Source organism: Leiobunum rupestre, chromosome 1 (assembly GCF_980474605.1).
Source record: "Leiobunum rupestre chromosome 1, qqLeiRupe1.1.hap1, whole genome shotgun sequence".
NCBI classification, from domain to species: domain Eukaryota; kingdom Metazoa; phylum Arthropoda; class Arachnida; order Opiliones; family Sclerosomatidae; genus Leiobunum; species Leiobunum rupestre.
Genome location: NC_143384.1, coordinates 92,925,202 through 92,997,290, shown reverse-complemented (window position 1 = coordinate 92,997,290; position 72,089 = coordinate 92,925,202). Strand labels below are relative to the sequence as shown.

Genomic DNA, 72,089 nt, shown 5'->3' with positions numbered 1-72,089 from the left:
ACCAAATCTATTTTCTTAAAAATTTAGGCGGATAAAAACCAAAACGCGTCTAAGTCTCAAATTTTCAAAATAACTACCTAACGGTTGTCTCTAATGGTCGCATAAATACATTGAATTGGATTTATTGGACGCTTATAACAACAACTATCATAAATCTATTAAATGCAAACCAGTTGAGTTAAAAATTTATATAGGAAAGTTAATTTTCCCCTCCCGTTTCATCCCCTTTTGACGTTGGTGACTTGGTTCGAATTAGCAAGAATAAAAAAACTTTCGAAAAGGGGATCAAAGGGAACTTTACTGAAGAATTATTCAAAGAAGCGCAGTGCATACCAAGATACCCACCAGTATATAAACTAGAGGATTTGAAATCCGAACCCATTTCGGGTGTGTTCTATAAGGAGGAAATACAGAAAATCGGGAAAGGCCTCGAAAACTGCTTACTTAAAATCGAAAAAGTTCTAAGGAAAAGAACAAAACCAGACGGAACTAAAGAACTACTACTACGTTGGCGTGGTTACGGTCCAGATTTTGACTCTTGGGTGCAAGAAATCGTCACATTATGACTTATGAGTTTCTATATCACGTTACCGTCCGACTCTTCTATGCGCTATTTCAAAAACAATACTATAAGCAAGTTTAGAACGTATTAACTGGAATGTATGAGGCTCAAGGGAGCTTACGAAGTTGGACTTGCTGAAATCAATTACCCAAAGACTTGGAATAACGTTCAAGAAGAGTGTATAGTTCGAATTTGGAAAACTATGTCTCTACCGGATTCTTTAGAAGAATCAAAGACTAAAACACCTTAGTGAGAAAACGCACTGACATAGAAAATTTCAACGACATTATGGATTTCGTTAATATAGTAATACCACCAGGATATTACGGAGTTGAAGATTTACTGGAAATCATGACTACTGATGACGACGGGCGAAATATTAGCTCTAGAGTCAAGTTATATTACAACAAACCAAACCGTCGTGAAATTGTTGAAATTAACCAAATTTATTTCCCACGTGAAATCTTCTTCATATTAGGGTTCACAAGAATACTAAACAAAGATATTACCGTAGTTACGTCAACGACGGCTCCTTTCAGTTGCGATATGGACGCTGGGTTACTTTCTCTGTTCATATACTCGGACATTATACAAAGTCGATCGGTTGGAGATTCCGATGTTCCCTTATTACGTATTATAAGTATTCAAGGAAAAGACGGAGACACTGTTGAGAAGGAGTTTTCACGACCACATTATATGCCTATAGCGAATAACAATTTTCAAACCATTGAAATTAATATTATGAGTGAAATGGGTCAGCCTGTACATTTCGAACGAGGAAAAGTTCACGACACTCTTCATTTTAGACCCCGAGGAACATGGACGTCTCTATAAAATCGGGTGTTAAATATTTCTTCCGCTCATTTGTGGCTAGCGAGTCAAAGGATAGACATGTCTCCACGTAATTTAGATCACGTTTCTGTAAACGACTATAATAACTATTACTTAAATCAAATTGGACACGGATCAATTCCGGTATACCGTGGAGTAGCCGTGCAAAGAGGATATGGTTTTTGAAATATATTGGCCTCGGCATTTCGGTCTGCCATGCAGTGGCGCCGCCAGGATTTTTTCCCACGTAGGCACTACAATTTTGGCCCCCTCTTTCCCACCAATTTTTAGTATATATACTTAAACCATAAGTAACATAAGTATGACACTACCTATTTACCTAATGCAGTTTTTTAATAATGGTCTGTTTCGCCATTGACAAAGTAAATTATTACGTGACTAAAGACTAATAACACTCGGCGAATTCCTCTTAGTCTTTGGAAATCGCCGAGTGAAACAGCCAAAGCCCATTAAAAATTCAAATGCTTTCAGAAATGTAAATACCGCTTACTTTGTGAGAAAATATGTATGCATTATTATATTAGAATATAAAAATAACAATTATAAACATTAAACATAAGCTAGTTATGTTCGCTGGTATGAATAACCATCTGAAACTATACTACTACTATAACTAACAAAGTTACTTTGTCAACTTCTATACAGGGTAATTCAATAGTCAGTACAGAAATTTCTGGTGGTTGTAGGGGATGAGCTGAGAAGTATACAGGTTCTTGTCGCGTTTCTCTGCGACGAGTTTAAAGAGCGCTAGAGGGCTTCAAAGTTTGACCTACTACCCCCTGGAAGTAGGCTGCTCTAAGCACGCACCCACGAAGCAGAAAAAAAACTATTTCAGGGCTTATATAGTTAAAATATCACGCCGCTGAAATAGTTTTTTCCTGCTTCGTGGGTGCGTGCTTACGGCAGCCTACTTCCAGGTGGTAGTAGACTTTTAAAAAAAAAATTAGAGAAAGTGAGTCACCATTTTTTCTTTGAAAAAATACACTACATGTCTACATCTCTGCCATGGATGGTCATTTCATAATAGTCGTCAAAATATAGCGAAGAGACCCATATACAAGCCTTAAATCTAGTCACAAGATAGCTTGTTGTTTTGTTTATTTTTCTCTGTCGCACCTGTGCGATTTCGTGTTTCATCTAGCCACGCGCGTAACTCCCCCTCAGCGGGAGGAGAAGTGACGGCCGCGTAAGGCACCCGTTGCGTTTTTGCTTACGCGCTTACCCCCTGGTATTATACAATGGGAATTATCCTTTTTAGATGGAGCAAATATAAACCCATAAAATATGTGCATTAGTTGAAAGTCACAAGTTTGAAATTTTTTAGCAATTTCTCTTTTAACTCGGCTACGGATAATTTACCAATATGAAAAAAGGGCCCCCTTTTTTAATAAATTTTGGGCCCCCTCTAATTTTCCACGTAGGCACGTGCCTACTCGTGCCTATTGCTGGCGGCGCCACTGCTGCCATGCCTTTACTCAAAAAGGGAGCTACATTCCTTGGTCAAATTTTTTTAAATACTGGAGCTAAAATTGCATCTGACGTCTCAAGTGGTTGTGATATTCGTAGGTTGATTAAGTACAAATAATTATAAAACTTAAAATTATTTTCAATGGTCAATGAATATTAATTACATGTCAGCGTCCTCGACAACCGATGCTCACTAAAACTAAAATGGTTTCAAACTCAAGAGACGTGTGCTACAAATAAAACATTGCAGATAATAATATCTTTATGATCCTGGTTTTTAGAACCTTACCGTGGTGTGTCCATTAAAGACGCGTTAAAATCTCGGGGAAAGAAACCTTAAAAAGAGCCGCCGAAGCAGTGACTAAGCTAACTGGAAATGGTTGTAAAAGGAAACGTAAAACGTCTCCCATCATCAGTTCAGTTCGAGCCAGGAAGAAGAAAAGACATTATCTGCTAGAATCTGATATTTTATCTTAGTAATATCATTGAACAATCATTTTTAATTTCCCAAGGGAACAAAATATGCGTCAAAGACAACTTATATAATGGTCAAATACCGAGTAAGGTGGTGATCGGATATATTGGGAGACTACAAAATGCCACCTTTTAACTTTAATTTTTTTTGCTTACTCAAATTGCCCTATACCTTGACGGTAGTAACGTCCGGGCAAAACCATCAAATCCTAATTTCAAAGAGAAGTTGTTTATGCGATCATACGCTAATCTCTTTCTTCAAACTGATGAATGTAATATTGACGAAGGAAATTTTATCGACCGTGCTGAATTCGCCAATGGAAATACCCTTTTCGAATTCGACCTGACTCCCGATCTCAACGGAAGTTCAACTGAATGTTTCAACCTGGTAAAGAACGGGAGCGTTCGTCTCGAATTAATATTCGGAGAATCGTTGCCGTCTACAGTTAGCGTGATTTACTATTCCGAATATCAATCTTTGGTCGAGATCGACCCGAACAGAGCAGTTTTATACGATCAAAGTTCATAATGGACTCCCAACAACTTGTAAAAATACTCAATACCAAATATTTGTTCAGAGGAGTTTTCCCTGCCGATAAACTTACCAAGAATGTGAAAACGTATCCTTCACTTTACATCGTGAACACTGATACGTCCAAAGGGGGAGGAGAACATTGGTGTTTGATATATCTCTCAAGGTTTGAGTTTCTTCGAGAATTTCGGGAACAGCCCTGATTTGTTTAAATTTAACTATTTTATAGAGCGAAACAGCCTAACTGTGAGGTATAATTCTGTTCAATTGCAAGGTAATTCTAGTAAGACTTGCGGTGGTTATTGCGTTTATTTTGCTATTAACTTCTATCGGGGAATAAAATTGTTTAGTATATTGGAAAGATTTTCTGAAAACAAAAATGTAAACGACCGTATGATATCTGAATTCATGTATAAGAAATACTCAATAAATTTGTCGTAAACATATTTTGTTTTGTTTTATTACGATAATGCCCATGGGCGACCGTCAAAAATATAAATTTGTTATCACAGGGGTTCAAACACAATTTGTTCTGGCGCACAGTTGTCACAATATATTTATTACTGACAATCCTTTTCAAGTCCGCGAACGTTAGTTTACTAGAGACAACCGCGATACTCCGCGTACCGGACCGGCTTTCGCACCACGCGCTTGCACGAATTTCGCTCGCCTTTGAATAAAAACCAATAGTTGATTTTATAAAATAAAAAGTGGTCTTGCCCTACTTGCGCTTACGTCACAAGACACAGCTTTATTAGTATATTTTGCGCACGAGCGATTTGCACGCGCGCTTAAAAAAACTATATTCCTCGTGACTGTAGCGCGCGCTAGTAGGATTGTGAAAGTAAAAGACTGTGACGTAAGAGCAAAATTAAAAGAACTATTTGAATATTCTAAACATTGCTTTTTATTCATTCTCCAATTGAACAGTTAAAAGATTAATGTCTCCACTCGGCATATAAAAAGCTTTTCTAGTTATTGTCGATTTATTCTTCTTGACTGGAAACTTCTTCGAATTCTAATGGTTATCCACTCTGGTCGCTCGAATTTATATATTTTACTTCGCCACCGCATTGTAACTGGGGAAAACCCATGGATTTCGGTCCACCGCTGTAACATTAACCACCGCTCATTCGCCGCTTAAATAATACCGGGGAAATCAGCGGTTCAAATTTAAATCTAATTTGTATATTAAAATGATGTTTATTTCTTAATTCGTAATTTACGCGGTCTTCGTACGGTAGAACGTATAAAATAGTATCGGAGAAACGTACGCGTTTCATTGGGGTGGAGGAGTGGTAAATTTACGGCTCTTCGTTTTTCCAACTGCTTTTCTGATGTAACCAAAAAAGGAGCGAAATGGACCAAAAGTACCCTTTAAGCGACCAAAGTCACCATTACAGGCCCTATGTACCCTATTTCGGACCAAAAGTACCCTCAACTGGACCTATTAGCTTTATTGTAATGTTAAACTCCCATAGAGATTCCCCTAAAAAGAAAAAACCTTGCGGTCCAATTTTGGGTACACCACCCAGCACCACCCGGACTTTGTACGTTCACCACCCCTACCTTTGACTGTTCACCACCTAAGTATTGCGTCACTCTTTCGTTAAACATAGCATTGCTAGTTCACCCCGGCCTTTACGCGTTCACCACCTAAGCGTTTGGCTGTACACCACCTAAGTATTGCATCACCCTCGGCGGTGCAGGCTTGGCTGTTCACCGCCGGGTGGCGGCCTGCCACTGCTCCTTTTGGGATTGACCAGGGGGGGGGCAGTGGTCTTCCACTGTTTACTCGCCGGAGGAGCGGGGGAGCAGGAGGAGCGGGAGGAGCGGGAGGTGGCCTTCCACTGTATACTCGCCGGAGGAGCGGGGGGAGCGGGAGGATAGGGAGGTGGCCTTGTACTGTATACTCCCTGGGACCCGCTCGAAAACCCTACTCACATGGCCTTCACCTAACTTGAGAAGAGCCGTTTCAATGACATCTAGATGTAGCAGTTTGGTCTCGAAGTCGAAATACTCATACTCAGAAAAGGGTTGGAACAAGATTGAAATATAAACCTTTCCATTTGAAGAAAATATTAACTTGATCGGAGAATCATAATATGTGGAAACGGCTATCAATCCATTCGCCCTTGAAACTTCAATATTTTCTGACTCCCCAGTAGCATTAGTCATTAGTTTAAAATAAAAATCAGCTATGCAAATATGAAAAAGGTTTAAATAAATGAAGTATACTTTCGAAAATTTTAGAAATTTTTTACTTTTTTTTAAGACGGTGGAAAAAAACTCTAGAGCTGACAATGCCATCGTTGTTGAAGTAGAGTCTTGATGTTCATTCAAAGCAAATCTTTTTGGACCTATTTCCTCCACTAACTTGTCTTAGAATCACGCACCTCCTAAGCACAAGTACAAATTGGGACAGAAGGAATACATGATTTTAAAATATGCGGTGTAGTATTATTATTATCTCCATCAGAACTTGTACAATTTTCTTTGTCAACAAGTTTTTTTACGCTGCTTTCGAAAAGTTCCACCTTACATAAATTTGTTGATCTCAACCCATTTGTCTGGGAGTACGTAATTCCCAAATATCTTAGTTTGGGTTTCTGATACCTTTGCGAACTGTTCAGTTTGTGTTTCAATATCATTACAGAGGCTTTCACTTTGAGTTCCAATTTCATTACTCGCCAGGCTTTCAGTTCCCACACCAATGTCTGTTGTTATAATACCTTCATTTAGAGTATCAGTTTGAATTGGCTTTTCTAAAGTTATTGGTTTCAGTTTTGGCAGTTCCATAGTTGTTTGTAAGCCCACATTATGGTTTTCTTTAATGTAGAAGTTAATAATACTTTCTATATCGAGAGTCCGTTCCCTTCTACGTCACTGCTGTTTAGTTGTTAAGCGCCGTTAAGCTCTTTTCTGTGCTTAGTATTTTCTTAAGCGGAAAGTCAGACAGTTTTATTGACGACGATGTAGAGCTAGAGTTATTTTGGTAATTACAATTTTTTTCCTCCAGAAATTATTTAATACTAACTGGGGTATTAATTAATTATGTTTTTATGTAGGTTCTTTATGGGACTTTTTAAATTCATCTTATAACTGTAAGCCTTGGCTATTGGATTATTGGTTTAGTTTTGGCAAAATGGTTGGGAGACACTGCTGCGTACCAGATTGTACCTCTTCTAGTCTGAGATATAAAGATTTAACATTTACTGGATTCCCCAGAGACCCAGAGCAGCGTAATGAGTGGATAGGCATTATATCAAGAAACTCTGATTTATCATCAACTGTTTCGCAACGAAGACCTTGGTCAACGCCATCGCAAAATTACCAATAGGACAGAAATATCAAGTTGTTTGTGGTTACCACTTCAGAAACGATTGACGTAAAAAGAACAAGTTGGCAAGCCAAAATGGTCCCTAGTGGTATTAATTTCTCGAGACGACCGTTAAAGATATCTCCGCAATTCAGAGTTATTTACTAAAAACGTAATCTCGGTTCAATCCTTGCCCGGTATAAAATTTTAATTTTAATTTAAATAGTTGAGACGAAACAACCAAGTTTAATTTATTCAGAATATTATAAATTAAGTAGTTACAACAGCGATTTAGACTTACTAAAACAATGCACATTTGAATTTAACCCTATTTACAGAACAAGTTTATCAGTAAATAATACGAATCAAATTTTAATGAAGAAATATCTACAGAGGGTATTTGTATTTTTCTCGCTTACGAAATACTTGCCGCATATTTAACGCTCATTTTATTTCAACACTCGCCCTTGATGAAGATGGTAGTGGACGACTCGTAGACTTCCTGTTGACGTTCTGGCACATACCGCATGAAAAAGACCAATACCATCCAATTTCCAATATCATATAATGACTCGCACACCCAGGAAATCAATGACTGCATTAGGAATCGTAGATGTCCAAATATCCACACCAATAAAAAATGTATTAACAAGAAGCGAAAAACTTACCTTCACAAAGCACAGAAAGCCACTTGACTAAACCACAGCTCGTATATCAATAAATGACCGTAGACGGAATAGTTAGTTCGACACCTTACCATTAACAAACAGTAATTTTCGACGTTATTATCATGAAACCGGATAAGCTAAACAACACGACCTACACACTATAAAGTCTCCTCCAAAACTGGACGTTTTCGTGGAAACAAAATAATCTCAAAAACCCAATGATAAAAATATAAAACAAAAAACAACATTATCTCGATCAGTAAAAATAACATACCACCCTTCTTTTGCCTAAAACCCAAATACATATTATATTAAAATAATTTAAATCTTACCAGAAATCTTGTTCTATTTCAATTAAACCAAAATTTCATACTCTATTAAATACGCTTCCGATAAAGCTGAAGGTCTAATTTTCAATGAAGTGTAATAAGCGTCGGTGGTTCTGTGGTAGAGCGCTCGACTGCCAAGCCGAACGGCCTGGGTTCGAAACCTGGGTGGCGCATTTGTTTTTAATCAATAGAGAAAACGCTAAATTAGAATTTCTTCGATGCAATAATTTAAATCTTACACGAAATCTTGCTCTATTTCAATTAAACCAAAATTCCATACTCTATTAAATACGCTTCCGATAAAGCTGAAGGTCTACTTTTCAATGATGCGTAATAAGCGTCGGTGGTTCTGTGGTAGAACGTCCGCCTGTCAAGCAGGCGGTCTCGGGTTCGAAACCCACCCGATGCGATCGCAAATTGATACTAAGACGAATATCGTGAATAATTGGTGGAAACCCTGCCATTTTACGTTGAGAGGTTGCCATAACACGCAGCACTCGGTCCGTCCCAAAGTCAATAAGAAGGCGCGACGGTGAGCGTTAACGAGAAACAAATGCAACCAAACGCAACGTTATCGCAAATTTTGCCGTTAACGCTTACCGTCACACGGTGGTTTTGCCAACCTTTAAACTGCTAAAACGGTTATTCGACTACGCAGTGATCCAAGAAACTGCGTACGCAATGATTACCCTTTGCCCCGAAAATGCGAACGCGTTCGCAGGCCTGACCCACAGACCCACAGACAGACAGACGGACTGACACGGTGGTTGTATAACCCCTCCTAGGGTACAAAGTCCCCTCGGAGAGGTTAAAATGACAAATATCCAACTTTCTTTGCGAACCAACCGGAGGGCCAGGTTTGCCAACCGTTTCACGCGAAATAGAGATTCGCCAAAAGACTTACAGTGAACTAGATCCTGATGTTGACGTAATGGAGCTTGATCTTGATGTCGGCGTAATGGAAACTATTTATTCAGACGAGACTAATGATTCTGCAAATAATGTAACAGGTACGTAGTGAAAATTATCTGTTATTTTCGAATGAGAGCTTGATAGTATCTGATATTGTTTTCCATAATAGATCACAACTACTACATATCACACGACCATAGTTCTTTAGACCAGGTTATTAAATCCCAAAACTGAATGTTATAAGTTGAAGACTGAAAATTTGGCTTTAAAAACAGCAGCGTCAAAAGTTCAAGTGAAATAGAGAATGTGACCCTAAAAAAAGTTTATGTCCTGAAGCTTGAATGTTTACAAAAAAATGTAAGATAAACATCCTAGAAAAACAGGTTAAAGAAAATGGTAGATTTTCTCTGCGAAAGGTTTCCAAATCACCTTCTTTGCTTAAATTTTACACGGGTTGCGAGAATATTGAAGGGTTTAATGAGCTGTTTGAATTTGTTGAACCTGATCTAAAAAACCTACAACTTTATAATGGATCTATATAGGGGATACAAGCGTAAATTTGAAAGAAAACAACACACGAAAGGGCGCCCGATGGTATTATCGTTTAACGTGGTTCTTTGTAGACTAAAAGTTGGCCTTTTAGAAGAAGACATAGCATATAGATTCAATATTTCTTTAGCAACTGCATCTAATTTGTGTATAACATGGTTTAATTTGTTAGAAAATAGGTTAACAAAACTTCAAATTTGGCCTTCTCGCGCTGTTGTGGATAAATACATGCCCGAAGAATTTAAGTTAAAGTTCCCTACCACTAGGGTTTTGATAGATGATAGTGAATTTTTTATTCAAAAGCCTAACGATTTCAAAACTCAGAGCGACACTTGGTCGACTTACAAAATACACAGAATACCGCTAAGGGATTAATAGGTGTGACCCCTAATGGATTTATCAGTTATGTTTCGGATTTTGTGCCCGGAAGAATATCCGATAAAGAACTTACAGAGGAAAGAGGTTTAACGAATCTACTTAGCCCCGGACCACGGCTTCCTCATAAAGAGGACTTACTTAAGGAAAAGGGAATTTCCCTTAATACACAACTAGGCCCAACTATCTTTGCAAGAGGAGAAAGACACGAGAGAAATTCCAAGCTTGCGTATTCATGTAGAGAGAGTGAAACGATCTGTGAAAACATACCACATTTTGAGTTCTATTTTCCCGAATAATATGAGTAACCAACTAAACAAAATTTGGAAAATATGCACCTATTTAGTTAACTTAGATATTAAGAAATAAATCTTGGATTTGACCGAGACACACAGTTTTATTGTTCAAGACTCCATTCAAGGTCACCATTGGACAAACACTCAAGCTACGCTACACCCATTTGTGATATACTTTCTAAACTTTGATACGGGGCTCTTGAATCATTTCAATTTGTGTATAATATCTGACTGCTTGACACACGATGCTAATACCGTTCACGCATTTTTGGGGAAAATGATAGGAAAGGTTCAAATTAAGTTTCCGGATATCAGGAAAATATTTTACTTCAGTGATGGCGCCGCGAGCCAGTATAAGAATTACAAGAACTTAGCTAATTTAAGTGCTCACGAAAATGACTTCAATATAAAGTGGCATTTCTTCGCCACCTCACACGGTATAAGCCCTTGTGACGGTATCGGTGGTACAGTAAAACGATTAGTACAAGCGGTGTTAAACAAGTCTCAAATTCAAACACCTGAATAAGTAGAGGGAAAGTAAGAGCGAGGCGTCAGTCCCGGGTTCGGGTTTGGGTTCGGGATCGAGATCCGGGATTTAAGGGGTGAAATGGGGGTAAAATCGTCGAAAAGTCAATGTATTTATGATATTTCTCGCGAAGTATGAGGACCGGGTAAATTCCTATATACGTAACGCGATCATTTGAAGAAGCGAGTAAAATAGTGGAAGAGTATAATGTGACGTGCTTAGATGTGCAAGAAATAAGAAAGCATTTGGAAGAAATGGAAAAGCATATTGAAGAGTGGAAATTTAAGCTAGATGAAGCTAGTCTAAGAGAAATTATACTGAGAAATACAATAGTCACCTTTTATTTTTTTATAAATATTTCAATATTGATATTTACAATTATTATTATTTTAATATTAAATCGCACAATATTAACAGGACTTAAGCCACTTAATGGTAAAAAATATTACAACAAGTTCTAATGGTACTGATTCACGATGGCAATTATTCTAGATTTCGTTTCGAACTGAGAGACTGTTTATACTAGTTCGCGTGTTTCACTTTATCTTTCTAGTTCTCTGCATTCTTCCAACTATCTTGCAATATTTTCAGTCGAATTATATCTGTTTTTATTAGGGGTGTGCAAAATATTTGGTTAGACCAAATAATTCGATCGAATACCAAATCGAATATTCGATTCGTCGAATCGAATAGCACTAGGGAAAGTTCGTGAATATTCGTTTTTCTTGATCAAATAGTCGAATATTCGAAAATATAGGAAAAATGTATTTGGTATTTTCAAATAGTTTGCAAACTGGTCGAATAACCGGTGTCTTTTTCTAATTTGTCGAGTTTCAAGGCCATCAGAGGAGAAAACTGTGAAATTTCCGAACTAGTGCTTATTTCTGGCACCTCTTTTTAGGCCACAGAGGCAAGGACTATATATAAAGAGTAACTTGCACGTCCATTATTGATGCAGTGTGTATTAAAACTTCTTAGCGAAAGGCAGAAGCTGTTTATTCTAGCGCCTATTGGCTAGATTATTCGCGAGATCTTTGTTAAGGAATTTTCTAGAATAGCAAAGTAAAACTAAAATGTAAACCAAGTTCAAAACAAAACTAATAACTGGGAGAAAGGTTGAAGTAAGTAACTTTTTGGATTTTTCGGTTTTGATATTTTGAGTTCACTAAATTATTGGTTTAAAATTATTATAAACTAAATTAAATATAATTTTTGAATTTGTAATAAAAGATCTGCTCCTTCGTGTTTTACAAATATTTAAAAACTCGAGATTTTAATGAAGTGTTTGCAAAGCATGAAAAATATAGCAGATCCTTTGATTTTAATTGTAGTTAGTAGTTACTAAAAAATAAAAGTCCTTAGCTGACTTGGACCTGGGGTAGTTAAACTTTGAAAATGTGTATTTTAAATTTTGTTTGTAAAAGTTTTCTTTGAAAAAGTTTAGTATTATAGTTTAAATTTATTAAATAAAATAAAATATAATTTATATATTTGGTTTAGTATTTTACTATTGCAAGTAAAATGAAAAGTTATTTCAATTCCTTTTTTATTTTTTTGACAAATATGCAAACTATTAAGTTATTTAAAAAACAAATTCGTCGAATTATTTGGTATTCGAAATACTATTTGGTATTTGATCAGTTAACTAGCTTAAAATTTTGCTCTACAAACATTTGACCAAATTATCTGACGTTATAAATATTCGATTTGGTATTTGAAGTGCCTTAAAAAAATATTTCATATTCGATTCGATCCCCAAACAAGTCGGCCCAAGTCGTAATATTAATTCCACATCAGTGTATTCGAGTGGCCAAACCCATACACCCTTAATAGACACAGGTAGGCAAACTAATACTGTTGAGGCTACGTGATTTCTTATCGCTTGATATATAAATTGCCATCCTAAGTTAAAGAGTGGGTGGCGACCACCCAAAGGATACCCGGGTGGGCCAACCAATTTAAAAGCTGTTGAGGCCATTTGATTTCCTATCGTTTGATATATAATTTATCATCCTATGTTAAAGAGGGGCCACCGCCCACCCCCAGGATACGCTGGTGGGCAAACCAATTTAAAAGCTGTTGAGGCCATGTGCTCTCCTATCGTTTGATATATCATTTACCATCCTATGTTAAAGATTTTCCACCGCCCACCCTCAAGATACGCGGGTGGGCAAACCAATACAAAAGCTGTTGAGGCCATGTGATTTCCTATCTTTTGATATATAATTTACCATCCTATGTTAAAGAGGGGCCACCGCCCACCCCCAGGATACGCGGGTGGGCAAACCAATTTAAAAGCTGTTGAGGCCATGTGATTTCCTATCGTTTGATATATCATGTACCATCCTATGTTAAAAAGTGGCCACCGCCCACCCTCAGGATACGCGGGTGGGCAAACCAATACAAAAGCTGTTGAGGCCATGTGATTTCCTATCTTTTGATATATAACTTACCAACCTATGTTTAAGAGTGGCCATCGCCCACCCTCAGGATACCCGGGTGGGCAAACTAATACAAAAGCTGTCCACGCCATGTGATTTTAAAATATCTCGGTGATTAAATTAGTTTTTTCTTAGAGCAGATATTTAATATGGATTATTAACAAATGCATAAATCATATTATTGCAAGAATGTATTTATGTACGAAGAATATGGCAAGACGGAGATTCTGTCCCCATGGTCGCATACTTTTCAGCTTAAGGGCCTGTTGCCAAAGTGCTAGGCATAGTGCTAGCCCTTTGAATTTAACATGTTTGATTCTAGCAAAGCAGACTTTTGCAACACGCCCTAAGTTCGACTGCTTTGGATTTTTTGGTCTCATTGTTTCAAGTAGACGCGAGCGTAGACGATTCCAATCTTTACTTTTATTGTTCTATGAGACCAATTTGTTTTTTTCGATGACTCTCCCTTAAGGGGGCTGATCGGAGGGGGCGGAAATTAACGACACTGCGTGCGCGTCAAAGAGATCTATCGAATGAGACCAAATCTCTGGACCAACTATAAAACTATACAAGTTCGCCAAGAAGGCGATAATATTATTTTGTGCCACACATAAACGACTTCGATAAAAAAGTGCCACACTTATTTATTACTTCTGAATATACATGGTTTCGATAATAAAGTGCCACACTTATTTAATACTTCTGACCTTACACGGAAAGGGCACTGCACTTTCTGACTTTTTCAGTACATGCTTGGTCATCAGGCAAGAATTTTTCCCCTCTCTCTTGCAGTCCAGGATGTACCACAAAACAGCACCGACATGCTTGCAAGCTCCACCTGCTCCAGCTTTGCATCCACACCACGCCTTGTCAACCATCCCAGTTGCTGATTTAATTTTTATTTTATATTTTGAATGGAGGGAGAAAGAGCCTTCAACCTTGCTTTTAATGTACACACATGGTTCCCCTTGACTAGATTTTGAATCACCCGCTAATTTTCCTTGGCTTAGAAAAAACCTCCGATACTTTGCTTGCTTTAAACATACGGTAACCAAGTGGTTTATTTTTTTAGCTTTTAACTTGTCATGGTGCTCGGTAATCGTATTTTCTTTAAATATCGGGGGTAATACTTTGATTTTTTTGGTCCAGTTTCCCTTCGGAATGGTACCTTGTCATTTATTGCCACTTTTTGCTTTTTGGATTTATTCGTAATGCTACAAATAATAGCATAGGATATTTATTTATCTGCAAATTAAAAGTACAAAGAAAACAATCTCTTACTTTTCCATTATTGATAAGCTCCTAAACTGAAAAGTTCCAGACCTAGCTCAAGATTGTACTAGAAAGTAGTAACAGCTACCACCAAAGCTTACGAAAACTGAGCGTGGTTACCTACTCAATAGTAGTAATTTCCATTCTTTTTTCTTGGAAAACATTCATTTATATTCATTGCTGAAAATAAAACTAAATTTTAAGTATATATCTAAATACTGTACATATAAATAACCTCTTACATCCAAGGATGGATCCCCACAAGATTTCAAAACAAAATAAAACTAAGAACCGTCTCTGGCAACTCTGTAAAAACTTTAAAATCTGACGTCATGGTGACGTAGATTTCAACGTTTAAACAAGATGTCTAGGACCACAGGTTTTTGGGAATAATTTTATAGAGAGGCTTATTTGGGTGCTCTTATTTATAGATTTTAGAGCCAAAAGAACCAACTGCTCTTCTGTTCTTTTCCGTGGCATTTCAAATGCAAAAGAAAAATATCCCTAAATCGAAATAAAGTGGATGATTACATTGCTGAAATTAGATTTTATAACTTAATTGAAAATTAAATAAATAAATATATATCAAAACAAACCTAGAAAACGAAGTAGCTTATCGGGCCTTTGGATCAGAGGAAAATAAAATATTTCCAAAGCAGACGGCGCGGACGACTTTTTGAGATTTGTTCCCAGCAGAGCTGCTAATATCGCGATTCTCGTGAAACTATTTTCCGACGTCGCGTGACGTAGAGCGATGACGTTTAGTAGCTCTAGGAAGATTGGTTTTGGAAAAAAGGGGGCGAACGACTCCCCCACTCGTTTCTCATTTTACAAGGCTATTGTAGTGGAAGGTTGCGAAGGGCCGTAGAGGTCCACTTTATGGTTTTAAGTTCCACAATGATATATATATATATATATATATATATATATATATATGGATGGAATGTCGTTAAGTGTTGTAGTTTGTTTGTTTGGCGTGCAAAAGCGACGACACGGTAGATGGAGCAGCGAAAAACAATTTTTGATATAATTTGTATTATCGGCGACGCTGAGACTCGAACACAGATAGCTGCTGGCCGCGTAATCTCCAAAAATAGACGCCTATACCAACTAAACCACGCCGTCCTTTCACCCTTGAACAATGGCCCCGGAACTAGCCTTCTTTAAACGAAAATATTTTTACAAAATGCTAGTTCCTGGGCGTAAAGATTTTCTTTATCGTTTACTCAAAGAAAAAACAAGAAAAGTTATATGATAAAATCTTGCACTGGCTAAAGCTGCAGGTCATAGATCCATGTTCAACTTTCACCTAAGAAGGATCTATCATGGATTAATCAAACGGAAATAGAGTCTTCTTAAGTGAAAGTTGAATTTAGTTTTAGCGCGTCGCATCGCGACAGTGGCGCCGCCTGGATTTTGGCAATTTTTCTTATCGAAACCGTGTGTGGTCAGAAGTAATAAATAAGTGTGACAGTTTCTTATCGAAACCGTGTATGGTCAGAAGTAACAAATAAGGGTGGCACTTTCTTATCGAAACCGTGTGTGGTCAGAAGTAATAAATAAGGGTGGCACTTTCTTATCGAAACCGTGTTTGGTCAGAATTAATAAATAAGGGTGGCACTTTCTTATCGAAACCGTGTGTGGTCAGAATTAATAAATAAGGGTTGCACTTTCTTATCGAAACCATGTGTGGTCAGAAGTAATAAGTGTGGCACTTTCTTCTAATACGCCCTAAAAATTGCGATGAAATCATCGCACTGAGCCACCGACGCGTGTTCAACTGACTTCTTATTTTCCGCAAAATGGGTAATTCTTTTTAAGAATTTGCAAATTTACATGACTTTTGGTGCCTTAACTACCGAAATGTTTGATATAAATTTCCTAGAGGCTTTATCTGTGCTTATTTGATTTTTATTAGTCATTAATCAACTAGTGAACAGTAGTGTCGCTTTAAAATGTGTCGTTGTAGTTTTATTTTCAGTTATGTTGAAATATTTTGCCACGAAGACATTTTGGTTTCAATTTCGTAATGTTTTAGTCAGAAAAGGTATAATAAATTGGGAATGATTTAGAAGTAAATCGTAGCAAAGTTAAAAAACCAAAGGATAAAAAATCCATTGGTGTTTTAAAAACGCCCACTTGCTTTAAAGCAGTGTGTTTTAAACCAGCCAAACCCTGGTTCACACCATCAACGTATACCCGATTAAAATGTGATAATTTAACCTTTTTCTTAAAAACCATTTTAAAGCGTTGTTTTTGTTATGGAGTCCGCTACGAAATCGACTTGATTTAAACTTGTATCCAACTTGAAACCAAACACATTCTGTTTCGATTAAATTATTTTACCAATATTAAGCTGAAATTAATGCACAGTAAATATTATAAATTGTTGGTAGGCAAAATAAACGTGGCTCGAGTTGAAACGAAAATAACCAACTCGACGGTCGAAATTTTCCCCTATTTAAAGGGGCTCCAAAGTTCGGTGGCAAAATGTGTGTAAAGTCAGTAAAGTGCGAAATTTACGGCTGACTCTGCCCGCCTCTGCCAAGGCCGAGTGAGGGGTTGGGGGGAATGAAAATCATGCTAAATTTTCTTTTTTTTGCCACCGCACTTTGGAGCCCCTTTAAGATGCCAAAATTCTATTTTCGCCGGTCCAATGAATGGTTTTGGCCGCAAAATTTCCCAATAGAGTATCATCATGACGTCATCACAGAGGCTAAGAAAATGCTAAAAAAGGTTACATTATGTAACGTGAAACCACGAGATCTCGAGAAGAAAACCCTAGAAAGACTACTAGTCTACTCATTGTTCACGGATTAGTAATTGGTTTTTCATAGCTAAAAACAGTGGCACTATTATAAAAAAATAATGACTTACAAGAACATTAAAAGGTTTTTTAAAGTATACTTGCACAGAAAATGTTTTCGCCGGATTTTTCGCCGCTTTGGAAGCTTTTCGCCGAAATACTTCACTTTTAAAAGTTTTTATTCTAAGCTGAACCGTTTTCGCCGACAACGGAATTTATCGCCGCAAAGTGGAAACCCTGACAAAAACAAATGCTATCTTGTCACCGTCTATAATTTAATCATTTCAATCTCGATTTAATCATTTCAATCTTGATTTAATCACATCAATCTCGATTTAATATTTCAATCTCGATTTTCAAAATGGGTGATTTTCTAAATGGGTAATTTTCTAAATTGTTAATTTTATAAATTGGTTAGTTTCTAAATTGGTAATTTTCTTAATTGGTAAATTAAATAATTGGGTAGTTTTCTAAATTGTAATTTTTGAAAATTGGTAATTTTCGAAATTGGTAATTTAGGGTTGTGGGCTCGATAACTGCCGGAGGCGATGTGATATATCTTAGTGAATCTGGTATTGAATCATGCGCAGAAGTATTCCTTGTATTAAAAGAATCTTCTATAATTGTATTATTCCAGCGCAATTAAAATAAATATACTTTTTTACAATACGCATTTAAAAGATTACCAATTAAAAAAAACAATTAAGAAAATTAGCAATTAAGAAAATTACGAATTTAGAAAATTACCAATTAAGAAAAAACCAATTAAGAAAATTAGCAATTAAGAAAATTACGAATTTACAAAATTACGATTTTAGAAAATTACCAATTTAGAAAATTAGCAATTAAGAAAATTACGAATTTAGAAAATTATGAATTTAGAAAATTACCAATTTAGAAAATCAACAATTAAGAAAATTAACAATTTAGTAAATTAACATATTAGAAAATTAACAATTTAGGAAATTACCAATTTAGAAACTTACCAATTTAGAAAATTAACAATTGAGAAAATTAACAATTTAGAAAAATTAGAATTTAGAAAATTAGAATTTAGAAAATTAACAATTTAGAAAATTACCAATTTAGAAAATTAACAATTTAAAAAAATTAACAATTTATTAAATTAAGATATTAGAAAATTAACAATTTAGGAAATTAACAATTTCGAAAATTACCAATTTAGAAACTAACCAATTTAGAAAATTTAGTTTTTAAAAAATTAACAATTTAGAAAATTACCAATATAGGAAATTAAGAATTTCTAAAATTACCAATATAGGAAATTAAGAATTTCGAAAATTACCAATTTTGAAATTTTTTAATTACCAATTTAGAAAATCAAATTTTTGAAATTTTTTAATTACCAATTTAGAAAATCAAAAATTTTGAAATTTTTTAATTAGCAATTTAGAAAATTACCAATTTCGAAATTTTTTAATTACCAATTTAGAAAATTACCAATTTTGAAATTTTTAATTACCAATTTAGAAAATTTCCAATTTAGAAAATTACCAATTTAGAAAATTACCAATTTAGAAAATTACCAATTTAGAAAATTACCAATTTAAAAAATTACCTATTTAGAAAATTACCAATTTAGAAAATTACCAATTCAGAAAATTAACAATTTAGAAAATTACCAATTTCAAAAATTAACAACTTAGAAATTTACCAATTTAGGTAATTTCCAATTTAGAATATTAACAATTTTGAAAATTTTTAATTACCAATTTGGAAAATTACCAATTTAGAAAATAACCAATTTAGAAAATTAAAAAATTTAGAAAATTACCAATAAAGGAAATGATCAATTTAGAAAATTACCAAATTAGAAAATTACCAATTTAGTAAATTACCAATTAAGAAAATAACCAATTTAGAAAATTAAAAAATTAGAAAATTACCAATTTAGTAAATTACCAATTAAGAAAAATACTACTTTAGGAAATTACTACTTTAGAAAATTACTACTTTAGAAAATTACTACTTTAGAAAATTACGACTTTAGAAAATTACTACATTAGAAAATTACTACACATTAAATAAATGACTAAATTGCCATGTTACAGCTTAGGGCACAATTGTTTTGTTTTTGGGAATAGTGTATTAAGGCATTCAATGTACAAGACTTTTCACAACTGGTAAGTAGATGTACGTTTACCAATTTTAAAAATTTCCAATTTTGAAAATTACCAATTTTAAAAATTTCCAATTTTGAAAATTACCAATTTTAAAAATAGCCAATTTTAAAAATTACCAATTTTAAAAATTACCAATTTTAAAAAGAGCTAATTTAAAAATTACCAATATTGAAAATTTCCAATTTTGAAAATTACTAATTTTGAAAATAGCCAATTTTAAAAATTACCAATATTAAAAATTTCCAATTTTGAAAATTACCAATTTTAAAAATAGCCAATTTTGAAAATTACCAATTTAAAAAATCTCCAATTTCGAAAATTACCAATTTCGAATATTAACAATTTCAAAAATTTCAAAATTTCGAAAATTAACTATTTCGAATATTAACAATTTCGAAAATTAACAATTTCGAAAATTACCAATTTCGAAAATTAACAATTTCGAATATTAACAATTTCGAAAATTAACAATTTCGAAAATTTCCAATTTTGAAAATTACTAATTTTAAAAATAGCCAATTTTAAAAATTACCAATATTAAAAATAGCCAATTTTGAAAATTTCCAATTTAAAAAATCTCCAATTTCGAAAAATAAAAATTTCGAATATTAACAATTTCAAAAATTACCAATTTCGAATATTAACAATTTCAAAAATTTCAAAATTTCGAAAATTAACAATTTCGAATATTAACAATTTCGAAAATTAACAATTTTAAAAATTACTAATTTTAAAAATTTCCAATTTTGAAAATTACCAATTTTAAAAATAGCCAATTTTAAAAATTACCAATTTTAATAATTACCAATTTTAAAAATAGCTAATTTTAAAAATTACCAATATTAAAAATTTCCAATTTTGAAAATTACCAATTTTAAAAATAGGCAATTTTTAAAATTACCAATTTAAAAAATCTCCAATTTCGAAAATTACCAATTTCGAATATTAACAATTTCAAAAATTTCCAATTTCGAAAATTAACAATTTCAAAAATTACCAATTTCGAAAATTAACTATTTCGAATATTAACAATTTCGAAAATTAACAATTTCGAAAATTACCAATTTCGAAAATTAACAATTTCGAATATTAACAATTTCGAAAATTAACAATTTCGAAAATTTTCAATTTTGAAAATTACTAATTTTAAAAATAGCCAATTTTAAAAATTACCAATATTAAAAATTTCCAATTTTGAAAATTACCAATTTTAAAAATAGCCAATTTTGAAAATTTCCAATTTAAAAAATCTCCAATTTCGAAAAATACCAATTTCGAATATTAACAATTTCAAAAATTACCAATTTCGAATATTAACAATTTCAAAAATTTCAAAATTTCGAAAATTAACAATTTCGAATATTAACAATTTCGAAAATTAACAATTTCGAATATTAACAATTTCGAAAATTAACAATTTCGAAAATTAACAATTTAAAAAATTTCAAAATTTCGAAAATTAACAATTTCGAATATTAACAATTTCGAAAATTAACAATTTCGAAAATTACCAATTTCGAAAATTAACAATTTCGAATATTAACAATTTCGAAAATTAACAATTTCGAAAATTACCAATTTAGAAAATTACCAATTAAGAAAATTAACAATTTCGAATATTAACAATTTCGAAAATTAACAATTTTAAAAATTACTAATTTTAAAAATTTCCAATTTTGAAAATTACCAATTTTAAAAATAGCCAATTTTAAAAATTACCAATTTTAATAATTACCAATTTTAAAAATAGCTAATTTTAAAAATTACCAATATTAAAAATTTCCAATTTTGAAAATTACCAATTTTAAAAATAGGCAATTTTTAAAATTACCAATTTAAAAAATCTCCAATTTCGAAAATTACCAATTTCGAATATTAACAATTTCAAAAATTTCCAATTTCGAAAATTAACAATTTCGAAAATTAACAATTTCAAAAATTACCAATTTCGAAAATTACCAATTTCGAAAATTAACAATTTCGAATATTAACAATTTCGAAAATTAACAATTTCGAAAATTACCAATTTAGAAAATTACCAATTAAGAAAATAACCACTTAAGAAAATTAATTGACACCAAATCAATGTCTTATTTTTCGTGAATCAGCTAACCACGCAACTGTTTTGTTTTTGGGAATAGCGTATTTAGTCTCTCAATGTACAAGACCTTTTCACATCTGGCGGTTGATGGACTTTTCCATAAAGTACGAAATCTGTGCATTTCAACATATGCCTACTTCGATGAAACGTAAAAACAGGTCACATGTACATTGATTTATTATCGGGCGAGCGCTGCATTACCACTGTCCAAAAATAAACCAAGTTCACGGTGATATTCATGAGATAAATGTTTATTTATTTTCATTGCGTCGGAATAATACATTTATGGAAGATTCTTTTTTCAACCAAGGAATACTTCTGCGCATGATACCAATTTCGAAAATAACCAATTTGGAAAATTAACAATTTAGTAAATAAACAATTAAGAAATTTAGTTATTTAGTAAATAAACAATTAAGAAAATTAGTTATTTATAAAATTACCAATTTAGAAATTTTTTAATTACCAATTTAGAAATTTAAAAATTTAGAAAATAAACAATTAAGAAAATTAGTTATTTAGAAAATTACCAATTAAGAAAATTAACAATTTAGAATATAACCAATTTAGAAAATTACCAATTTAGAAAATATTTAATTACCAATTTAGAAAATATTTAATTATTAATTTAGAAAATATTTAATTATCAATTTAGAAAATATTTAATTACCAATTTAGAAAATATTTAATTACCAATTTAGAAAATATTTAATTACCAATTTAGAAAATAACCAATTTAGAAATTTTTTAAATACCAATTAAGAAAATTACCAATTTAGAAATTTAAAAAATGTAGAAAATAAACAATTAAGAAAATTAGTTATTTAGAAAATTACCAATTAAGAAAATTAACAATTTAGAATATAACCAATTTAGAAAATATTTAATTACCAATTTAGAAAATATTTAATTATCAATTTAGAAAATATTTAATTACCAATTTAGAAAATATTTAATTACCAATTTAGAGAATTACCAATTTAGAAAATATTTAATTACCAATTTAGAAAATAACCAATTTAGAAATTTTTTAAATACCAATTAAGAAAATTACCAATTTAGAAATTTAAAAAATGTAGAAAATAAACAATGAAGAAAATTAGTTATTTAGAAAATTATTAATTTAGAAAATTACCAATTTACAAAATTAACAATTTAGAATATAAGCAATTTAGAAAATTACCAATATAGAAAATAACCAATTTAGAAAATTACCAATTTCGAAAATTACCAATTTAGAAAATTACCAATTAAGAAAATAACCACTTAAGAAAATTAATTGACACCAAATCAATGTCTTATTTTTCGTGAATCAGCTAACCACGCAACTGTTTTGTTTTTGGGAATAGCGTATTTAGTCTCTCAATGTACAAGACCTTTTCACATCTGGCGGTTGATGGACTTTTCCATAAAGTACGAAATCTGTGCATTTCAACATATGCCTACTTCGATGAAACGTAAAAACAGGTCACATGTACATTGATTTATTATCGGGCGAGCGCTGCATTACCACTGTCCAAAAATAAACCAAGTTCACGGTGATATTCATGAGATAAATGTTTATTTATTTTCATTGCGTCGGAATAATACATTTATGGAAGATTCTTTTTTCAACCAAGGAATACTTCTGCGCATGATACCAATTTCGAAAATAACCAATTTGGAAAATTAACAATTTAGTAAATAAACAATTAAGAAATTTAGTTATTTAGTAAATAAACAATTAAGAAAATTAGTTATTTATAAAATTACCAATTTAGAAATTTTTTAATTACCAATTTAGAAATTTAAAAATTTAGAAAATAAACAATTAAGAAAATTAGTTATTTAGAAAATTACCAATTAAGAAAATTAACAATTTAGAATATAACCAATTTAGAAAATTACCAATTTAGAAAATATTTAATTACCAATTTAGAAAATATTTAATTATTAATTTAGAAAATATTTAATTATCAATTTAGAAAATATTTAATTACCAATTTAGAAAATATTTAATTACCAATTTAGAAAATATTTAATTACCAATTTAGAAAATAACCAATTTAGAAATTTTTTAAATACCAATTAAGAAAATTACCAATTTAGAAATTTAAAAAATGTAGAAAATAAACAATTAAGAAAATTAGTTATTTAGAAAATTACCAATTAAGAAAATTAACAATTTAGAATATAACCAATTTAGAAAATATTTAATTACCAATTTAGAAAATATTTAATTATCAATTTAGAAAATATTTAATTACCAATTTAGAAAATATTTAATTACCAATTTAGAGAATTACCAATTTAGAAAATATTTAATTACCAATTTAGAAAATAACCAATTTAGAAATTTTTTAAATACCAATTAAGAAAATTACCAATTTAGAAATTTAAAAAATGTAGAAAATAAACAATGAAGAAAATTAGTTATTTAGAAAATTATTAATTTAGAAAATTACCAATTTACAAAATTAACAATTTAGAATATAAGCAATTTAGAAAATTACCAATATAGAAAATAACCAATTTAGAAAATTACCAATTAAGAAAATTACCACTTTAGAAAATTAATTGACACCAAATCAATGTCTTATTTTTCGTGAATCAGCTAACCACGCAACTGTTTTGTTTTTGGGAATTACCAATTTAACAAATTACCAATTTAGAAAATTACCAATTTAGAAAATTGACAATTTAGAAAATTACCAATTTAGAAAATTACCAACTCAGAAAATTACCAATTTAGAAAATAACCAATTAAGAAAATTACCAATTTAGATAATTACCAATTTAGAAAATTGCCAATTTAGAAAATTACCAATTTCGAAAATTACCAATTTTGAAAATCACCAATTTAGAAAATTACCAATTTAGAAAAATTCCAAATTAGAAAATTACCAATTTAGAAAAATTCCAAATTAGAAAATTATCAATTTAGAAAAATTCCAAATTAGAAAAATTCCAAATTAGAAAATTACCAATTAAGAAAATAAAATAAATTAATAAAAAACGGAAAAGAATACTAAGCCTTCGCCAAGTTTTAAATCGGTTTCTTAAGCCGGAAATTAAAAAGAAAAACCATTCAAAAGCTAACAAATTTACCAATGTTGACCTCAAAACTCATTTAGAAATATTGGTAGTTGGGACATTAGTGAATTTTCAAAGATGATCAATTTTAATTATCATGGTAAGGCATTTGCGTTTCCAGAATTTCAGGCACTGTAGAAACTTCTAATCTAATTCTGACATGTGGCATGTATTTACGATTCATCGAAGTAGGCTGAGTTTGAAATGCACAGGTTTCGTAATTTATGGTATACGTTCATCAACTGACAGTTGTGAAAAAGTCTTCTACATTGAACGCTTAAAAACGCTATTCCCAAAAACAAAAATATTGTGCGTTTAGCTGATTCACGGCAATTTAGTCATTGATTTAATGTGAAGTGTGTCCTAGTTTTTCCGAAATGGCTAATACAAAAGTGTCCAATGGTTGCCTGCTGTCACTTTTCCTTCTTCAACTAGAGATATTTGGTCCAATCTCGAGTATCGTTGATACTGTTCCGAATATTTTAAAATTTGTTGTTGGCTCAACCGACTCCGTTCTAAAGAATGTGTTAACCCTCGATCCCAATTTGAAGACCAATTTTTTCGACCCAGATTTGACCAAGAACACGGTGAGTTGAATCGTACCTGTAACTGCGAATTAAAACTATCCCTTATCTTGGACAAATAGGCGAGCATTTCACGGCTAAGATTTTCCTTATAATACATTGAACGCTTTTCTACGCTAGAGTCAACTGATTACGGATCTCGGCTACCCCGTGGAAGAGCATAAAGTGACCACGCGCGACGGCTACATTCTGGGTCTGTTTCGAATCCCGAAACGAAATAAACCAGCGGTGCTCCTGCTCCCCGGATTGTTCCTGTCCTCTTCGAACTTCGTGTTGAACTCCTTCGCCTTCCAGAATTTAGGTATCTTTATACTGACTGTAATAAAGTAATAGGGCTACCGATTGGTTTCCGAAGGCATCCATCCATCCCTGTTCTCTGAGTGCGCGACTTTCTAAGCGCTTTAAAGTCTCCAAAGTAAAAATGAAAACAGTTGTTAAAATCAATCAACTTAAAAATCACTCCTTCAATAATTGATTTGGATATAATTTTAATTAATGTAAAACGACTTTATGCATATTATCTGTAAACTTGAATACATTCTTTAAATTGGAACAGTTTAATGCATTGCTATTGTAAAATTGGTTGCAAGGTCTAACACTCGGAACTCTGCTAACTCTTATATTGCCGTTGATAATATATCACCTTTTCTACGTGAATGCAGCCAATACAGTGCATTGGGGTCCGCGTTATTTATAGGGCCCCACTGTTATTGGCTTAATAATAGAAGGGGAATATTCCCAATATATCTAGCAATACCATTATTTTAATTTTCGCAGCTCTTTTTCTATCAGATGAAGGCTACGATGTCTTTTTGGGCAATTTCAGAGGGACAATTTACTCTCTCGGGCACGTCTCGCTAAAAACAAATGACCCAAAATTTTGGGAATTCAGGTATTCCTCAAAACGGTTTTTAATAGACGTAGTAACTTAATTATTAGCTCATTCCCAATTTTAATTATATAAATCAATAAGCTGGGACGAAATGGGTCTGATGGATTTACCCGCCATGATCGATTTTGTCTTGTCCACTACTGGTCAACAGCAATTGTATTACGTCGGTCATTCCATGGGAACAACCAACTTATTTGCCCTTCTGTCGACAACTACACCGATCAATTACAATGACAAAGTAAGTTGTCTATGAAACCTAATTATACAGGGAGTTTCAGAATGTTATGCATAAATTTTTAAGAGTTGCAGGGGGTGAGTTGAGAAGTATGCCTGTTTCTTCCTATTTTTCTACGATGAGTCAAAAGATAGCCAGAGAGCTTCAAATGGTGGCCTAATATCCCGTGGAGGTAGGCAATAAGCTGAATTAATGGCTTGAAAAGTCACTTAATGATTTAGGCCTAAGCTGGTGCCTAGCTGATTATTATTATTAAGCGCAAAACCAAGCATCAGGGAAATGCGAACATTAAGGTTTGGGTTCGTGTGAAAGTTAAAAAAGGATTTTGTAAACAAATCGAGGTAACCAGCGTAAAAAAGTAAACTTAAACAGTATGTAAAGTCCCTGATGCTTGGTTTTGCGCTTGTTGCAGCCTACTTCCAGGGTCTAGTAGGCCACATTTTGAAGCTCTCTGGCGCTCTTTTAACTCATCGTAGGAGAATGAAAAAAAAACCCCTACAACTACTTAAAGTTTTTGCATAACCTTTTGACACATCCTGTATATCTTGATTATAGTATAATATAATATAATATAATATTTTATATTATTTGATTAAATTAAATTCATATTTATCGATAATTATATATTCCGTATTTTAAATTAGGTCCTAATTCAAGGATTGCTTTACCTTTTTGGCGCATTGAGATTTGCTTTAATACGTTATAGCTAATTTTATTTTGAATGTTAAGTTCTCATAAGTATTTTCAGTACTAGATAAAAGTGTAATTTATCTAAGAAAATTCGTGCTATTCGTATTATTTTTAATTAATTAAAACCAATATTATTTAATTAAAATAACGATTTATTTAAAATGAAACTCCGCAGTGATCTCGTGAAACGTGCACAAGCATGTCCTGAATATGACGTTGTCTTAGAGTTATGACAACATCACCATTGTAAAGCGAATAGAACGTTGACATTCAAGCTTCTACAACGCTTTGCTGAACGTCTCTGTTCTATGAGTTCACATTTTAGTTCATTTCTTTATTAAGCGCTCTCCAGTTTGTGTCAGAAATGACATTTGCGACGTGCTAATTATTTGACGTTTTAGATCAAAATTGCAGCGTGTATGTCTCCAATTGCTAAATTAACACACGCCACAGCTCCGATCGTTCAACTTTACCAATTTGCGGACCTCATTACGGTAACTATCTCAGTAGGGGCGTGCAAGATATAACTAATCGAATATGGAATAGACCTTGAAATTGTTCGCGAATAGTCGAATATCCAAATCCGAATGATGAAAATATTTGGTGTTTCAAAGTTTTTTGTTGTTGAGTTTCAAGACCACCAGAAATATGGCAATGGATAATATCAGGAGACATGACTAGGAGTTGACAGCGGTTGCCGCGGTGAATGGGCCCCGTCGTCTTGAACACAAATCCCGTTTTTCTCAAGAATTCCCGCTTTCTACCCACCCCTCGAATTTTCTGGCGTTTTCTTTTTTTCTCGGCCGTCGCGTGAGATACTATACTATCAACATTGAGCCCTCTGGGAGAAAAAAAACTGTTCTCGCGGGCTCACGCTGAGGCGGCTCTACAACGAAGGATCCTATATGTTAGAAGAATATGTAGCCCTCAAGGACAAATTTTGGCGGTGCTTCCCCCATGTTTTGTCCTTGACGGAATCTAAAGACGGATTATCTATCGCGCATGACCCACCGACGGCGCTGCCATTTTTCGTCCCTCGCCTCATATCCTTCTAACATATAGGATCCTTGCTACAACCCAGTCAGAACCGTTTTTTTCTTCAGCGGTAGTTCCCACAATCCTCGAGACGGGAGATACCACGGTTTGGGGGGTAAAAGTTAGAGAAGGGAAAGACACGTTTTTCGTTAACAGCGCGCGTTGGGAAAAGCGCCCGGTTGTCAATTTCTAGTCATGTCTCCTGAAAATATCGCATAATTCTGCACAGTCAGGCCTCTTATGGGCTAGATTATTGGGCCTTGATAATCAACTTATTTATATTCAAAATATTATTTTGAATTTGATCATTTAACTGGCCCTAATTTTACCTTAGAAATATTTGACGAAACTATTCGACATTTTAAATAAGCGATTTTGTTGCGAGGGGCAGCTCACTCTTATGATAATTAGAACACCCTCGTATGATTAAATAGTGATTAGATTAGATTAAAATTAAATCTGTAGCTGAACAAAGATTAAAAATGTCTTAATTATAATTAAATTTTTAATCACCCTGTAACAAACTGATCTGCTCCTCTTTTGGTACGACTATTTGATATTCAATTCGATCTACAAAAAATGGTATTTTCACACCTCTATACCTCAGACATAATTACAGTTTTAATAAATTAATGGTAAAAAACACAAATATCGGACAGGTTCTGACCGTCTTAACTGGAACCAAAGGCTATTTTCCGGCCACCAATGATTTGATTAATTTACTTACCGACGTAGTATGCGGTAATGGGGCGACTGATGTACTTTGCCTAATCGTCGCCGGAATCCTTTATGGATTTGAATCCGAACATTTGAATCGGGTAAGAACAGTAAATATTCTTACTAGAGGAAATAAATAGATGCTCCTGCCATTTCGCGCCCATTTGAGAAAATATATATGCACTCCTCTCTTTTCGCGCCGATTTGAGAAACGAGATATGCGCTCCTCTCTTTTCGTGCCATTTGAGAAAATATATATGCACTCCTCTCTTTTCGCGCCGATTTGAGAAACGAGATATGCGCTCCTCTCTTTTCGTGCCATTTGAGAAAATATATATGCACTCCTCTCTTTTCGCGCCGATTTGAGAAACGAGATATGCGCTCCTCTCTTTTCGTGCCATTTGAGAAAATATATATGCACTCCTCTCTTTTCGCGCCGATTTGAGAAACGAGATATGCGCTCCTCTCTTTTCGCGCCCATTTGAGAAAATATATATGCACTCCTCTCTTTTCGCGCCGATTTGAGAAACGAGATATGCGCTCCTCTCTTTTCGTGCCATTTGAGAAAATATATATGCACTCCTCTCTTTTCGCGCCGATTTGAGAAACGAGATATGCGCTCCTCTCTTTTCGTGCCATTTGAGAAAATATATATGCACTCCTCTCTTTTCGCGCCGATTTGAGAAACGAGATATGCGCTCCTCTCTTTTCGTGCCATTTGAGAAAATATATATGCACTCCTCTCTTTTCGCGCCGATTTGAGAAACGAGATATGCGCTCCTCTCTTTTCGTGCCATTTGAGAAAATATATATGCACTCCTCTCTTTTCGCGCCGATTTGAGAAACGAGATATGCGCTCCTCTCTTTTCGTGCCATTTGAGAAAATATATATGCACTCCTCTCTTTTCGCGCCGATTTGAGAAACGAGATATGCGCTCCTCTCTTTTCGTGCCATTTGAGAAAATATATATGCACTCCTCTCTTTTCGCGCCGATTTGAGAAACGAGATATGCGCTCCTCTCTTTTCGTGCCATTTGAGAAAATATATATGCACTCCTCTCTTTTCGCGCCGATTTGAGAAACGAGATATGCGCTCCTCTCTTTTCGTGCCATTTGAGAAAATATATATGCACTCCTCTCTTTTCGCGCCGATTTGAGAAACGAGATATGCGCTCCTCTCTTTTCGTGCCATTTGAGAAAATATATATGCACTCCTCTCTTTTCGCGCCGATTTGAGAAACGAGATATGCGCTCCTCTCTTTTCGCGCCCATTTGAGAAAATATATATGCACTCCTCTCTTTTCGCGCCGATTTGAGAAAAGAGATATGCGCTCCTCTCTTTTCGTGCCATTTGAGAAAATATATATGCACTCCTCTCTTTTCGCGCCGATTTGAGAAACGAGATATGCGCTCCTCTCTTTTCGCGCCGATTTGAGAAACGAGATATGCGCTCCTCTCTTTTCGCGCCGATTTGAGAAACGAGATATGCGCTCCTCTCTTTTCGTGCCATTTGAGAAAATATATATGCACTCCTCTCTTTTCGCGCCGATTTGAGAAACGAGATATGCGCTCCTCTCTTTTCGTGCCATTTGAGAAAATATATATGCACTCCTCTCTTTTCGCGCCGATTTGAGAAACGAGATATGCGCTCCTCTCTTTTCGCGCCCATTTGAGAAAATATATATGCACTCCTCTCTTTTCGCGCCGATTTGAGAAACGAGATATGCGCTCCTCTCTTTTCGTGCCATTTGAGAAAATATATATGCACTCCTCTCTTTTCGCGCCGATTTGAGAAACGAGATATGCGCTCCTCTCTTTTCGTGCCATTTGAGAAAATATATATGCACTCCTCTCTTTTCGCGCCGATTTGAGAAACGAGATATGCGCTCCTCTCTTTTCGCGCCGATTTGAGAAACGAGATATGCGCTCCTCTCTTTTCGTGCCATTTGAGAAAATATATATGCACTCCTCTCTTTTCGCGCCGATTTGAGAAAATATATATGCACTCCTCTCTTTTCGCGCCGATTTGAGAAACGAGATATGCGCTCCTCTCTTTTCGCGCCCATTTGAGAAAATATATATGCACTCCTCTCTTTTCGCGCCGATTTGAGAAACGAGATATGCGCTCCTCTCTTTTCGTGCCATTTGAGAAAATATATATGCACTCCTCTCTTTTCGCGCCGATTTGAGAAACGAGATATGCGCTCCTCTCTTTTCGCGCCCATTTGAGAAAATATATATGCACTCCTCTCTTTTCGCGCCGATTTGAGAAACGAGATATGCGCTCCTCTCTTTTCGTGCCATTTGAGAAAATATATATGCACTCCTCTCTTTTCGCGCCGATTTGAGAAACGAGATATGCGCTCCTCTCTTTTCGCGCCCATTTGAGAAAATATATATGCACTCCTCTCTTTTCGCGCCGATTTGAGAAACGAGATATGCGCTCCTCTCTTTTCGTGCCATTTGAGAAAATATATATGCACTCCTCTCTTTTCGCGCCGATTTGAGAAACGAGATATGCGCTCCTCTCTTTTCGTGCCATTTGAGAAAATATATATGCACTCCTCTCTTTTCGCGCCGATTTGAGAAACGAGATATGCGCTCCTCTCTTTTCGCGCCCATTTGAGAAAATATATATGCACTCCTCTCTTTTCGCGCCGATTTGAGAAACGAGATATGCGCTCCTCTCTTTTCGTGCCATTTGAGAAAATATATATGCACTCCTCTCTTTTCGCGCCGATTTGAGAAACGAGATATGCGCTCCTCTCTTTTCGCGCCCATTTGAGAAAATATATATGCACTCCTCTCTTTTCGCGCCGATTTGAGAAACGAGATATGCGCTCCTCTCTTTTCGTGCCATTTGAGAAAATATATATGCACTCCTCTCTTTTCGCGCCGATTTGAGAAACGAGATATGCGCTCCTCTCTTTTCGCGCCGATTTGAGAAACGAGATATGCGCTCCTCTCTTTTCGCGCCGATTTGAGAAAATATATATGCACTCCTCTCTTTTCGCGCCGATTTGAGAAACGAGATATGCGCTCCTCTCTTTTCGCGCCCATTTGAGAAAATATATATGCACTCCTCTCTTTTCGCGCCCATTTGAGAAAATATATATGCACTCCTCTCTTTTCGCGCCGATTTGAGAAACGAGATATGCGCTCCTCTCTTTTCGTGCCATTTGAGAAAATATATATGCACTCCTCTCTTTTCGCGCCGATTTGAGAAACGAGATATGCGCTCCTCTCTTTTCGTGCCATTTGAGAAAATATATATGCACTCCTCTCTTTTCGCGCCGATTTGAGAAACGAGATATGCGCTCCTCTCTTTTCGCGCCCATTTGAGAAAATATATATGCACTCCTCTCTTTTCGCGCCGATTTGAGAAACGAGATATGCGCTCCTCTCTTTTCGTGCCATTTGAGAAAATATATATGCACTCCTCTCTTTTCGCGCCGATTTGAGAAACGAGATATGCGCTCCTCTCTTTTCGTGCCATTTGAGAAAATATATATGCACTCCTCTCTTTTCGCGCCGATTTGAGAAACGAGATATGCGCTCCTCTCTTTTCGTGCCATTTGAGAAAATATATATGCACTCCTCTCTTTTCGCGCCGATTTGAGAAACGAGATATGCGCTCCTCTCTTTTCGCGCCCATTTGAGAAAATATATATGCACTCCTCTCTTTTCGCGCCGATTTGAGAAACGAGATATGCGCTCCTCTCTTTTCGTGCCATTTGAGAAAATATATATGCACTCCTCTCTTTTCGCGCCGATTTGAGAAACGAGATATGCGCTCCTCTCTTTTCGCGCCCATTTGAGAAAATATATATGCACTCCTCTCTTTTCGCGCCGATTTGAGAAACGAGATATGCGCTCCTCTCTTTTCGTGCCATTTGAGAAAATATATATGCACTCCTCTCTTTTCGCGCCGATTTGAGAAACGAGATATGCGCTCCTCTCTTTTCGCGCCGATTTGAGAAACGAGATATGCGCTCCTCTCTTTTCGCGCCGATTTGAGAAAATATATATGCACTCCTCTCTTTTCGCGCCGATTTGAGAAACGAGATATGCGCTCCTCTCTTTTCGCGCCCATTTGAGAAAATATATATGCACTCCTCTCTTTTCGCGCCCATTTGAGAAAATATATATGCACTCCTCTCTTTTCGCGCCGATTTGAGAAACGAGATATGCGCTCCTCTCTTTTCGCGCCCATTTGAGAAAATATATATGCACTCCTCTCTTTTCGCGCCGATTTGAGAAACGAGATATGCGCTCCTCTCTTTTCGTGCCATTTGAGAAAATATATATGCACTCCTCTCTTTTCGCGCCGATTTGAGAAACGAAATATGCGCCCGTCTCTTTCGCGCCATTTGAGAAACGAGATATGCGATATGCGCTTCTCTCTTTTCGCGTCATTTGAGAAACGAGATATGCTCTCCTCTCTTTTCGCGCCCATTTGAGAAAATATATATGCACTCCTCTCTTTTCGCGCCCATTTGAGAAGCAAAATATGCGCTCTTCTCTTTTCGCGCTATTTGAGAAACGAAATATGCGCTCCTCTCTTTTTGAGCCATTTGAGGAACGAAATATGCACCCGTCTCTTTCGCGCCATTTGAGAAATGAGATATGCGTTCGTCTCATTCCATGCCTATTTGAAAAACTAAATATGCGCTCCTCTCTTTTCGCTCCCATTTGATAAACGAATCCAGCACTCCTCTCATTTCGCAGCCACGTGAGAAAAAAAAATCGGTGCTAATTTCCTTTTGTACCTATTAAAGAAAAGAAGTCAGAGCTCCTCTCTATTCGGTTCATTTTAGAAACTAAATCGGCCCTTTCGTTTGGCATTTACGTTTATTTAAGAAACAAAGTCAGCGCTTCTGTCTCTTCGCGCGCATTTAAGAAACGAAATTGGCTCTCTTAACTGTTCGCGTTCATTTGATAAACTAAATTGGCACTCCTCCATTTTCGCGGCTATTTGTTTAACGAATTAACTTTTTTCGCTTTCCCTTGAGAAAAGAAATTGGCGCTCCTCTCATTTGGTGCTCCTTTGAGAAACGAAAAAGGAAAGACAAGTTTTATTGCAGACCCACATTTTACTAAAGCTTGATTGTTTCAGACAAGGCTTCCTGTATACGCGAGTCGTGTAGACGAGGGCACATCGTCTTACAGCGTCGTCCATTATGGCCAGGTATTTGTCATTTTACGAATTACAAGTTCTTCATCTATGTGTACCAAGTAGGCAAGTAAACCTTAGAAGTTAACTTCCCTTCAGGCTTATCACCAAAGTGAACATTTCTGCTGCTCCTTTGAATACGCCAATCCAAACGTTTCGTTGCTAACTTGTCTGATAGAGATAAGGGCGTATACCGAATATATTTTTAATGGGTGGCGCAATTGAGGTTCGAGATTTAGAGCCCGTGCATGTTCTACTAAAGAATAACAATAAAATTTATTTCGCAAATACTAACTTGGCGGCAACTACTTAGGTATGCCCGATACACAAAAAATTAAAAGAATTAAATAAACAAAAATAATTAAATGAGTAAAATCCAAAAACCAATTTCAGTAAATTAATTTAAGAATTAGAATTTAGTTTATTAGAAAACAAAAACTCTAAAACCAAAGAGCGAAGTTGTGGAATTAAGTACTGTGTGGCAAATGTTTCCAGGCGCATAGGTCATGCATCTATTTAATTTCACATAGAATCGAACTGCTGGGAGCTTAAGGTCATATGATCACCTAGAATAACTGGCCAACGACAGAGGTGAGCGATATAGGGTGGTAATTAGAAAGATCCTTACGCTTATCCGACCGTTTAAAGACTACAACGACATTAGTGACCTTCCAACCCGATGGAAGAGATGACTTCTAAAGGCGTTTATTATTAAGCCGGCTGCACCCATGAGACGCAAAGCGAGCAACGCGACGCAAAATTTCAAAAATTCCTAATTTCACATACGCTTTGTTGCTCGTGAACGAACTTGCTTTTTGAAACAATTCATGGGTGCGTGCCCAAAATTCACTGGCGAACTATGCATCCGGCTTTATACATTGGGTCAGAAATTTATATACCGGTGCTCCGAGCGAATCAAAAGTCTACTACAACGGTGGTCTCATCTTTATGCCCTTCGCCAGCGTCCACAAGCCCGGACAGGTGACAAATCCAGCATGGGTAGTAGGTAGAGAGCCACACCCTTCAGAAATGGGGCGACCAGTTCCCACTTCGCGCACAGCTGTGAGATAGAGAGTGGATGCTATAGCAACTCCAGCCGACACCCTACCTACGTAGGTAGAGAGCCACACCCTTCAGAAATGGGGCGACCAGTTCCCACTTCGCGCACAGTTGTGAGATAGAGAGTGGATGCTATAGCAACTCCAGCCGACACCCTACCTACGTAGGTAAAGAGCCACACCCTTCAGAAATGGGGCGACCAGTTCCCACTTCGCGCACAGCTGTGAGATGGAGAGTGGATGCTATAGCAACTCCAGCCGACACCCTACCTACGTAGGTAGAGAGCCACACCCTTCAGAAATGGGGCGACCAGTTCCCACTTCGCGCACAGCTGTGAGATAGAGAGTGGATGCTATAGCAACTCCAGCCGACACCCTACCTACGTAGGTAGAGAGCCACACCCTTCAGAAATGGGGCGACCAGTTCCCACTTCGCGCACAGCTGTGAGATGGAGAGTGGATGCTATAGCAACTCCAGCCGACACCCTACCTACGTAGGTAGAGAGCCACACCCTTCAGAAATGGGGCGACCAGTTCCCACTTCGCGCACAGCTGTGAGATAGAGAGTGGATGCTATAGCAACTCCAGCCGACACCCTACCTACGTAGGTAGAGAGCCACACCCTTCAGAAATGGGGTGACCAGTTCCCACTTCGCGCACAGTTGTGAGATAGAGAGTGGATGCTATAGCAACTCCAGCCGACACCCTACCTACGTAGGTAGAGAGCCACACCCTTCAGAAATGGGGCGACCAGTTCCCACTTCGCGCACAGCTGTGAGATGGAGAGTGGATGCTATAGCAACTCCAGCCGACACCCTACCTACGTAGGTAGAGAGCCACACCCTTCAGAAATGGGGCGACCAGTTCCCACTTCGCGCACAGCTGTGAGATAGAGAGTGGATGCTATAGCAACTCCAGCCGACACCCTACCTACGTAGGTAGATAGCCACACCCTTCAGAAATGGGGCGACCAGTTCCCACTTCGCGCACAGCTGTGAGATGGAGAGTGGATGCTATAGCAACTCCAGCCGACACCCTACCTACGTAGGTAGAGAGCCACACCCTTCAGAAATGGGGCGACCAGTTCCCACTTCGCGCACAGCTGTGAGATGGAGAGTGGATGCTATAGCAACTCCAGCCGACACCCTACCTACGTAGGTAGAGAGCCACACCCTTCAGAAATGGGGCGACCAGTTCCCACTTCGCGCACAGCTGTGAGATAGAGAGTGGATGCTATAGCAACTCCAGCCGACACCCTACCTACGTAGGTAGATAGCCACACCCTTCAGAAATGGGGCGACCAGTTCCCACTTCGCGCACAGCTGTGAGATGGAGAGTGGATGCTATAGCAACTCCAGCCGACACCCTACCTACGTAGGTAGAGAGCCACACCCTTCAGAAATGGGGCGACCAGTTCCCACTTCGCGCACAGCTGTGAGATAGAGAGTGGATGCTATAGCAACTCCAGCCGACACCCTACCTACGTAGGTAGAGAGCCACACCCTTCAGAAATGGGGCGACCAGTTCCCACTTCGCGCACAGCTGTGAGATAGAGAGTGGATGCTATAGCAACTCCAGCCGACACCCTACCTACGTAGGTAGAGAGCCACACCCTTCAGAAATGGGGCGACCAGTTCCCACTTCGCGCACAGCTGTGAGATGGAGAGTGGATGCTATAGCAACTCCAGCCGACACCCTACCTACGTAGGTAGAGAGCCACACCCTTCAGAAATGGGGCGACCAGTTCCCACTTCGCGCACAGCTGTGAGATAGAGAGTGGATGCTATAGCAACTCCAGCCGAGACCCTACCTACGTAGTTAGAGAGCCACACCCTTCAGAAATGGGGCGACCAGTTCCCACTTCGCGCACAGGTGTGAGATAGAGAGTGGATGCTATAGCAACTCCAGCCGACACCCTACCTACGTAGGTAGAGAGCCACACCCTTCAGAAATGGGGCAACCAGTTCCCACTTCGCGCACAGCTGTGAGATAGAGAGTGGATGCTATAGCAACTCCAGCCGACACCCTACCTACGTAGGTAGAGAGCCACACCCTTCAGAAATGGGGCGACCAGTTCCCACTTCGCGCACAGCTGTGAGATAGAGAGTGGATGCTATAGCAACTCCAGCCGACACCCTACCTACGTAGGTAGAGAGCCACACCCTTCAGAAAAAGCTCCTAAAGGAGAACGATGGGCACCCAGCAGTCCACATAACCCGGCACAGCTGGCACCGGATATCCTGGTGTGCTCCAAAAGGCCCGGAAACAGGACCAATGCGTCTTATATGGAGACCAACCGCCCCACAGCAGGCTACCCAATCCGCCTCCGGCTTTATACAATACGGTCCATAGGCAGATACGTTCTTCAAAGGTTTCAAAGTTAATGCTACGTCTGACAAGTCCCCAAAAGCAAAAGAGAAACGTTTCTGAGATGGTCCAAGGGAAGGTAGAAGAACTCACCAAAGGCCGTTGCTATGGCCAAAGCAAACTCCCCATTGTGGACTTTAAATGATGACGGAGATGGAAGCAGGGATTTTGAGTGGACCAAACTCCTAAACTGTTTCAGATACCTGACTTCTTGTTACTTAAAGTTTGGTTAAAATCTCGAAACTTTTTGCAATCTAAATCCTTCAGTGATTTCCGCAGCTATTAAAAGAGTGAAATTTTCTCATGGCGGCCTTATACTAGATCAATCGTAATCCAGGGCGAGCGCTTTTTACAACAAATGCCTATAGCTGGAATATTATCCTTAACACATGCCCAAAGTATATCCAGTCAAAGTTCCCAAGTCACACCAATATCACACGAATCAAAAACACAACGTCGTAGACAGTTTCAGTTAAATCACCTTCTAAGGCATCTTTGTTGTTAAATATAGTACGATGAATACCCTGAACTATAATCACTCCCGGATGACCTGTACACTGAGTTCGCGTACTTAGTACTGTTAAAGGTACGGATTTGAAAAAGTTAACGAACTCTTATTAGCACAGTCAGAGGTACGACAGTGCACACCGAGTTCGCCGAGTGACCAACCCCTCGCTATAAACGCCGTGGCAAATTGTGGTTACCTGCTACGGAAGCTGATCACAACCAGTTAAGTGGTCTTCAGTCTGAATTTCCGTGAGGAAGCGCTGGCCATTTATAATTTAACCCATGTCAAGAAATGTATTCCTGCTAGTCGGATAAGCCAAAGATTACTCAAGCATGATGCAAAACACAGTATCGCGATACCAGGACACAGGTTTGAACGGTCAATATTTAAGTTGAAGTCTCCCTTAATGATAACACATCTCGCGTAAGAATCCCAGAAGGTCACTCAGTTAAAAAAATCGCCTCTATGGCAACACCATCCTCAACCGGAAAGGGCTCTACGGAGTAGCGTGAAGGACACCTCCTCCACGTGTAATATGATCTTTACGAAAGGTAACGTCGTCTTGAGGGAATTATTTCCGAGTCCAGTACAGAGATGTCCAGTCACGTTGAAGTCTCCATTAATGAAAAAATCGCCTCTATGGCAACACCATCCTCAACCGGAAAGGACTGGACGGAGTAGCATGAAGGACATCTCCTCCACGAAAGGTAACGTCGTCTTGAGGGAATTATTTCCGAGTCCAGTACAGAGATGTCCAGTCACGTTGAAGTCTCCATTAATGAAAAAATCGCCTCTATGGCAACACCATCCTCAACCGGAAAGGACTGGACGGAGTAGCATGAAGGACATCTCCTCCACGAAAGGTAACGTCGTCGTGAGGGAATATTTCCGAGTCCAGTACAGAGATGTCCCGTGAGTTAAAAAATTGTGTATTTTGTTACGCAAGCTGCGAACGTTTGAGATTAATTTTGGAACTATACGCGGGCTTGTAATCGATGGTGATTGTCGCCAACTGTGAAAAATGAACCATTGACTCGTACGAAAATCACATGGTCAAATTTTGGACATTGGATCAAGATTCGATCCAATCATATCCATAATGGATCAAATATTTTTGGGTCAAATAATATGGATTAAGATTCGATTCAGTCATATCCAGAATGGATCAAATATTTTTGGATCAAATAATCTGGATCAAGATTCGATTAAATCATATACAGAAATGATCAAAGAATTTTAAATCAAAATATTTTGAATCTAATAATTTTGAAATAAATAATTTTGAAACAAATATTTTTGAAACAAATAATTTTGAAACAAATAATTTTGAAACAAATAATTTTGAAACAAATAATTTTGAAACAAATAATTTTGAAACAAATAATTTTGAAACAAATAATTTTGAAACAAATAATTTTGAAACAAATAATTTTGAAACAAATAATTTTGAAACAAATAATTTTGAAACAAATAATTTTGAAACAAATAATTTTGAAACAAATAATTTTGAAACAAATAATTTTGAAACAAATAATTTTGAAACAAATAATTTTGAAACAAAATAAATTAACATCAAATAATTTCGCATCAAATAATCTTAATCAAAATTGTATCAATTTATATCCAGAAAGGATCAAATAATTTTTGTTCAAATAATCTTGATCAACATTGGATTCAGTCATATAATTTTGGATCAAATAATCTTGTTATATCCAGAAAGGATCAAAAAGTTTTCGATCTAAAAAATCCCGATCAAGATTGCATAAAACGTACACATCAAAGAAAATATATACCAATTTTCTTATATAATTTTTATTATAAATATACTCTTATTATTTATTATTAGAAATTATTATAATAAATAATGTTTTTTGAATTATTATTATTAATTATTATTACTGATTAAGAGTTTACGAACTTTCTAAACAAAGTAATTTATTTAAATTAAATCTTAAAAAACACAAAACAATTTATGATTTTTGAATTCAACCTGACGTTGCTCAATATTAAATTTATTAATAAAATAAAGCAATTAAAATCCTAGGCTTTAATAAACGTGCTATTGTTCTTCTTAACTTTTTATTAGAGTTTTAATGTTTTGTCCTTATAGCATCAAAATCTAATCAAAACTTTACCGAGATTTTAACCTACTCCAATTCGCATTAAAACCCTAAAACAATTTCTTAAAATAAATTCAAAAGTAAACTTAAAATTCGCAATGATTAAAATTATTGCTAATGGCTAAAAGAAACCACGAAATCCTCCCACTAAATTTCTTTTTTATTCGTTGTAACTTTTTTTGTTAATTCTTGGAGCTCTTGAAAAACCAAAACTAATTTACAATTCCCAAAATTTGGGACTCAAGATTTTATGGAATTAAGAATATTGCTTTACTGTGGCTTCTTTCATATAATTTCATGAAAATTGGATCAAAATTTGATCCCAATTTTATCAAATTAGTGGAATTTCAATTGTAAATCTTACACTTAATCTTAATTATTTAGATTCTAATTAACTTCACTAGAATCTTTTTATTATTGTTATGATGATTTATAATAAAAAGTACTGCTACTTCATGGAATTTAAAGAATGATTTTATTAAAAGAAAATGATTGGGAGCTTTCGGACCGTAGTCCTTCGTCAGCCGCTACAATATTCTGGTTAATGTGATTATATGATTATAACATTACCCCTGGTGTTCAATTGTTTCACAATATTATTTTTTTTAATTTAAAAACTAAATTAAATTCCGATGTGAGCCTAAAAAATAGAACTAAATTGAGTAAAGAAACCATTGTGAAATTAGCAGAAATTTGTCTAAGAGAAACGTATAATTTTTATGCTCAACAAAAAGGATTAGCAATGGGAAACCCGCTTTCAGCCCCAATAGCCAATCTAGTTATGGAATTCATAGAGTATAGTATCTTAATGAAAAACAACATCAAAGAACAAACAAAATTTTGGAGAAGATTCATGGACGATGTCTTTTTAATTAAAAATAAATCACTAGGGGTAAACGACCTTTTAAAAACAGTTAATAATATTAATAAAAATATACAATTCACCTTTGAAGGGGAAAAGGATGCGTGTTTACCATTTTTGGATATTCTAGTACAACATAAAAACCAAATTATAACCTGTTTAATGTACCAAAAACCTACTCACGCTAGACATTTTTTACATTTTCAATCTTCCCATCGAAAGAATATAAAAATAGGAATAATAAAAACATTTAAAAATAGAATCGAGAATCTATCAGATGACCCAATTGGCGATAAAAATATTTAAAAAGAGCAATTTATAAACAGTGACTATCCTAAAGAATTAGTAAACGATCACAATGTAAAACATAATATAAAAAAAGATAAACCAGAACATGTCATTTCTCTACCTTACGTCAGTGGCATAACTGAAAAAACTCAAAGGCAATTAAAAAAAATAAATGTTAATTTAGTCAGTAAAACCGTAAATACTTTAAAAACAGAGTTAATAAAAAATAAATCGAAAACTGATGAAATGAAAAAAAAAAACGGGAACTGTATATGAAATCAAATGTAATTGTGGAGAAATATACGTAGGACAAACTAAAAGACAATTACTAAAACGAAAACAAGAACATAAGAATTGTGTAAGAAAACTAGATGAAAAAAACGGTTTAGGTATGCACATTAAAAAAGAAAATAAGCACGATATTGATTGGGACTCGACAAAAGTATTATGTCAAGAAGGACTTTGGTATAGGAGATGTTTTAAAGAAGCTGTTTTTTAAGAGATAGGGGAAATTTAAACCTAGATGAAGGGTCAATAAATATAAAAGGTTGGGGTGGTTTTAAATTAAAAAAAAAATAATAATAATAATATTGTGAAACAATTGAACACCAGGGGTAATGTTGTAATCGTATAATCACATTAATCAGAATATTGTAGCGGCTGACGAAGGACTACGGTACGAAAGCTCCCAATCATTTTATTTTAATAAAATCATTCTTTAAATTCCATGAAGTAGCAGTACTTTTTATTATAAATCATCATAACAATTGTAAATAGAACCATGGAACCAAATTTTAAAATTCAAGATCTTTTTATTAGCTTGTTTCTGTAAACCATTTGCGTTACAAAGCTTAACGTGCGAATCAACAAAAGATTCTTCGAAACTTAAAAATGAGAAAACAAAGATATCGCTTTGCTTTCTTTAATATGTAGGAGACTTAATTTTGTATACGTAAAACCAAGAAACACATTCAAAACTCAAAAACCTTTTAATTCATTACTCACTTATACTAATATTCAGGTCTTGGGGTGACGTCGGGTTCCGATTAATCTGAGGGAACTGCCTCCAACTAGGCTCCAAATTCAACTAACTAACGGGATGGACCTACTGGCATATTTATACCAGAAGCCAACGCGCTCGTAGCGCCACTAGTGGTAGTAATTAAAAATGGCCCTTACAAATATAATACTATATTGTCAGGATAGATAAAGTAAAATACACTTATTGGGCTCCCGAGTACGCACTTATATTACGTACACCAAGCATTCAAAGACAATATTAACATAAAACAAAATAATACAAAACAAGATTACCAACACAAGACAGAGATATAGATAAAAAATAAACAGAGGGGCAAGGGGTTGATGAGACGGGAAATAATACGGATAATAAGAAAACTAAGCGGAAACAGTATAAAAATTATATACAGACAGGAACAGGTGATTTGGGGAAGCTAAAGAGATTAAGCGGTAAATAGTACAACACACTATACAATAATATAAAACTAATTCAGATATTTACAAGAGGGAAATGGGGAATGATTAGAAGGTCCAGCCCCGAACCTTGTCCAAACGTGATTTAAAAGAACCAACCGAATTTAGTTTAATTTATCCACCCTTCTACTTTATCAATGCCTCGGATTTACACCTGCACGGTTGTAGTTTTTTAATAGCTCAACCTCTTGCGCATTTATATTTTGACAATGTATTACACGCTATTCCTAGTTGTTATCAAACCGAAATTTATCCCTTATGCTACACTATTTCAGATCTTACCTAAATTTAATACTGTATTCAAATGGCAAATTCACTGTATCAGAATTGGATCCAAACTTGCCCAAACGATTAATTGAGCCCCGTTTGATATTGTATATTATTTATTTTTAATATCTAACGTTTTGGCTTTTTAGATTATTTCCGCAGATAGGTTTCAAAGGTACGATTTTGGCAGAGAGGACAACTTAGTGAAATACGGAACGGTAAATAAATAACATTATCAAAGAGCCGACTAAACGTAGCAACGCTTCCGAGTTTAGCTTGAGTGAAGATAAAGGTTTGGGTGACGTTCAGTTAAGTTAAGTCTAATTTAGGTTTAATACATCAATTGTCTTCTGCTGGAAAAATATATTTTGGATTGTTAGAGGCAGTGGCGTAACTATACCATCTGAGGCCCGTGGCAAATTCTTTGGACGGGGCCCTCCCAGTAAAAATCGTCACATTGTAATTTAATTTTAAAATTAAAAGTTAGGCTTTTTCTGAACTCGCGGCCACTTGGGCCGGGGCCCTCTCGGGTCGGGGGCCCGTGGCATTTTGCCAGCCCTGCCAACCTATAGTTACGCCACTGGTTAGAGGTGATTTTAGAGCGAAGAAAATTGGGAACCGCTGCTACGTTTGGTCACACCATGAAATTGTGTAACACAGTGAAACTGTATCATTACCCTATGGGCCCTTTTCTAAAAGCGATGGGTGGAGTTATGTGTCATTTAAATGCTAGTTAGCTGACGGGAATAGACGACTGTTCCTAGCGGCTCTCGGTAACGGCTCACTGAGAAAACAGAGAACGGCAGTTTTAGGCCTTGTCTCGAGTTAAGTGACCAGATAGCCGAATTAATGATCAACTACACGAAATTCATGTACACAGTTTTACATTATCCAACAACTTCAGCGATGAAACCAATCGGAGTTTCTTTAATTAATTGTCTAAATGGTTTTTTGGTTGAGTCTATGTCAGCCATTTTTGCCTGTGGCAGCGGCTACGGCTGGGACAAGCACGTATTCTTTTAAAAGTCAATTCGAAATAAAACTTTTAGACTTCTTATGGAATTACCGATGTTAAATAAATTGTTGCTCACGCGAAAGTCGGTAAAATACCCGAAACCATTGAAATAGCGATTTCCTTTTGACTGCTCGAAATTCAATCCGAATTCGTCTCCCAAATCAGCAAACTCACACCGAAATGAGAACGGGATGATCTCTAACGCGTGAGAGTAGTATAAGGAACTCGAGAGATTGGTCAAAGCAGACCAAATCATGCAAATGGAACACGAAATATGGATAGAAGAGATCTTGAGTGCTCGAGAGTAGTAAGTAAAACGCGCAAAAATTGATCGACGCACGTTAGATCACGAAAATGGAGCACGAAATGTTGATTAGTTATTTGAAATTTTTCTTTTAACGTCGTCTATTTTACAGTCTGAACCTCCGGAGTACGAGATTGGGAAAATAACGGCGCCTTTGGCCTTCTACAGCAGTAAGAGTGACGCCTTGGCGACTCAACGAGATATTGACTTTTTGCGTCAACAGCTGAGACCGGGAGTTCTGGTGCGGGATTTCATCGTTGAAGCCGAAGATTATTCACATACCGATTTCATACTGGCTGTAGATGCTTACAAATACGTGTACAAATACATTGTCCAACTATTCAACGAAAATACATCATAAATTTTAGAGGAGCATAAATAGCAACGCCAATGTCTCTACTACTAATCCGTTTGGCCATGCCTTTATTAATATATATCGTTGTAAATTTCAATTATTTCAGATCAATGCTAATAAATTGTGGTAAATGTGTCCAAATTAAAATCTTCAAATAAATTGCCGTCAAAATTAAAAGTACTATAAAGTACTAGCACTCCTTTGTTTGGTCCCTAGCCGCTATTTTGGGTGCGTTTGTTTGTCTATGGATAGAATATGGGTCAAGTCTTGTGACGTCACCCGGATATTTCTCTATACAGAGTGTTAACTAAAAACGATACAAGGCCAATAACTCTAAATGTATTTAAGCTAAAAATTTGAATCTTTTAGGACGCATAGAACGTGCAGGAGATCACTTGACAATTTTATATCTCTAATGGTTCTCGAAATGCATTTTAAATGACCTTGAAGACATGGTTCAAGGTCAAGGAAATTTCCGTTTTCAAGTGACCTCCTGCACGTTCTATGTGGTCTGATAATTTCAAATTATTGGCCCTGTATAGTTTTATTATTATTATTAGTTGTATATCTTATCAATGAAGAGTTAGTCTATGGTGATATCTCGGGTGGTAAAAATAAATTATATTTCCCGATTTAACTAAAACTGATCGATGACGAGACCCACATACTGAAAGGAATCAGACTTTTTGACTTTTTAAAGGAATATAACTTCTTGCGCGTTCGTTATGGAAGCCCCAACAATTTTAGTCATAACCTCCTCAACAAACCACTTAGCAGTGCCAAATATTTCTGGTAGCAGAAAAAATATTTATAATATTCCCTTTAATAATTTCATTTCGGATTTTAGTCGCTACAAATATTAGAGTCAGTTAAATGCGGTCGTTTTACATGTAATTATTTACGACCCAATATTTTCTCATTTTAGAATATAGTTTTAAGTTACAAGTTTAAGAATCTTACATTCATATAAGACCTTTTTAATATCTGTTGCTTGCTAGATCCCAACTCATCTCCGCATTTAATTCTTTTTTTAAACCGTTTTTTTTTAAATAATTATTGTTTTAATATCTTTTTGGACTTCCCCCATTGGTCATAATTTGCCATGGCTCATACAAACCAGGAATTCCTGGAGATCCGAAAACGACAGGGAAATTCCAAATATTTCGTCGAATCAGAGCAGTTGGGGAAGATACCCGAAATGACTAAAATGGGACTTCCCTTTTTTAGGATAAAGAGTTCACTTGGATCTATCAGAGAAGACATAAATAAAAAACCTGTAGAATCGTTCATTAAGTTTTTTTCTATTTGAATGAACCTTGTTGGCCTAGAATTTAATTGCAAGTAATCGAAGCACATTTACATCAAGGGTCTCATAACGAAAAGGGCCTCTAAGGAACATAATCCCGGATCCGCCACTGATCTGAGCAATAGCAACATTTTTCGGCCCGTAGAGAACGAATCACTTTCGGCTAATGACGTAAGACCAACTTTGATTCGCGCTAAAATGTGGGCCTACCATTTGAACCAGGGCTGGCCAAAAACCCGCTTTTTTAAATATTTAAAAATTCTGCATAGTTAAAACCGGATCTAGCCGGTGGCTTACTCCGGTTAAAACTATTAATAAAAAATGCTAAATTGCTTATATCTAGCCCTCATTACTTCGAAAATGCTTAAATTGCCCGATTTCGCTATTACATATTTGCGAGTGACAGTACCTTTAGATTGTGTGGTATAGCAGACTTATTTACCCGCTTGGCAGATCCCCTGATTGCTTATATCTAGCTCTCATTACCAGTGAAGGTTAAGTTTTAGTTTTTTCAATATTTCTAAATCATTAATCCATTTTTTTTTAATAAAAGAAAATGTGGTTTTAACCATTGTGTTTTTCGGTGGTTAAATCCGGCTTAAACAAGGGTGGTTTAAACCAGTCTGGCTGGTTCTTGCCAACCCTGATTTGAACAAACCATTATCAGCAACACTGATTACATGGATTTTGGTTAGTAGGTAGTATATTATTTCTTTGTACCTAGTTAGAGCAAGAATAATAATATTTCCTTCATTAATTTGTTTTTTTTTTAAATTGACATCTTGAAGGTTGATTTTTGGTTCATATGGCTAAGATTTTTTTTAAATAGAACAATTTTATTACAGCATTCAACTTTATAAGTTATTTTCGTTGTATTCAATGGTTCTTTAAAGATCTAGCTGATAAATAAGTGTATTACATGGATTTTGGTTAGTAGGTAGTATATTATTTCTTTGTATACCTAGTTAGAGCAAGAATAATAATATTTCCTTCATTAATTTGTTTTTTTTTAGCTAAAACGAAGAATGACCTTTCAACGAGCTAACTATTTGATTAAAAGGAGCCCATTTGCACCATTACTCACCACTATTTTTATTTTTTAACATATTATTATGATTCGAAATGGGGGCATTGATACAGTTGACCCCCCTTATTTTTTCGGTCGATTGTATTTTCTTAGCGCTACATAATCGTTTTTACGGGCACTTTATTACTTTTTAAAATGAAACTAATATTTTGGGCCGATTAATTTCAGGTGTATTTATAATATAACACACCTCTTTCGACTACTATTTGTATTGCTTAAAGAAGCAGAGCTTACGCCATTTTTTACATATCTGGTAGCATCAAGGATGTATCTCTGTATTGGGAAACAGTTAGTCTGAAAAGCAATTGAATCCTTTAAAAATATTACTTTTGTTATTCAAATTTATGTTAAGGATCTTACGTCACATTGGTTAAATTCCGGAACACCAAAGCTGTTACTGAAATCAAAGGTTTGGGTGGCATATAGACTCTAGTAAACGAATTTTTTTCTATAAGTTAGAGAAATATACAAAATAGGAATGAACTTAAAGAATTCCAGGGTGCGATGTTTCTTTAATTTCTTTTCAATACACTCTTAAGGCCGTTATAATAGTCATCTATTTAAAAACATCTACCCGTAAGAATTAACCTAGCTGATTATTATTATTATTATTATCATAATTATTAAGTATATTTTGGAGCTAATCTTAGTCATTATGATAAATGGTACTGGCCGCCGAAAACGACATCTATCGGGTGAACGACGCAATTCAACTAATAAGTCCGGGCTCCAAACTTATTTCGAGGTGTTGCAAAGCGCTTATAAAAATGATCTTAAATCAATCGACTTAACAACCATTTGTTGGAGCCCGCATTTATCGATTACAAACTTTTTTTTTAGTTTAAGCCTACCTGTCAAGCAGGTAAGCATTTATTTCTAAAAAAAATTACAATTCGTTTTTCCTTTGGTTTTTTTCAAGCAGACAACAAAATTAAATTTTATAGATATTTAGACTTAGAACGACTTTCCCAAGTTCGTCTAATTTACAAATTCCAACTTTTTCCAGTTCATTAAATATATTAGTGACATTTCTCTTGTTTAACTGGAAATGGTGGGTACATTATCTTAACAGCTTGATTGAGAAAGCTAATTTCATTTTCGCTTTAATGTTAGGTTCATTTACGTTCATAGCATTTTGGTAAGAAAAATAAATTATTAGTTTAGCTATATTTATACTTAAAGTTGTACATTTACCATATTCAATATCCTTAGTATCATTGAACCAATATAAATTTAGTTGATCTTTTAACTTAAAATTTACAATAAAACTGGCAATCATTGAGGATACGCAATGCAGAAACCACTGTGAAACTTCGCAAATAAAAAATAAATGTTCTAATGTGCCTTTGACTCTTTTACAGAGGGGGCAAATATTAGATAAGTTGAAAACGTGGAAAGCCACCTCTGGTGTTACAACATTCCCTTTAAGTAAGCGGTATAATATGTTAGCCTCTTTTCCGTTATAATGGCTACGCCACATACATTTAAAATCGATTTTAACATCTTTTTCAGCCATATTGAAGATGCATAATGCTCTATTATTTACATTTTCTCTTTTTAACACATTTGCCCAGTCGTTTTTTTTACAATTTATTATTAGTTTGGTCTCATCTTTAATTTGAATTGAAAGTTTTTTCTAAGTTATTTTCATCGGGATCACCTTCTTCCCATAGGTATATGGAATTTAATGGAATTTTTTTGAATTTGTTTAACAACATTGTGATATTCGCGATTTAAAGCTCGCGCAGTTGGGACAGTCATTTTCGATTCTGGGTTCGTAAAGGGATTTAGAAACGTTTTGGTATTGTATTTAAATATCTGTCTTATAAAAAATATTTTGAATTCAGACCATTTAATATTAAAATGCAAATTTTCCCAGAGGAGATTATTTTGTATAGTTAGGGATAAAAATTGTCTGGTTTTTCTATAAAAAAGTTCATGGATTTTAAAAAAATTATACAATCATAATTAAAATCAATGTTTTTTAAAGAGAACACGCGGAAACTCATATTATATGCATTACTTTTTGTTAAATAGAAATGAAAAAAAAAACGATTTCGATACTGTGCGAATTATTTGAGAGTATAGTTTTGCGAATCTCGCGAGAATAAAAGCCCTCCATTGGCAGTCGAAGTTTCGTAGACCTAAGCGGCCTTCTGAGACATTTTGTTGAACTACGTCTTTAGAGACACAATGTTTATTCGTGTCCCATATGAAAGTTAAGCATTTTTTGGTTATAGAGTCTGAAATAGCTAGAGGTCGCTTTAAAATTGGCAAGTAGTAATAGAACTTGCTAAGTTCTATGTTGCAAAATTGTGCGCGGTTTTTATAAGAAAGCCTCGGTTTTAAATCGTCTGCTATTGCTATTTTCTCATCGAATTCCTTAACTTTGTTAGTGTAGAATTTTTCTTGCCAAGTTCCGTCTACTGTAAATTCTACCCCTAATGTCGTTATACTATCACTGCTCCACTTGATACCCAATGGGCAGTCAGATCGATTCCGCCAAGTGCCTAGCCAGAGCCCACAGCTCTTGTATAAATTAATTTTCGCGTTGCTTACCGATGAGTACTTAATACATTCATCCCTTAAGATGTTTAAACCAGCTTCTGAAGATATAAAATTACTAACGTTGTCGGCAAAAGTACTATTTGTTAACGGCCGAGGCATAAAAGGCAACTTAAGACTGTGGTAGTATAGCTTTTCTCTTAAATTACATAGGAGGGGCTCAATAAGTAAGACGACAGGGCATCACCCTGCCTAATACCCTTTTTAATTGGAATTTTGGATGTTAGGGCTTTATTAATTTTTATTCTGGCGTCTGCGCTTTTATAAATTGCCATAATGAAGTTTAAACATCTATCGCCAATATTTATATATTTCAAAATGGAGAACAAATATTCGTGCGAGACTCGATCGAACGCCTTAGTTTGATCTAGGGAAATAATTGCTAATTTGTTCTGAGGATTGCTAATAAAATATTGTATAATGTCTCTTATAATACTTAGATTTGTCGTTATATTACGCTCTGGGACGCCTTAGGTCTGGTCCTCATGAATAATATTTGAAATTACAAGCCTAAGTCTGTTTGCTAGCACCTTTGCAATTATTTTATAATCAGCATTTAACAATGAAATTGGTCTCCAATTAGCTAAATCTAGTGGATCCCCTTTTTTATAAAGTAAAACTATGATCGCTCGCGCGAAGGAACTGGGTATAGCTTTCAAATTAAAAACACTAAATAAAATTTCGCCAATTAAAATTCAGCGATTAGTCCGTCAGCACCCGCGGATTTCCCGTTTTTTAGGTTCGCTATCACTTCTAGTAGTTCGCTTTTGGTGATATCGCCGTCACATAGTTCTTTTTCTTCTTCACCTAGTTGAGGGATAATATTAACGTAAAGGGAGGCATCTTTCACCGGTTCAACATCGTACAGTTCGGTATAATAATTTATTATTTCTAGAAAAAGTTCTTGTTGAGTGTTTGTTTCTAAGCCATTTTGTTTCTTTACAGATATTAGTCTATTAATTCCTTTAGCTCGTTCCATTTAATTTAACTGGAAGCGCGAATACTGGATACCGACCGATACATCAATGTTTAATCGGATCATCATAGCCTCTCCTTTTTCGTTTTGTAGGATTTCAAGTTTCTTTGTTAGAACTATCCTTTCGAGAGCGGATATGTTCCCGCTTTCGATGTTATATAGTAGGTCACCGATTTCATCATTTTTTTTTAAAGTTGATTTGTATGTATATTCTTTTGTTAGTGTTTTTATCTTATATTTCACCGATTCCCACCATTTTAATTGATCAGCTCCTCGAGTGGGGAATGTTTTTATCCAATTACTCCAATTATATTTCATTATTTTAACGAACAGTTCATCTTTTAGCATTGCATTGTTGAAGCACCAATTTTCCGAAGTGATTCTGTTTTCATTTACTTCTGGTAACTCGATCTCTAGATATACACCCAAATGGTCGGAGCACGCGCCGCCCAACCTTATCTGGACGTTTTAAACAAAGGTAATTAAACCCGGTGATATGTAGTAACGGTCCAGACGTGCCTGTTTATTAGGGTTGGCACTCTGGGCCCATGACATTACTTTTCCTTCAGGGTGCCTTATTCGATATACATCTCTTAGCATGTTCATGTTAATTAACTGGCTTAGACTTTTACACACCGTTTTTCTAGTTTCGGTAGTGTTTTTTCGATCCAGCGTAGGGTTAAGGGTACAGTTAAAGTCCCCAGTTAACATGATGTTATCTGGGCGGATGTCAGAAATATCTTGCTTTATATTTTCGAATAATTTAGTAGATTCCGCGTCTGCTTGGGATACGTAACAGTTGTAAATAGCAATTTGTAAATTTAAAATTTTAAAATGTAGTAAAATCCTTTGACAGAAACCAGGATAAATATCGCAGACTTTGACGCTATAATGGTATTATTTCAGTAGAATCTTTTGCAATAAATAAATCCGACTCCACCCCTATGGTTGGTACAACCAGTGAGAGCAGTTGCGTATGGAATGGGCACTCTGATGTCAGTTGCGTGTTTATCTAAAAAGGTCTCTTGCCAACAAGCAAAGGTAACTTTTTTCAGCTTCATGTTGTTAATTTCTTTTAGGAATTCGATAGGATTTGTTAGCCCTCAGGTATTATGAGTTAAAAACACAACTTTCATAACTAGGAAAAAAAATTAGGTGTCGAATTTTTGTAAATTGTGTAACAGCTTTTCTAACCATCTTGCTTCCTTCGCTGTTTCTGTTTTGTCAATCTGGTGTTGTACTTTGAAACATAGGCTTTTGATATCAGTTGTGAATCGGGCGATCGCAAATTTCTTTGGATGTTTTTTCTTTCTGACTTTCTCCAGGAAAATTTGGAAACGTGCCTCACATCTATCGGGTGAACGACGCAATTCAACTAAATAAGTCCGGACTCCAAACTTATTCGAGGTTTTGCAAAGCGCTTTTAAAAATGATCTTAAATCAATCGACTTAACAACCATTTTTCAGAACCCGCATTTATCGATTACAAACTTTATTTACGAAAATGACTTGATCCAATATTCAAAATTCGAACCCACTAAAATCCAGTGGCGGATACAGAAAAAACTCAAGGGCAGAGCTTAAGAAAACTGTATTCAAACTGTTTTCAAGACAAGAACTACACATACAATTTGTGTTCTCTTCTTTAAACGATGAATTCCACGCGCTTTATTACATCGTCGATAAGACAATCAATATCAAGGTGAGTGTTCAACAGAGCTAAGCCATTTCTTTGTCGACCTCAGCTATGTTTTTGTACGTCGCAATGTTGAAAAACGTCTCTCTACTGTAGCAATAAAAACTTGCTGAGGTAAACGGTAAAAGTAAGCGTACGGAGCTGACGGTTGGCTCGCGTGGCATGAAGGGCTTGCCACCACCCTCCTACGCATTGTAACCCGGCCACCCGTACATACCAAAAAGCTAGTTGTGCTTAGTGGGTTACTCTGAGGGATTTGACCCGTTTAGCCCCGGATTTTATCGAATTGTCTCTTCGGATAATGTTTTAATTATATTTTATTGAAAAATGTGAGATCTGCCCTGCATATTAGCTGTTTTTTCCCTAGCTACCACGTCAAAAATTCAGTTTCATATTCGTAAATTGGACTAAACGCGTTAGTGTATTTTCCACAATATTGTTTGTTGAATTAATTATTTGCTACTCATCGAATTTACTGAGATGTAAAAAGTATTTTCTACCGACGAATGTGTAAAACCAACATTAATATGCCAATAAAATTACGTATAAGGTTCACGTACTCCAGACTGTTATTCATGTTGATTTGACAGACTTTATTACTGTGTTATTTACAGCTATTTCATCATGTTAAATTAACATAAAATTACTTGTAATATTACAATACGGAATAAGCTGTTATAGTTACAGAAACGTCTTGGCATCCCCTGCTTCCAACACTTTAATGTAATTTGAACAGGGCTTTTTTCTCTCAGTGCACCTGTGGAACGAGATCGTCATAAAATTCGGGCATCTGTAACATCTAAAATACACTTGACACCTGCAGAACGCTAGCTCAACATGTTCAGTTGAACATCTGAAGAACACATCTGTTTAAGAAATGCAGTTCCCCTAACATATACAACACTTAAAAATTTCTCTTAAATTTACAGGAATTTACCTGGCAGAAAATTACCAGGAAAATTCCTGTAACATTACAGGTATTTTTTCCTGTAAACGTAGCAATTAAAAACCAGTTCTGGACACGAGAAATATAAAGTACCATTAACAGTAAATTTTAAATTGCTGTTGTTCCAACATGAAATTTCCCATTAGGTTTACGGGAATTTAACAATATAACTTTATTATCCTGTTGTCACAAAAATTATGCTGTCGCTATAGGCCTACCCAAAATTAATTCCAAATATTAGTTACTACACGAGAATTGTACATATTTGATCTAAACAATTGTTACATGAATAGCAATTTTAAATTTAAATAGATAAAACTAAATTATTGATGAACTTTTGTATTTGAAAAACATGATTTTTAAAACACAATCAAGCGCAGAAACCTCAGCAAGATTCTTTTTACTAAAAATACTATTACAATTTATACTATTTAAAGTTCATAATTTCAAATCAATTAATAAAATCTGTCAACGTTCATTAACACTTGTATAATTAAATTATAAACGTGAATTTTCTGCTATTTAATACTTAAAGGGTTAGGTTTTCTTCTTCCTGTCACCCTTTATATTTACTTTCCTGCTGCACAAATATCCTGGTGGTAGGGTAACCGCAGAAAACGTTGGCGTACCACCAGGGTATTTGTGCGACAGGGAAGAAAATTTAAAGGGTAACAGGCAGAAAAAACATAGACCTTTAATTTAATTTAACAATTGACGATTTTTGAAATTATTAGCTTCAGCTTTCTTGTCTGTTTGCCATTGATGGAGATACTCGAGATGAAACTTTACTCCAGATGTTTCAGTTTCTCAATCTTGATTTTAATAAATTCAGCCAAAATATTTTTCAATTTGAAACTCTTCAGCAGTGTTCAATGTCTTCTACGAGGGTACTGCCGCTAAACAATATAATAATTTTAATAACTGGAAATCACAATTATTGAACCAAAAACATATATATGCACATTAAGCATAGTCATTAAGATTTTAGGTTCTTTCAACGGTAGTGATTAAAATACAATTGCAATTGCAATTTTTTTTAGTAAAAAAGTTTGAATGGATAACCAAATTTCAAACTCAATTTTAAAAAGGGAGCTAAATGGATTTTTTTTTTCACCTAGCTTACTCAATGGGTGACCACAGACTAAGAAAGATAATTTTTGAAGATATTTAAAGGCAACTTTTCTTACACTTCATCCAGAATGACATTAATTGAATAAAAGAAATGTAATCCCATACTTCAAGACTTGGGCAAGGTGGTTTTTAATAGGTGTTAAAACTTAAATTTTAAAATAAGTCTGAATAACTATGTAAAGTAATAAAAGGGTGGTTAAATATTTTTGGATTCAATAATTGAGATTTAGGGCAAAAAAACTTGCATATTAAAGTTATCGCAGTGAAATAAAAAAGTTTCCTTTAAATGTACCTGAAAATAAACATTATTAGTGTGTTCACCCATTGAATATGGTAGCAGGTGTATAATTTTCATTTCGCCAACTTTTTAAAATAACTAAGTGCTTAAATATCTTTCTTAAATATGATTCTGGGTTAAAAAAATTATATATTACAGTATTAACTTAAGTAAATAAAATTTTTCATCTGCTACCATACCCAATGGACACACAGACTAACAAAGATAATTTTCCACTATATTTAAAGCCAACTTCCCTTACATTTCACTATGAAAACCCTGAAACTTCTTTCAATGCGATAACTTTATTATATGCAATTTTTTTCCCATAATTACAATTATTGAATCAAAGAAAATATGTAACCACCTTAGAATTACCCAACACAGCTATTCAGACTTGGGCCAGGTTGTTTTTAAGTGATGGTGTTCAATTTAAAAAAAATTACTTCAGCTTTTAAATAAGATTTTTTTTGGATCCACCCTATATCATTTATATAAAACCTAAAATAATTTATTTTTTTGATTCTAATTTAACCATCACTTTAAAAACCTTGTGCAAGTCAGAGTAGTTGTGTAGAGTACTAATAACGTAGATAAATATTTATTGGTTCAGTTATGTGTAGGGAAGCTTGTTTTAAGATTTGGTTAAAATGAATTTGGAAAAAAAATGCTTGAGCTTTTAAATATATGATAAAGGGTGGATACCAAAATTTGAAAATAAAATTTAATAAAAGCTTGCTATATGAAATTTTTTCACTTCCTAACATATTAATTGGGTGAACACAGACTTAAAAAGATAATTTTCAACTATATTTAACGGCAACTTCCCTTAAATTTCACCCTGAAAACACTAGTTTCCTGCAATCCAATAACTTTGACTTATGCAAATATTTCACTCAGAATCATCACATTAAATGTGATCCAATCTGTATCGTAAATTTAAAAGCTCAAGCATTTTTTTTTCCAAATTCATTAATAATAAAATAGCTATGCTAAATATTTTAGTTTCAATAATTGAGATTCTAGGTGAAATATTTGTATATATTACAGTATTAAGTTGAATAAGTTTTTTTTACCTGCTATTTTCCTTCAAAGTGATAACTATAATATATACAAATTTATCACTCAGAATCATAATTATTGGTGATACTTTAATTACTGTTAGCGGCAAAAGTTTTAAATTATCGCGTTTAACGGGATATTTTATAAAATTGACGCGTTAATTGAGTTAAGCCTAGGCGATTTGTTTATACCTAATATACAACCATAGACATAATAAAGAAATAGACCCAAGATTCTACGCGGGTTAAATACGGGAGCGATAACGAGCAGACAACCGGTATTTGTTCCGTATTCCTGTGGTACCACGTTTAAGCGACGCCTGTCGATTAGGCGAGAAAATACAAAAACATCACGTGACACGTTACACATGTTCGTGTTTGTAATCTTTTAGGTACTCTGACGTGATTCGCGAATATTTTGGCTGTGAGAATTTAAAATAATGTAAATTTTTATTATAATTTTTAAATAAGTCCATTAATTCTTTCAAAACCCAAATAAAAAGCAGCAGATGATCTTATAATTAAAAACAAAAAATTCTAATTGCGAAATGATATTTTGTCAAAGGCTTAAGTAACTCCTGTACTATCCGGTTTGTTCGTTTGTTGTGGTTATGGCTTGTTATGGGAATATTCTGAGATTCTAAATTGTAAACAAAAGTAAATGGAATTTTGATGAAAAGGATGATTCTACCTTGGATTAAGAATGATTCTACTAAAGGTATGTAGCTATTGTTCTTGAAATAAAATTAGCTTTGACAATTTAAGTCTGATGGCTTGACCCTTCATTTCTAGATTTTTGTCCTTCGCTAATTTGTGGAGTCTGAGCTTGCAATATAAATTTATAATTTTCTGAATGATGATGTTCGATCCTGCCTATAGTTATAAAAATATTTTTAAATAAGAATGAATATTCATTGAAATAATATGATAGTTTATTCCTACTTATAAAGCGCCACTAAACTTAAGTGGCGCTTTGGACTAGGCGCCCACTGGCTCTCTGTTTCGTATCCGTCCTGCCTTCCACAAGGAATTGTCTCCGTTACGAAGCAAAGGCTCGTGGAAGCCATGACAGAGACGTTACGAGGAGTAGTGAGCGCTTGGCCTAGGCCATGTAGTACCTAACGCTTAGGAATATTTATCCGGTTTAAAATCAGACGGAAAAACTTTAGGGGTGAATTTGATAAACGGGTAGTACTTTTATGTTAGCTAACATGTTTCATAATTCATTTTGGTGATTTTTTTTATTAAAAAGTTATAGAAAAAGTGTTTTCTACTAAAAATCTGGTTTTTATTTGGTACTTTCTCAATGGACAATTGCTGTAAATCGCGACACATTCAAATCATGATTTAATTTGTAATGATCACTTTTTAAAACGGGATATACAAATTGTAAATGGCAAAAGGTGGGTCACACCAAAAGCCATTCCAACTCTGGTTTGGTTTCCATAGAATTAAAACAAGTAAAAATAGTCAAAATAATTTTTTTATTTAATTTAAAGAAATTACATCCAGTTGAAAGTGAAATAGAAAAAACCGGTGATGCTAACTTCTCACCTTTAAATTTTGACCAAGGATCATTTCGTGTAGGTTTAATTATGTTATTATAATTTGAGTAAGATCTCCTTGGTTTTTAGCCAATTTTGTTTAGTTGTTATGAAGAGATATTCCTCTCTCTATAAAAGAAAAGTAGTCTAAGAACTAGAACTTGCTGTATTATGAAATATTGTTGGCATGGACATCTTACCAGATCACCATGAACATGTTTGATCCTGAAGTTGGAATCGAACATCATCATTAAGAAAGTTATTTATATTGCAAGCTCAGACTCCACAAATTAGAGAAGGACAAAAATCTAGAAATGAAGGGTCAAGCCATCAGACTTAAATTGTCAAAGCTAATTTTATTTCAAGAACAATAGCTACATACCTTTAGTAGAATCATTCTTAATCCAAGGTAGAATCATCCTTTTCATCAAAATTCCATTTACTTTTGTTTACAATTTAGAATCTCAGAATATTCCCATAACAAGCCATAACCACAAGTTCCACAACAAACCGAATAGTTACTTAAGCCTTTGACAAAATATCATTTCGCAAATATAATTTTTTGTTTTTAATTATAAGATCATCTGCTGCTTTTTATTTGGGTTTTGAAAGAATTAATTGACTTATTTAAAAGTTATAATAAAAATTTACCTTATTTTAAATTCTCACAGCCAAAATATTCGCGAATCACGTCAGAGTACCTAAGATATTACAAACACGAACATGTGTGACGTATCACGTGATGATCAGTGGCGGCGCCAGGAATTTTCGCGAGGGTAGGCAAACCAAATAAATGGGCCCCCGACCCGGTACCCTCCTTTTCTCAACGAAATGCTTCAATAAAATAAAGTAGTGATGTACGTGACGAACAAAGAAGTTCTAACAACAGTAAAACGAGTCCAAATATAACAGAACTGGTTTTATTTACTAGGAGATACCTCCAAAATTTCTAAAAACATTATCGACAATTGTTTCATTGTTATTTATAAATAATTTTATGTCTTGGGACAATTTTGAGACCCTTTCTAGATCAATTTGGGGCCCCTTATAGGATGATTTTGGGGCCCCTCAAAATTTTAAGGTAGGCAGTGGCCTACCTGGCCTACCCCCTAGCGCCGCCACTGGTGATGATTTTGTATTTTCTCGCCTAATCGACAGGCGTCGTTTAAACGTGGTACCACAGGAATACGGAACAAATACCGGTTGTCTGCTAGTTATCGCTCCCGTATATTTTTGGCAAATCAAACTCCGCGTAAGGTGTCTATTTCTTTATTATGTCTATGTATACAACACAAATATCTACTTAACTTTTTTTTTGAGACACACACATCGGTGTCGACCCGATGCCTTAGACACCAGCACACACACAATAACTGATTAATCAGGGTGAGATATGTGTAACGGCCACGCCAACGGGGGGATACGTGGGGACAGGGGTGGGGACACCCGTGGCGGAAGTATCCCGACCACTTGTTGGGGGATTGGTAGTCGTCCTCACACGGCCTTCCACAAACTCTGCCTCCCGGACGCCTGGGATTACAGGAGTGAGCCACTACTCCCGGCTAAGAAATGTATATAAAGGTCTAGATAAATTTCGGGGCGTCTAAGCCTAACAAAAAATACGGAATTGACACCTAGCAGACGCCGAGGAAGGCACGTGACCAAGAGCGCGAGCTCTCTTTGCATTTTACTACTAAGTGCTTGACCTTTCTGCAGGCCGTAGTCTTTAAACACCATCTGTTGGTGACTTTTAGTATAATTTTAAAGCAGGAAACAATGGCTCTCGCGACGATAGCACGAGCTTGCTTACCGATAGATAGCGCCTTATAAGGATAGCCTGCAGAAATTACGCGTTTCTGCTAGCTGTCACCTTCGTATTGACTCCCTTTGAAATATTTTATCTAGACCTTTATATACGTTTCATATATGTGTGTAACGGCCACGCCAACGGGGGGATACGTGGGGACAGGGGTGGGGACACCCTTGGCGGAAGTATTCCGACCACCCGTTAGGGGATTGGTGGTCGTCCTCACACGGCCATCCACAAACTCTGCCTCCCGGACGCCTGGGATTACAGAAGTGAGCCACTACTCCCGGCCTATATCTACTTAACTAAAATGGCCCCATTATTATTATTTTTTGACAGCCACACATCGGTGTCGACCCAAGGCCTTAGACACCAGCACACAATAACTGATTAATCAGGGTGAGATATGTGTAACGGCCACGCCAACGGGGGGATACGTGGGGACAGGGGTGGGGACACCCGTGGCGGAAGTATTCCGACCACCCGTTGGGGGATTGGTGGTCGTCCTCACACGGCCACCCACATACTCTGCCTCCCGGACGCCTGGGATTACAGGAGTGAGCCACTACTCCCGGCATGGCCCCATTATTCACTTAATTATTACTATAAAATAATGAAATTTAATATTCTACTCACTATTTTGTATTTGATAATAATTTGTGTGCCGAGATAAGATCTTCTACAATTGCACCACGGTAAAGCCGTTACTTTTTGAAAAAAAAAATCTATCATAAGACACCAAGGTTGCTAGAGATTACGCTAATATAGGTTTGCCAACGCTACCGGTTTTCGGTGCGGGAAAATTCGCGGCGAAGAGAGGAAATTTCGTGACGTCATATTCCGACCTGCCGAGCTGAAACTCTATAGTCCCGTTCATCCATACGTTGGTATTTTGCCAGTTCTTTATCGGCGGCCGCGGCGGCGTATGCTTGCTTGGATATTTTTTTGTGGATATTAATTTTATTGGTACGTATAATTTTCCAATTGTTATCTGTAATGTTTGCTATTCATACTATATACGATTATCATAAAGTGAAAAAAATTAAACATTGAGGTTTCTTTAGTCTTTTACTGTTGTATAGTATCACCTGGGATTAAGAATTTATTGTGAAGCCTTGGTTTAATAAGTTGATTTTGGTTTAATCATGGGTAAGAAATGATTGGCTCTTGCCCCTAATTTCATGGATTTTTACCTACTAGCTAGTAATGGCTTTGTAAACAATTGCGCAGTTACTAATTAAATAGTCTAAATCCGCCCTAACTCTATATTATTCAATTATTCACCAACCTCATTGGTTCGTTATAGAGGTTCATAAAACAACACAATGGCAGGAATGAGATGTGCTGTAGCCTCTGTGCAACAATAGTTTGTTTGCCACAAAAAAGGATCCACTAAAATGCCACATAATTTATCATGCTTTTCCTAAAGACGAAAGACGTACTATTTGGATTAACAAATGTAGAAGAAAAGATGTTTTTAACCCATCTACAAGTGTTATTTGTTCCGTTCATTTTAATGATGAAGATTATGAACGTAATCTCAAAGCAGAATTGCTAAACTATAAACCAAAAAAACATGGCAAGCCATTAAAGAAAACTGCAGTTCCATCCCAAAACCTAGGCATTGAGGTTTTAAACTGTGATACTTCGAGAAATGAAAGGCAAGCACGAGCCCGAAAACGAGAAAGACAAAAAATTGCTGTAGATGTCTCAAACTCAGAATCAACTTCAATTAATTCTGACTTAGTAAATTCGGAGCAGGAAAAATCTGTTAACAATGGTATAGTTCCTGAGCCTTTGGCTGACCGCATTGAAAATTTACCAAAGAAGCGCAAGTGCTGTGATTGTGAATCTTCAGAAAAAGAACAGAAACTAATTAAAATTTGGAAAACAAGGTATTCAAATATAAAGCAAAAATATATGAAGAAAACCAAAGAAGTTAACTCTTTAAAAACCGGAAAACGTATGTTGGAAATTTCCAACAAACAGCTAAAAAAAGAGCTCAAGCTTTTGAAAACTCAGAAAGGCAAAAAAGATCTGTTAAACCCATAGACATAATAAAAAAATAGACCCAAGATTCTACGGGGGGTAAATACGGGAGCGATAACTAGCAGACAACCGGTATTTGTTCCGTATTCCTGTGGTACCACGTTTAAGCGACGCCTGTCGATTAGGCGAGAAAATAAAAAATCATCACGTGACACGTCACACATGTTCGTGTTTGTAATCTTTTAGGTACTCTGACGTGATTCGCGAATATTTTGGCTGTGAGAATTTAAAATAAGGTAAATTTTTATTATAATTTTTAAATAAGTCAATTAATTCTTTCAAAACCCAAATAAAAAGCAGCAGATGATCTTATAATTAAAAACAAAAAATTCTATTTGCGAAATGATATTTTGTCAAAGGCTTAAGTAACTATCCGGTTTGTTGTGGAACTTGTGGTTATGGCTTGTTATGGGAATATTCTGAGATTCTAAATTGTAAACAAAAGTAAATGGAATTTTGATGAAAAGGATGATTCTACCTTGGATTAAGAATGATTCTACTAAAGGTATGTAGCTATTGTTCTTGAAATAAAATTAGCTTTGACAATTTAAGTCTGATGGCTTGACCCTTCATTTCTAGATTTTTGTCCTTCTCTAATTTGTGGAGTCTGAGCTTGCAATATAAATTAATAACTTTCTTAATGATGATGTTCGATTCCAACTTCAGGATCAAACATGTTCGTGGTGATCTGGTAAGATGTCCATGCCAACAATATTTCGTAATACAGCAAGTTCTAGCAAGACTACATTTCTTTTATAGAGAGAGGAATATCTCTTCATAACAACTAAACAAAATTGGCTAAAAACCAAGGAGATCTTACTCAAATTATAATAACATAATTAAACCTACACGAAATGATCCTTGGTCAAAATTTAAAGGTGAGAAGTTAGCATCACCGGTTTTTTCTATTTCACTTTCAACTGGATGTAATTTCTTTAAATTAAATAAAAAAATTATTTTGACTATTTTTACTTGTTTTAATTCTATGGAAACCAAACCAGAGATGGAATGGCTTTTGGTGTGACCCACCTTTTGCCATTTACAATTTGTATATCCCGTTCTAAAAAGTGATCATTACAAATTAAATCATGATTTGAATGTGTCGCGATTTACAGCAATTGTCCATTGAGAAAGTATTGCAGGTTTAGATAAGGGAAACCTATAGTTATAAAAAGATTTTAAATAAGAATGAATATTCATTGAAATAATATGATAGTTTAATCCTACTTATAAAGCGCCACTAAACTTAAGTGGCGATTCGGACTAGGCGCCCACTGGCTCTCTGTTTCGTATCCGTCCTGCCTTCCACAATGCATTGTCTCCGTTACGAAGCAAAGGCTTGTGGAAGCCAGGACAGAGACGTTACGAGGAGTAGTGAGCGCTTGGCCTAGGCCATGTAGTACCTAACGCTTAGGAATATTTATCCGGTTTAAAATCAGACGCAAAAACTTTAGGGGTGAATTTGATAAACGGGTAGTACTTTTATGTTAGCTAACATGTTTCATAATTCGTTTTGGTGATTTTTTTTTATTAAAAAGTTATAGAAAAAGTGTTTTCTACTAAAAATCTTGTTTTTATTTGGTAAAAAAAGGTTAATTTTAGTGTTTTTACGCATTGCAATAACAAATAAAACAATACCGGAAAAGGTTTCATTCCATAAGTAGGATTAAAATATCATATTATTTCGATGAATATTCATTCTTATTTAAAATCTTTTTATAACGAAACCTACAATACTTTCTCAATGGACAATTTCTGTAAATCGCGACACATTCAAATCATGATTTAATTTGTAATGATCACTTTTTAGAACGGGATATACAAATTGTAAATGGCAAAAGGTGGGTCACACCAAAAGCCATTCCAACTCTGGTTTGGCTTCCATAAATTAAAACAAGTAACAAAAGTCAAAATTATTTTTTTTATTTAATTTAAAGAAATTACATCCAGTTGAAAGTGAAATAGAAAAAACCGGTGATGCTAACTTCTCACCTTTAAATTTTGACCAAGGATCATTTCGTGTAGGTTTAATGATGTTATTATAATTTGAGTAAGATCTCCTTGGTTTTTAGCCAATTTTGTTTAGTTGTTATGAAGAGATATTCCTCTCTCTATAAAAGAAATGTAGTCTTGCTAGAACTTGCTGTATTACGAAATATTGTTGGCATGGACATCTTACCAGATCACCACGAACATGTTTGATCCTGAAGTTGGAATCGAACATCATCATTAAGAAAGTTATTAATTTATATTGCAAGCTCAGACTCCACAAATTAGCGAAGGACAAAAATCTAGAAATGAAGGGTCAAGCCATCAGACTTAAATTGTCAAAGCTAATTTTTTTTCAAGGACAATAGCTACATACCTTTAGTAGAATCATTCTTAATCCAAGGTAGAATCATCCTGTATCTAAAGCCCTTCTCTATATGATTAAAAGTAAAGCTAAGGAGGATTTAGAATCTGACGAGTTAAATCAAACCATGGAGCTCGCTTTTTTTATTGAAAAAGTAAACAATTGGTTTGATGTGTTCAACTCTCATGTAGAAAATAGTTCTAATCCTAATAAATGTGGCTTTGGGATACATATAAAAGATCAAGAAATGGTTTTAGATGAAATGATTTTGTTAATTACCAATATGTTATGTAAAGACAAAAATGGAAAAGCCAAGTCTTTTCTTCAAATTTTTCAAAAGGGTATTATAACTTCCTGTAGATCTCTCAAAGGGTTATTTTATGATTTAAAATATAATTATGATATTAAATATCTCCTAACGCATAGATTAAACCAGGATTGTCTGGAAATTTTTTTTTCTCAAGTTCGCTCAAGGGGTGGTCTAGATGACCACCCAACACCCCTTAACGCATTATACCGAATTAGAATGGTTATCTTAGGAAAAAATCCAGGGGTGTTTAATTGTCATAGCAATACCACAGATCAGATTCATGGGGAGTATTTAGGCTCAAATGTTTTAAATATTTCTGATAAAGAAAATAATCACAATGATGTTTATCTTTTAAATAATATCTTAACAACCGCAGAGATAGAAACTGACGTTCCGAATTTGTTACCAAATGATGTCCTAGTCAATGAAAATTTAGCATCTAAAAATATAACTAAACCCTTATGTTCAATTACTTCAAGTAAAATTATTAACACAACGATTGATTCCCGAGAGTATGATAGTGATTTTAAGAAATGTGAAGAAAATGGATTAGAATATTTTGGTGGATGGGTTGCAAAAAAACATTATAAAGCCAACCCAGAATTGGATTTAGTAGACAAAAATAAGCTAGATCATGATTATCAAATTCCCTCTTGGGCAAATTTCTTATCATACGGAGGTTTAGTCATTCCTTCCAGTGCCTTTATGCAAATAATCAAAATTTACGAGGACACCTTTAAAAAAATATTACCTAACATTTCTTTGTCTAACGAAGAAAATATTGTGAAAAATATTAGTCATAAAATATTTGAAATTGAAAATAAATACCCTTTAATAATTGTTATAACCTTTGTGAAACTTAGAATTTTCATTCGAATTAAACATTTGAACTCAATTAAAATAACAAATGCGGAAGCCAGTGATGGAAAAAGAAAATCTGCCAAAAAAATGGCTAAAATAATTAATTAGATTTGTGAAAAAATTTTAGGAGTTTAAAACTTCAGCTTTTAAATTGACCTACCTATGAATTTTTTAAGAAATTGTCTTTAGGGATAAAACTTAAAAATATTTTTCTTCTTACACTGATACTAATAGAGTTCAAAATAATTTTGAATGCCACTGACTTATTATATGTGAGATTGTTGTTTGTGATAGCAAAATTAAGTGATAAGACATTAAGTATTAATCGTAAACATTTCAAGTATTATAAACGCAAAGTGATTTTTACAAAGATATCGAATTTATGTAAAAATGAATTTTTAAATGCATTTCTGTTCTTACACTATAAAGTAGGTACAAAATAATTTTAAAAGCCACAGACTTTTTATGTGAGATTGTTTTTTGCAATAACAATCCTGTGATATGACTGATAATTATTCCTAAAAAAAAGTGTTATATTGCATAGTGATTTTTTTAAAAGTTCTGAAATTCATGTACAAATGAATTTTTGAACGTATTGCTCTTCTTACCCAAATACTGTAGAGTACAAAATAAATTTAAAGCCACCGAATTTTTATGTTAGATTGTTTTTTGAAATAACAATTTTGTGATATGACAATAATTATTCCTAAAAATGTCAAGTATTATATTGCGTAGTGATTTTTTTAAAAGCTCTGAAATTCATGTTCAAATGCATTTTTTTATATATTTTACCGAAATACCGTACAAAAGAATTTTAAAATAAAAATATTCGGATGTGTATTATTTAAAGTGTTTGGGTTGATGTAATTGTTGTATAAGTAAAATGTATCTGGAAGTGTAAAATATGTATCAAACATGTTAGTGAGAGAGTGCAAGTCAAGGCTTTATATTTTAGAAAAAGTTTCATTATCTTATTTCATTTCATTAAAAGTTGTTTTAATTCTTTAATACATTTATTTTATTTCAATTATTTAATAATCCTTTAAAAGGGGGGCGCTTGTATTAAATAGCTAATTTCCTATTCCGTAGCGCGTAGTGAATATCTTCCGCAGTCGCGGAGGTCTGATTCTGACGTCACGCGCTTAGGGAAGCGAGGAGAGAAAAAAATCGAAAATTTGGAATCGAGCGTTGGCTCCCGTTGGTAAGACACAGCCTACTTAGATCCACTGCTACTCGCACTAGAGTAGCAGGGGATCTAAGTTGGCCTTCCGTTAGACGACGGTAAACTTTCAAGGTGCGAATTACGAATAAAATAACTAGACGAGAAATCTTAAATGCGCGAAATACGAAATAAAATAACAAGACGTTAAATTTTTGAGGCGCGAAATACGAAATCACATACTAAGATGGTTAACTTTCAAGGCGCGAAATACGAAATAAAAATTATTTTTCTTTGAAATATTTTATATGACGTATAACGTTTCAAATATAATGTGTTTAATTTTTTATGACGTTGTTCACTTGCTAAGTAAAATTTACAATCGTAATAAATAAATACAAGTTAAAATTAAAACTTGCCGATGTAATCTAGACGCTCAAAAACACACATAAAATGCATTCAAAAGAACACTTGCAGATGTAATCTAGACGCTCCTGAAAAAAGCTTCAATGCAACTCAGACGTTCGATGTTCATTAGACGTTCTAGAAACATTTATATTACACTTTGAACATGTGTAAGACACTTCTATTTTTTTAAATAACCCCTGAGCTAAGTTAAGGAAACATTAAATAACGTATAGCGAACACCAGTAGTACATCTGCCACCTGTGTATATGTTCCACAGATGTTTTCTTTAGCCGTCCCAAAGATTTGCAGTGCACCGGAGGTAGTAGTAGAGTGGTAGTCAGGCATCGGACGCCCATGTTGGATTCATAAAGAACAATTGAAAGGTAGTTTGTATACGGCCGTAAGAGTAGTTTGGATACGGGTTGGTGGTGATCTTGATGAAATCTATCAATTCTTTATTCGAGTAGATATAGATGGAGAAGTCAATTAGGATCCATAAGCAGCTGTGATTTTCTTGTTGCATGCCCCCCCTGGTTATTACCTTGTCGTGGTGGGGGGCTTGTGTGCGCTGCTATTGTAGTGGACTATGCTGTCCGGAGTTCGTCTCCTGGTAGGGTCACCCAAGTTATTATGGTAAGTCTTCGCCACGTTCTTGTTTTTGCACATCAGCTTTTCTTATTTATATTTCATAGAACCTTACTAAATTTCACATGGGAATTATTATTCTTGAACTTAATGTTAGTAATCCTTCAGATATTGAAATATCTGAACGGTGTTTCCAATAGTCCTTTAGATCGGGTGATGGCTTAGTTCTAGTGGGCCATCCGTGAGTACTAATGTTAATTAATTACGAGCAAATACCGTCTTTCTCTGGTTCTTGTACGGTTTGACTTAATCTTCCGTTTGTTCCTGGTTAGTATTGCGTAACCATTTGCACGTTAAACTAAACTATGGTAAAATTTTAATTTTTAAAGAAACTTATAAAGTTTAAGGGGTATATATCGAATGTTAACACTTTTTTGTCAAACAATTACAGCCAATAGTTGAATAGCCAATACTTATTCCAAATCCAATCAAATCAAATTCCAAAATGTTTTTGATTTTATGTGAACTCTTTTACTTTTGAAAATAAAAGTTTATCGTTGAAACAAAAAGTTGCGAGTTATTAGAAGATAGAGTTTTCTATATTTTTTCGGCGAGAAACGAAAGCTAAAGAAAATATACGGAAGTCAATTTACCTGTTTGAAAACGAAGTGTGCTAACACAAATATGACACTCTTTGACAAAAGGACAAACACAATTTAGCATTGGCGTATCTAGAGTCAACGGTAGAAAATATTTACATAACAGACAGAATAAAAGTACTCTATCAAAAACTTTTCCAAAATTTCCAAATTTCAATAATTAGTATTTTGGCGAAACGCGAAACTTAAATTATAAATATGTCAGTTAGTTTACCTTTTGACTTGTTATCATCCGATGTTTAAGGAGACACCTGCTTGGCTGATAACTGTCTTAGATCATGAATGGTTGTAACGGCCGTTGTTAGAAGATTAACGTTAATTAACGATCTCCAAATGGTTTAAATTTGACTCCAACACCAGGGGAGTATTGTGAAGTTAAACAAGTAAGTAAAAACTATTAATTCAAACGTCAAAATATAAAGAAAACGGAATTAATTTGAACCCAGCCTATACAAGTCGCTAGTTGACTTAGGTCAATGGTGGTGTCTTGGGTATTAGCTTAGCTGATTATTATTATATTGATTTAGAAAGTTCAGTGATAAGGTAATTGATATGAGTAAAAGACAAAGACGAAAATAAAAAGTATGCCTAAAGCAGTTATTATCGATAAGTATTAACGAAAATGCCCCTATTTCGAAAGAAACATTGCTGTGTTACATTAGTTCTAGATTAGAATTTGTAAAGCCCGCATTTGTATTCGCATATGTAGGATTGGTCCCTAATCAGCCTTTCCCTTAACTTCAGAGAGTTCGCACGTTGTTTTGGGCCAACAGGGATGACTCATCCTCGCTCGCGGCATCCACCTTTGGAATTCTCCGAAAGTGGCGACCTCTGACCCGAAGGGTTAAGAGCGGGGTAAAGTCACCGGTGAGTCCGCAAAGATTTCTTGGCGGGCTTTCTTGTCCAGCCAATTAGGTTGGAGACCGGTAGCGCTATCTGAGGGGCAGTGCCGTAGCTGATGGTCCGAACCATAAAAAAATAAAAAGAGGGCCTCATAGAGATTTTTGCGGTGGGGGGGGGCCTCTTAGTTCTCAGCTACGCCACTGCTAAGGGGCCCGCTATATAAGGGACGTCGGGACACTGGACTCATCCTCGTGAAGTGCGACCTAACCAGTCGAACCTTCTTAGTTTCACATCGAATATATATTCGAAGTGACACTGTTGCTATGGACGGAATGTTGTTAAGTGTTGTTTGTTTGGCCTCGGCGTCTGCGTGGAAAGCTGGAAAGCGACGACACGGTAGATGGAGCTGCGAAAAATAATTTCTAATTTTGACGACACCGAGATTCTAACCGACGCCTTATTCAAGTGAGCAACGCCATCCTCTTCGGAAACTTCGCTTGAACTCTTAGCCTTGAACAATTTTATAGTTTGTATAGTTGGTCCAGAGATGTCGCTCTTGTTCGAAAGCTTCGGCGCATTTTTTTGTTTGAATATTTTATCGAAAAATTAGTTTGGCGGGAAGTTTGGTCTCTCTTTATTCCGCCCCCTCCAACCAGCCCCCTTAAAGGGAGACTGACAAAAAAAACAAGTTGGTCTCATTCGATAGAACTCTTTGACGCGCATGCAGTGCCGTTGATTTCCGCCCCCTCCGACCAGCACTCTTAAAGGGAGAGTGACCGAAATAAACAAGTTGGTCTCATTCGATAGAACAATAAAAGTAAAATATTTTAATCATCTACGTGAAAGAATGAGACCAAAAAATCCAAAGCAGTCGAACTTAGGGCCAGTTGCAAAAGTCTGCTTTGCTAGAGTCACACATGTTAAATTCAATGGGCTAGCACTTTGGCTAGGGCTTTTGCAACAGGCCCTTAAGCTGCAAAGTATGCGTCCATGGGTACAGAATCTCCGTCTTGCCACATTCTTAGTACATATATACATTCTTGCAATAATAAGATTTATGCATTTGTTAATTATCCATATTAAATATCTACTCTAAGAAAATAGCAATTTAATCACCGAGATAATATAAAATTCGAGAATGACATATTCTATCAATTTCAGTTCTGCAAAATTATATTCATGGGTATTTTTTTATGAATTTGCCTAAACTACCCAAATGTTTAATATAAATTTCCTTAAATAAACACATTTGAATCCCAGTTTAAGAATTTCTTTAAATCATATTTCCACTAAATGAAAAGAGACTTAAAACGGTTTTAAAATTCACAATTTATTTATTTAAAAAATCCAACGTTTTGGAGGAACTGCTCCTATTTTTAAATAAATAAATTGTGAATTTTAAAACCGTTTTAAGTCTCTTTTAATTTAGTTTTTCACAATGTGCTTCTCTTCACTTATATTTCCACTAATTTCAATAATTTAAAACCTTACCTATTTCACCTTTAATACTTTCCGTCTATCTAACGATAAGAAATCACATGGCTTCAACAGCTTTTGTATTAGTTTGCCAACCCGGGTATCCTGAGGGTGGCCGGTGGCCACTCTTTAACATAGGATGGTAAATTTTATATCAAACGATAGGAAATCACATGGCCTCAACAGCTTTTGTATTGGTTTGCCAACCCGGGTATCCTGAGAGTGGGTGGTGGCCACTGTTTAACATAGGATGGTAAATTATATATCAAACGATAGGAAATCACATGGCCTCAACAGATTTTGTATTGGTTTGCTAACCCGGGTATCCTGAGAGTGGGTGGTTGCCACTCTTTAACATAGGATAGTAAATTATATATCAAACGATGGGAAATCACATGGGCTCAACAGCTTTTGTATTGGTTTGCCAACCCGGGTATCCTGAGAGTGGGTGGTGGCCACTCTTTAACATAGGATGGTAAATTATATATCAAACGATGGGAAATCACATGACCTCAACAGCTTTTGTATTGGTTTGCCAACCCGGGTATCCTGAGGGTGGGCGGTGGCCACTCTTTAACATAGGATGGTAAATTTTTTATCAAACGATAGGAAATCACATGGCCTCAACAGCGTTTGTATTGGTTTGCCAACCCGGGTATCCTGAAGGTGGGCGGTGGCCACTTTTTAACATAGGATGGTAAATTTTATATCAAACGATAGGAAATCCCAATGCCTCAACAGCTTTTGTATTGGTTTGCCAACCCGGGTATCCTGAGGGTGGGCGGTGGCCACTCTTTAACATAGGATGGTAAATTATATATCAAACGATAGGAAATCACATGGCCTCAACAGCTTTTGTATTGGTTTGCCAACCCGGGTATCCTGAGAGTGGGTGGTGGCCACTCATTAACATAGGTCGGTAAATTTTATATCAAACGATAGGAAATCACATGGCCTCAACAGCTTTTGTATTGGTTTGCCAACCCGGGTATCCTGAGAGTGGGTGGTGGCCACTCTTTAACATAGGATGGTAAATTATATATCAAACGATGGGAAATCACATGGGCTCAACAGCTTTTGTATTGGTTTGCCAACCCGGGTATCCTGAGAGTGGGTGGTGGCCACTCTTTAACATAGGATGGTAAATTATATATCAAACGATGGGAAATCACATGGGCTCAACAGCTTTTGTATTGGTTTGCCAACCCGGGTATCCTGAGAGTGGGTGGTGGCCACACTTTAACATAGGATGGTAAATTATATATCAAACGATGGGAAATCACATGGCCTCAACAGCTTTTGTATTAGTTTGCCAACCCGGGTATCCTGAGGGTGGCCGGTGGCCACTCTTTAACATAGGATGGTAAATTTTATATCAAACGATAGGAAATCACATGGCCTCAACAGCTTTTGTATTGGTTTGCCAACCCGGGTATCCTGAGAGTGGGTGGTGGCCACTGTTTAACATAGGATGGTAAATTATATATCAAACGATAGGAAATCACATGGCCTCAACAGATTTTGTATTGGTTTGCTAACCCGGGTATCCTGAGAGTGGGTGGTTGCCACTCTTTAACATAGGATAGTAAATTATATATCAAACGATGGGAAATCACATGGGCTCAACAGCTTTTGTATTGGTTTGCCAACCCGGGTATCCTGAGAGTGGGTGGTGGCCACTCTTTAACATAGGATGGTAAATTATATATCAAACGATGGGAAATCACATGACCTCAACAGCTTTTGTATTGGTTTGCCAACCCGGGTATCCTGAGGGTGGGCGGTGGCCACTCTTTAACATAGGATGGTAAATTTTTTATCAAACGATAGGAAATCACATGGCCTCAACAGCTTTTGTATTGGTTTGCCAACCCGGGTATCCTGAAGGTGGGCGGTGGCCACTTTTTAACATAGGATGGTAAATTTTATATCAAACGATAGGAAATCCCAATGCCTCAACAGCTTTTGTATTGGTTTGCCAACCCGGGTATCCTGAGGGTGGGCGGTGGCCACTCTTTAACATAGGATGGTAAATTATATATCAAACGATAGGAAATCACATGGCCTCAACAGCTTTTGTATTGGTTTGCCAACCCGGGTATCCTGAGAGTGGGTGGTGGCCACTCATTAACATAGGTCGGTAAATTTTATATCAAACGATAGGAAATCACATGGGCTCAACAGCTTTTGTATTGGTTTGCCAACTAGGGTATCCTGAGAGTGGGTGGTGGCCACACTTTAACATAGGATGGTAAATTATATATCAAACGATGGGAAATCACATGGCCTCAACAGCTTTTGTATTGGTTTGCCAACCCGGGTATCCTGA

At 35.3% G+C, this 72,089-nt stretch overlaps 1 protein-coding gene across 1 annotated transcript; it reads left to right on the top strand.

Moving 5' to 3' along the window:
- The first annotated feature begins 25,074 nt into the window (after positions 1–25,074).
- On the top strand, positions 25,075–44,673 carry LOC149968953 (lipase member J-like). The gene is made up of 9 exons (XM_090169624.1): positions 25,075–25,284; positions 25,402–25,582; positions 26,059–26,173; positions 26,255–26,411; positions 27,500–27,592; positions 28,793–28,951; positions 33,967–34,038; positions 43,137–43,205; positions 44,419–44,673. Exons 1-9 carry the CDS (start codon positions 25,075–25,077, stop codon positions 44,665–44,667), a joined length of 1,305 nt encoding a protein of 434 aa, XP_090025750.1. The 3' UTR covers positions 44,668–44,673.
- The last annotated feature ends 27,416 nt before the right edge of the window (positions 44,674–72,089 follow it).

What these genes read in the sequence shown, in the direction of transcription:
- LOC149968953 (XM_090169624.1), top strand. Translation starts at nt 25,075, where the DNA reads ATGGCTAATACAAAAGTGTCCAATGGTTGCCTGCTGTCACTTTTCCTT. An exon ending in CAGATTTGACCAAGAACACG is followed by an intron (nt 25,285 to 25,401) that starts GTGAGTTGAATC and finishes TTTCTACGCTAG; the next exon opens with AGTCAACTGATTACGGATCT. An exon ending in AATCCGAACATTTGAATCGG is followed by an intron (nt 28,952 to 33,966) that starts GTAAGAACAGTA and finishes TGATTGTTTCAG; the next exon opens with ACAAGGCTTCCTGTATACGC.